The sequence below is a fragment of the Hippopotamus amphibius genome, chromosome 8 (genome assembly GCF_030028045.1).
Source record: "Hippopotamus amphibius kiboko isolate mHipAmp2 chromosome 8, mHipAmp2.hap2, whole genome shotgun sequence".
Classification (NCBI taxonomy): domain Eukaryota; kingdom Metazoa; phylum Chordata; class Mammalia; order Artiodactyla; family Hippopotamidae; genus Hippopotamus; species Hippopotamus amphibius.
The window spans coordinates 72,916,372-72,977,319 of NC_080193.1; the positions used below are offsets into that span (position 1 = coordinate 72,916,372).

The 60,948-nt window shown below is 46.9% G+C and overlaps 1 protein-coding gene across 3 annotated transcripts; it reads right to left on the minus strand.

The window, feature by feature from the left end:
- Positions 1-25,861: 25,861 nt before the first annotated feature.
- On the minus strand, positions 25,862-37,837 carry ACKR3 (atypical chemokine receptor 3). 3 transcript variants are annotated; one of them, XM_057746872.1, is made up of 3 exons: positions 37,727-37,831; positions 36,535-36,630; positions 25,862-27,784 (listed from the first exon to the last, which is right to left on the minus strand). In XM_057746872.1, exon 3 carries the CDS (start codon positions 27,756-27,758, stop codon positions 26,670-26,672), a length of 1,089 nt encoding a protein of 362 aa, XP_057602855.1. In that variant the 5' UTR covers positions 27,759-27,784; positions 36,535-36,630; positions 37,727-37,831; the 3' UTR covers positions 25,862-26,669. The 3 variants fall into 3 exon arrangements, with proteins under 3 accessions (XP_057602855.1, XP_057602854.1, XP_057602856.1); XM_057746871.1 differs by lacking the exon at positions 36,535-36,630 and having other exon boundaries at positions 37,727-37,837; XM_057746873.1 differs by lacking the exons at positions 36,535-36,630; positions 37,727-37,831 and adding an exon at positions 37,469-37,676.
- Between the last annotated feature and the right edge of the window lie 23,111 nt (positions 37,838-60,948).

Below are 60,948 nucleotides of genomic sequence, written 5' to 3' on the forward strand. Positions count from 1 at the left end.
ACTGCATGTATTAGTATATAAAGCACGTAGTAGGATGGTTGACTCTGAATACACGTTCTGTACGTCTTGCCCTCCATCAGCTGGTCACAAACCATCAATTTCTAATTCATCCCAGCTCACATCAAAAAGAAAACCCAATCTGCTGTCCCGGAGACAGGAGAAGGCCTTGCCAGGCTCCAAGGGCAGCAACATCACTCCAGGCAGGTGGGTGAGCGATCACAAGGATACAGTCTTGCAAGGTAGCCTTGAAAGTAAGAGAGACGCAGGCTGACAAGCCCTGCTCACCCCGCAAGAACGCAATGAGTTAGAGCTGTCGTCATGGGGACTCGCTGGCACAAAGGATCAGCACCTTCTCCATTTCTCAAAATTCTAGCTCCAGGACTTCCCTGGTGGCATAGTGATTAAGAGTCCGCCTGTCAATGCAGGGGACACGGGTTCAAGCCCTGGTCCAGGATGATCCCACATGCCGAGGAGCAACTAAGCCCATGCGCCACAACTACTGAAGCCCGTGCACCTAGAGCCCATGCTCCGCAACAAGAGAAGCCATGGCAACGAGAAGCCCAGGCACCGCAGTGAAGAATAGCCCCTGCTCTCTGCAACTAGAGAAAGCCCATGTGCAGGAATGAAGACCCAACTCAGCCAATAAATAAATAAATAATTAATTAATTAATTTAAAAGGAATTCTAGCTCCAGGGCCTCAGGAGCACTGGTCTCTCCCACCCGTGTTCAGGGTTTGTCCCTCATTTAGCTGACATCTCATTAAGGAGCTCTCATCTAACAACTTGGCTTATTTTGAGAATCTAGCCAATACAAACAAATGGGGACAATGCTGATTTAGTTATTCATCATTTAATTATTTACTTATTTCCCCATTTTTTCTACACCAAATCCACAGTTGATTATAATATACGTGATAATTTGATTTCTTTAAAAACACCAAGCAAAAGTGTATAATAAGTCAGGTGGCTAAGAAAGCGGCTGGGATGAGCTAAAGCTTGGCTCTGAGTCTTGCATTTAAAGACGGCAGTTTGAGCTCGTGGACTTCACCGCCCGCCCCGCCCCCACTCCTTAAACATCCCCACTGAATTCACTTTCAAAACAAGAGAGAAATTCTGTGGCTGAGCTGAAAAATGAAGCTGGTGTCACCATAGGTAATAAATAGCCAGGACTTTCCGTAGGTACATGGCTGGTAGGCCACAGCCCTCACCTGTCTTGGAGGAGTGACAAAGACACACTGAGTAAGAGCGTAGGTCAGAATACATTGCTACAAATATCTCTGAAAAATGCAAAATGCCACAGCACCACTGACTATTTCACCATCACCTGCATTGTTGTTTCAATTAATGAACTAGTTCAACTAACTGACATGGAATTGTCATCATTTATCTTTCATCAAAATAAAATTAATAGGGAGTCATCGGGTGATTTTCCTGATGAAACATAAGCAGAAGGTAGCCCTCTGGATCAGTGAACTTTAAAAAGCACAAGCATAGATGCTGATAGTTCTGGATCTTAGACACGAGTGCAATCAATGGATTTTGCACCATATTCCACAGCAGTGCCGGGTTCTCTCTCAGAGGTGGGGAAGAGGGAAGCCTCGATGTCCTGATTTCCACCGTAACCAGGGCAGCTTGGATTTTTCTATATTTGTCCGTGTTTTATATTACCTGAAAAGGTTACTTATCTGAAAAATGTTACAGCAGCCTTGAGCTAATGCAATCACCTTGTTCACAGATAAGGAAACTGAGGCTGGCCTCCCTGGCACCTGCCTAGAGTCCCATGGCTACCTGAACACCTAGCCCTGCCCAGGACCCAAACTCTCCCCCTTAGCTGGGATCCCTGCTAAATCATTAGGCACAGCAACTGCCACAAGCCTGAACTTGCCTACATTTCTGTAATCGTATCAGTCAGAGCCTTCTAGGCTCGGCCTTGATCGTACTCTGGGTGACTGGGTGGTTTTATTATAATGAAGTATAAAATTATGTATAGCACAGCAGAATCACACAAGGCAGGCAGAGCTGATATTTTTCTCATAGGACTTGATGAAAAATGGAGATATGACGTTGTCTGAGATTATTCCAGAAAGCAAAATGCAAAACAAACTAGCCTGAGGATAGAGCTTAGCCCTCGGGGTATGTTAGCTCCTCAGAGGCCCTTCCTTTCTGCTAGAAGTTTTGCTAAATAATGCCAAGAACCGAAAATGCCAGTGACGTCTATTATCGAAGACTATGGGTTCTTTTAATGGTTAAAACCTGGGTTTTTACCTCCTGTTCAGCTTGGAGAAAGGTCAGGACATGTACCGTGTGAGACTAGCAAGCCAGAGGAGCGTTCGGGACAGGCTCAGCCCTGGAGTTTCAGATCTCTCATCTGGAATTCATTAGGTGGTAATATTATTAAGCTTCTAGTCAAATAGGGGGAAAAAAGTATTCATTGGGAAATGGAAGGTATTTGAATGTCAGCAACCAGGCCCTACCTCTAGGGACAAGGTTTTCTTGAAAGAAATGTTATTTAGCCTGTTTTCCTTGTGATCCCTCCCTGTTTGCACATGGTTGGAATATGTAGCAGTTCTTCACTGGGCAGGGCACTTGACCTTCGCATAGGCCTGTCTCCTTTGTCATTAGCCCAGTCCTGTCTGGTAAATAGGGCATCTTTTAGCTGGTCAGACAATTTGTGAACTTGGCTGAGGTCATCTGGCCAAGAAGTGGCAAAGCTGCATCTGGAAAGCCGCCCTGGGGCTCCTGGTCCAGTGCCCTATCCAGGGTACCCCCCTGCACATCACCGACCCCTGAATGTCTCTGCTGTGAACTGAATTATGTGCCCCCAAATTTATATGTTGAAGCTCTACACGCCCCCCCCCCCCCCCCCACCATGGGACCATATTTGGAGATAAGGTCTTTAGGGAGGTAATTAAATGAGGTCATAAGTGTGGGGCCCTAATTGGGGCTGTGGCCTTATCAGAAGAGGAAGCGACCCCAGAGATGCTCTCTTTCTCCCTTTTCCACACACATACAAAAGAAAGGCCATGTGAGGACACAGAGGGGAGCCATCCACACGCCAGGAAGCAGGCCCTCACCAGAAACCGAGTTTGCCAGCACCTTGACCTTGGTCTCCTGGCTTTCAGAACCGTGAGAAAATAGATGTGTGTTGTGTAACCCTCTCGTGTGAGGACTCTGCCGTGGCGCCCAAGGAGGCTAAGATAGCCACTCTCACCCAAAGCCATAGGGTGTGAGCAGAAGATCTTCGTGGCCAGGAGAAAGGGTCCTGGAAGTCAGTGTGGGGGGGTGCTTTCCTAAGAGAGAGAGCAAACGAGGGATCCAGGCTGAGGGCACACAGCAGGGCTGGTCTGTGTGCTCACTGCTCTGTCGAGGTACCAGAGCCCGGGGCCTCCAATCTGGGGTCGAATCCACTGAAGCGGGGCCCAGCCAGGGCAGGAGGCCATGGGCCCCACTCATGCAAGGAGGGGCGAGCAGCGGGCCTGGGGTTACACCGGGACCCTGTGCTCACCCTGGCCAGCCCGCCAGGTCAGAGGCAATCCCAGAAGGGACCCAGAGTCAGGGGCAGAGCTGGCGCCCTGAAGGCCTCCCTGGACTGGACAGTCAGGCCCAGAAAACTACTCTCCCCTCCCCCTTCCAGTCAGTGCCAGGAGGGAGCCAGGAGGAGCATCTCAGCCCCCCAGGGACATCACTGGGGGTGCACGAGGAAGCTGAGGACCAGCGGACGTGGATGAGCCTGGACAGTCCTGACAGTCCAGGCAAAGCAGGTTCGTGTGTCATGAAACTTCTATTGAGCCCTGACTACAGGCAGGGGCTATGGTGTCCACTGGACACTGGAGGGGGATGGGCTCAAGCACGGGGTGGCATCTCCTAGGGCGGGGTCCCCAACCCCCAGGCCACGGACGGGTACCGGTCCGCAGTCTGTTAGGAACCAGGCCGCACAGCAGGAGGTGAGCGGCGGGTGAGGGCCTGAACCATCTCGGCTCCCCCAGCCCCGTGGAAACACTCTCTTCCACAGAGTTGGTCCCTGGTGCCAAAAAGGTTGGGGACCACTGTGCTAGGGAACCAGGCATCCCAGGGACATGCCAGCCAACTGTGTACCTGAGCCGTGGGCACCTTGGCAGAGGGTGGTGGAGAACACTGAGGCTCTGCTGAGACAGCTGCTAAACAAGGAGTTTGAACTTGTTTCTCTATGTGCAAAGGTATCCCTGGGGATTCTCATGCAGGTGTGAAATGCCTAAACCTGCATTTCAGAAAGGTCACCTGGGTGGCATTTTGGAGAAGCGAAAGGCTGGAGGGGATGAGGCTGGTTGGGAGGTTGTACAGTAGTCCAGACACGGAGCCCCTGGACCGAGGTGGAGACGGCAGAAACGAAGAAAGAGCTGGTGACAGACAAGACATGCAGGATGGGGGAGGGCTCCAGGCCCCCAGGTTTCTGGCTTGAATAACTGGCATGATCAGCCATTAAGGTGGAAGCACAGGAGGGCAAGTGGGGATGGGTGGAGACAAGCAGGGCAGCATGGGCGGGCGGCTGGCTTGAATTCCTGGGACGTCACCATAAAGCTGTTCAGGGGTGGGCGGGACACAGATCTGGGTCTCACAGGAGAGGCCTGGACTGGACGCATGGAACGAGGAGCCCAGTGACCCATAGACGGCATTTGGGTAAGATCCCCCGTTATAGGTGAATTGTGCCCTCATCCAAATTCATGTGTCAAAGCCCTAACCCCTAGTTCCTCAGAACATAACCACATTTGGAGAGAGGGCATTTAAAGAGGTGCATTAAGTTAAGATGAGGCTGTTAGAATGGGCCCTACTCCAATTTGATGGGTGTCCTTATAAGTAGAACGGTGGACGCACAGGGGGACACCAGGGATGCACATGCAAGGAGGAAAGACCATGTGCGGACAGCGCGAGAAGAGGGCCACCTGCAAGTCGAGGAGAAACGTCTCAGCAGAAACCAGCCCTGCCAGCACCTTGGTCTTGGACTTCCAGCCTCCAGACTGTGAGGAAACAAATTTCTGTTGTTCAAGCCCAGGCTGGGGCACTTGGTTGTGGCAGCCCGAGCAGAGGACAACCGCAGACTCCTGCAGGAACTCAGGATGCTAGTGAGGTGGAGGGGACGGGAAGTGCAAATCAAGATGATGGAGGAAGGAACCGTGAGAACCAGAGGAGCATCAGGTCAAGTAGACACTTCCTGGTGAGGCCCTTCACCAGAGAAAAGCAAGGGCTATTTCTGTGGATCTGTGGGAACCAGGCCAGGCTGGATGGCTAGATGGAGCGAGCGGGAGGGCAACCAAGGACATGGCAGGAGTAAAGAGCCCCTCAAGACACTTAGGGTAAAGGGCAGAAATGACAGGGACAAAGGTGTGACAGGGACCCAGCATCCTAGGGAGATTTTTCAATTCTGTTTTCTTTTGTTCCTGGTGAAGAGCATGTGTAGTATGTGAGGAACTCAAGACTGCTTTGGTGGACAATGGGGAGTAGCGGGTGGCTGGCACAGGACGCATTGTACAAGATCCAGCCGAAGACATACTCAGCAGGGATCGTGCAGAGAATTTATCGAGAGAACTGTGGGCAGCATTAAGGGAACGAAAAGGGATGCTGAGATACCCAGGAAGAGTCATTAAACATCCAGAGCTGAGCAGAAGAGAGAAAGAAACAGGGATGCCCACACCGGGCTTGTCTAGCGGGACCGCGGAGGTGAAGGTACCCAACAGAAGTTGTGCCTCAGCAGCATCACGGCAGGAGGGTGGGAAAGCAGGGCTGAAAGCCTCTTCCACCTCCCATCTGCTCCTGGAGGCTCCTGAAGACAAACCCAACCAAGGACCGAGGGCAAGAATGCCCAGCAAAGAGGCCAGAGCGGCCGTGCCTCCGCCCTGGGGTACAGGACGGAGCTGATCGTGGATTTGGGGATTGTTATGCGTGAACTGTGTCTTCCCAAAAAAGATATGTTGAAGCCCTGACCCCCAGGACCTCAAAATGTGGCCTGATTTAGAAACAAGCCATTGCAAATGTAATGAGTTAAGATGAGGTCACATTGGGGTAGCGCGGGCCCGACTCCAGCGTGACTGGTGTTCATATGAAAAGACAGCTGTGAGAAGCCACACACACAGACAGAACACCACGTAAAGACAGGGGATTAGAGTGAGGATCTACAAGCCCAGGAACGCCAAGGATGGCCACCCAGGACTGAAGCGAAAAGAAAGGCAGGGGACAGATCCTCCCCTAGGACCTCCTGGGGAGCAAGACCTTGCTAGCACCTTGGTTTCCAGCCTTTAGAACGTTGAAACAATACTTTCCTGTGGGTTTAGAGTACCAGTTTGTGGTGCTTTGTGAGGGCAGCCCTGGGAAACTAACACATGGGCACAACGAGGTTACTGCGCAGATTTAGGAAACAGTGATGAACAAAGTCTCTGGCTGGGCTGGAGGGTCAGGAACAAGAGGCGAGAAGTAAGCCTTCCTGGGAAGAAAGAGGAGGGGGCTGTGTGCATGGTGTGGGCGCAGGGAAGAAAATTAAGGGCTTGCCTCCCTTCCCCTGCTTTCTCCAGGGTGTGACAGGCACGGTAATTGGCCGTGAGTTGGGGTAGGGGCTGGGGTAGGAGTTGGGGAGCCAGGAAAGAGCTGGGCACTTGTGGCAGGGAAGGGACAGGAAGGTTTCTGAAGAAGGACGTTGCTGCCAAGGGTGTGGGGGACCCGCCTAGATTATACACCATCCCCTTGGCGGGCACCTGTCTTCACAGTCATGTGATTTTTCTCCAGCGGTGACTCGCCTGGGAAGCGATGTGGGCTGTTGGTATCAATCCAGGGTGGGGACGTGCCGTGTGGACACTGCCGAGCCCTGCTGCCCAATAGGACTTTCTGCCATGAAGCACATGTTCTCTACATCTGCACTGTCCAGAGGGAGGGCCACCAGCCACGCCTGGCTACTGAACACTGTACGTTGCTGGTGCAACTGACAAACTGAATTTGTTTTACTTTCGTTAATTCAAATTTAAACCGCAGGTGACGCTTGGCTACCATATTGGATCTGTCTTGCGCGAGCCATGGTGGGCGAAGAAAAGACCAGTTTCAGCCAAGAAGCTGGACCCACAAACCCTGAGGCCAGGTTGGAGGCTCATGCAGACAAAGGAACAGCCTGAAATCATTAGATTCTCTCTTTACTAAATTAACTCCTCAAGGGGAAATTGGCCACTGGCCTAGAAGTTGGTGGGTAATTTTTAGGAGTGAAAGTTGTGTTGAGGTGTGAACCCTGGAAAGTAAGGTCATTCTCTAACATCTTTTCTCAGTTGACGGAGGTCACCGTGCCCTCCAAGTACCTTGTGCTCCTATTATGTGGAGCAGCTTTCTGAAATGTTTTAAAACTTCCCAGATGTGCTGAAGAGCTATGTCCTAGGGAAGTTACAGGTCTGGTATTTTCATGGTGCCTTATCATATCCTTCGATCCTTCTCCTCACATTTTAAAGAAATCCCTTGAGGGGGATAAGATGCCTGTTGATTAATTAAACACAGTAACAAGCCATTTGCCCTCTCCTGGGGCTTATTAAGCCACAGAGATTCCATAAAGCAGCCCCCGAGGGAATCGCAGTGTCTGGAGAAAAATATTTAATCACCTTTCCACCATCCACTAAATTCCTCCCTGGTTTTCTTGATGACAAAATGCATTTTTGGAAACTTGGCAGTTTCTAACCATGCCCATGTTCACCCCCCAGGAAACTCTTGAGGTCCTTCCACGAAGGACCGTGCTCCCCTGCGTATGACAGGAAAGCAAGCTGGGATGTGGCCTCCAGGCACAGAGGGGCTCAACCCAGACGTCCAAACTCTTGCCTCTGTCCTCTTCCACACGTAACGTCACCTCCTGAGTACCGCTGAGCAAAGCGGTATATTTTAAATTCACCCCTCTTCTCAAAGTTCTATCAAATTTATATCATGGTGTATGCTCAGATGCAAGAAAAATAAAAGAATTGTAAATAGTCATATAAAAGAATTCTAAGAATACAAGAAAAATAAATGTTGGGAAGTTTGTGCTCATGCCAGCAGTGGAAAAATACACATTCAGATACCTGTTAGAGTCACTGATAAGTAGTCCTTTTAAGAGAGTCGGAGATGTGGCTACAGGGCCTGGGCACTGCGGCTCACACACACACGAGGATGCTCAGCTTCCCAGATGCCGACGACAGGTCTTCATAAATCTCCAAGTTTAAAGAGGCCAGGGGTCTGTCTTGTGTTACCGAATGATAAAGTTCAAAGGATTAATGACAACTTAGCTTACGCAATATTTTTCCTGGATTGATAAAAAAAAATTTTTTTTAAATAAAAAAAACCATGCTAACCCTTTGTTTAAGCTGGCTGTGGTCTCCATGCTGACTGCCCCAGGACCACGTGGTTCCACGCTCTCTCCACCCCAACCCAGGCAGCTGTGGCAGGGGGGAAAGGAGTCCTTTGTGGTCTGTGAATTTTTCAAACATAGACTCTTAGTGCTCTGGGTTTCTCCCCCCATCTATTCAAACCTAATTGGCAAAAAAGTCATTCTGAGAACCCTTATTAAATACTGTCATTTCAGAAGTGAGAGTGTAATGGTTATGATGTCATCTGGGGATTTTGAAAAACAACATTTTTTCAAAATCTATGAAGTTGGCCTGCCCTCTTGAAGTTTGGGTGTTATCTCAGTAAAATGAGTATCCCCAGGCGATGTTTTTGGAGGGGAAGGGGCTGGTCGACCCGCACACAGGTGACCGAAACAGCAATATTTCTCTCTCACCAAATAGCCCATGAGGTTTCTCTTACTAAAGCAACATCCAAAGCTCGCCTTTGGCTCTTGCTGGTAAAAATCAATTCTAGCACCAGACTGGCGAGCAGGGTCTCATGATGAATGGAGTCATTCTATGTAGAGTGTTGGGTAGCAGAACTAAGTCTCTCATAAGCTGCAGAGCCAAAGGTAAGTAACTCTGGCTTGTGCGTTTTGTTCTCAGTAGGAAAAGGAAACCATGTAAAGTAATATTTCATGGTTACCTCTTCTGAAAGTTCCATGCGAGGTGCCAGGGTGGAGGTGGGATTTGGAGGCTGCGCCCTCGTCCGTCTGCAGCAATGGGTCCATCACGCGATGCTCACAGAGCGTGAGAAGGCGGGGCATTGAGAACTCGGGTTTTGTTGTGATGACTGCTACTATTTACAGATCTGTCCAATACAAAGCCCCCACTGCCAGCCACTGCTCCCCGCCAAAACACTGCAGATAATTAGAGACGAGCCTGCCTCCCCGGGGCTGTCACTGGTAAGTCCTGGCACGATTTATGTTGTTTGGTTTTCATTAAGGAACCCGCAGATAGTTGCTTTCAAAAACCCAGCCTGCCCTGAGGATAGATGTGGTGAGTCTTGGCCAAATTTATGAGCATTTCATGAAAGTGTGTAAGCCAATCGGCTGGATCTGAATAAGTGAAGTCCCTCTGTTCCCTCAAAGAACACACGTCTCATTCATTCATTCCCTAATTCAGCAAGTATGGATGAATCCTTCTGTGTTCCAGACACTGGAAAGACCCAAAGACACCAAGATGAGCAGGATGGTCTCCTGTTTAATGGTTCCGCTGCCCTCCTCCCAATTCCTTTTAGGCGAAAAATACAAAGTTGGAGAACACACAAGTGAAACAAAACCCAGACCTATTCTCTTATATGCCAGAGTGCTCGAAAGTGGGCACGGTTCCCAGTGTTCAAGTCCCTTCTCTGTCACACCTGAGACTGAAGAACAGGCAACAGAGCATTAAGAGGACCAGGTGTTCAGGGACAGGCTGCCCAGATGGGGCGTGTGGAGTAGATTCTGATTAAGGCCCCTCAGGAAATTCCATCTCCTCCAGGCAGCCCTCTGGGGTCCTTAAGGCAAGCGAGAGCCCCGTCACTTTGCCCCAGTGTTGTTTCAAGAAACTGAGTTAGTTGACTTCGGGGAATGGTGCCTAATCATGACTTACTCAAGCTCTGGCTAAGACAGAAGGTTATGTGAATTGAGTCATCATAGGTGGGGCCAAGAGTGTTTTTATTTTCCCCACTGTTACCAATTTTTAAATATGTGGATTCCTTAAATATTATACACGTAGCCACAGGGCAGGGTTTTAGAAACTAATAGCAGAGGGCCATTAAAATGGAAAAGAACTTTGCATTTGAAATGTAAGAACCGACAACTTCTGGGAAATCTGTTTAAAAAGAGGGATGATATGGAAAGAATTCTTCTTGAGAGGACCAAGAAGCTGCAATGCAATCGGCTGCTTCTGAATCAAGTTAGAATCTGCCAAGTTTGCCGATGGTGAAATTGATCTAATGGACTGACTCATTTGATGACCATCCTCTGAGATGGGCACGGGGCACTCCCAGCATTGTCCAAGCCTGTGTATCACACGCGTGCTCACCCATCCTCAACTGTCCTTTCACGATAATGTCAAACATTGGAGGAAATTAGAAAGAGAAGGCTGTCGGTTAAGGGGAGAGGGGAGCCAGCCCTGAAGGGACAAGTGTGCTAGGCTGTGTGTTACCAGATGCAAGTTTGTGTGCCTGATGCACAGTCAGGCCAGACAAACCAAAAGTTCAGAGTTTGGAGCAGAGAAAGGTTTGTTGCAGGACCATGCAAGAAGAGTAGTGGGTCATGCCCAAAAAACCCTGAACTCCCTGAAAGGGTTCAGCAGAGCACTTTTAAAGGCCAGGTGAGGGAGGGGCATGGTTGGTTGTTGCAAACTTCTTGGTGTCAGAATCCTTTGTTCTTGCAGCTGTCCACATAGGTCAGGTCACGATGTTCCTGTAAACCTCCAAGACAAATGTTATTCTCTGTCTTGCAACTTTTTTATATAAGTTTATTTATTATATTTTATTTTATTTTTGGCTGTGTCAGGTCTTTGTTGCTGCTCGCAGGCTTTCTCTACTTGTGGTGAGTGGGAGACTTGTTTGTCTCGGTGCGCAGGCTTCTCATTGTGGTGGCTTCTCTTCTAGAGCACAGGCTCTAGGCTCTCGGACTTCAGTAGCTGCGCTACATGGGCTCAGTAGTTGTAGCTCGCAGGCTCTAGAGCACAGGCTCAGTAGCTGTGGCACACAGGCTTAGTTGCTCCGCGGCATGTGGGATCTTCCTGAAGCAGGGCTCGAACGCATGTCGCCTGCATTGGCAGGCAGATTCTTAACCACTGAGCCACCAGGGAAGCCCTGTCCTGTAACTTTTCACCTCTATGTGAATGGAAGTGTTAAACCTTTAAAGGTCAGAGCCTTGAGAATGAACTCTTCTGTATATTTCAGGCTATAGACAACATTCTTTTACAAAAGGTGCAGAGCCAGCATGACAGCACAGGCAACAGAGCACAAAAGTTAAAGTAAAAGAAACAGATCCAACATGGAGTCAGATTTCTTCTTCCCTATTACATATGCAGTAAGGGCCATTATGGAACTGTCATAACGAACTCTCACCGCACACTCTGAGATGCATGCTAGTATGGAATCCATATTCTAGAGCAGAGAATGAAGCCTCAGAGAGGCTGAACTGCTTGTCCAGAACAAGAGTCTGAATCTGGATATGTTGATGTTGCCGTCTCTGAACCAGAGTGTCCTAGAAAGAAAGCAGCAAATGGTTGGTTGGCAGAGGAAGCCAGTCTTGGAGGATGGGCTGTTCTTGCTTCCAGAGCCAGGCTGTGAGCTTGGTGGTCCTTCCCAGGGAAAATCCAGAATAAAAGTCTGGCTCACTGAGGTCCTGGCTCACAGACCTGAGCTGGCGGGATTCCGGAAGACTAGTCTGTTGGTGGCATTTGGCCCATTCTGAAGTCAGGGATACTGAGAGAAACACAGCCCAAGGTGGCGTGAAGCACACTTCAACTGGGCCAGAGCCAGATCTGACCCCAGTGATCATTATCTCCTCAGACTTGGCCAGCTTCTTGGAGCCTGATTAAAATCCAAATGGGTCTGCTCTGACTGCATGTTCCCTTGCTGAGGGGAGTGTTGCCAAAAGAGCAGTCATCTCCTGTATTCATGCAATTGCTTATTAAGTCAATGAGCCCCTGTTAGGCCTACCATGTTGTGAGGCTTGGCGTGAGACCCTGGAGGTACAGAGTGCAGAAGGGGCCTCCCCAGCTGCCCTTCTCTTGGAATATAATGGGTTTTTTCAGGATTTTTTTTTTAAATATATTTTGGTTATGTTGTGTCTTTGTTGCTGCGCGCCAGGCTTTCTCTAGTTGAGGCGAGCAGGGGCTAACTTTTTGTTGTGGTGTGTGGGCTTCTCAGTGTGGTGGCTTCTCTTGTTGCAAAGCACGGGCTCTAGGCACTCGGGCTTCAGTAGTTGCAGTACGAAGGCTCACTAGTTGTGTCTCTCAGGCTCTAGAATGCAGGCTTAGTAGTTGTGGTGCACGGGCTTAGTTGCTCCATGGTATGTGGGATCTTCCCGGACCAGAGCTCAAACCCATGTCCCCTGCATTGGCAGGTGAATTCTTAACCACTGTGCCACCAGGGAAGTCCCTGGAATATGACTGATTGAGAAACCAACCTTAGGGAAACATACCAAACACACACATACTCTGCAGAGCCTTCAACTCTACCGGCATTTTCTAGATCAAGTAACCAAAGGTAGGCCCTTCACAGAGGCCAATAGCTCTCCACGGAAACAGCCATCTGTTGAAGGAAGTTCTGTTTTGTGATTGGAAAGCAGGAGAAAGTTGGCGACCTCTTGATACAGGACCTTCACGACGTCTCAGGGCCTCTGACTGGCCTCCTCTAAGACCATCTCCCTGCATGGCAGGGATCTGGCTTCTAATAACGAGGTTTCTGTCCATATGCCATCAGTATTAGTTTTATGAACTGCCAGGAAAAAGGGTAAATTGTCAGTTTAACAACCTTCAATTGATCTCAGAAGGCCCGACCTAGCTCTCAGAAAGAAAAGAGTGGGGAAAACGAACCGCAAAGTAGAAGTCAGAGCGCTTTCCTTTGCTTAGTTTTAAATCCACGTCTTCATCTTCCCTTCCCTCTGTAGTGGATCCCAAAGGCCCGATTTTCTATTTTCAGACAGTCCTCCTGGGCTGCAATCCTGCTTGGCCTTCAGATAACTTCTGACTTTGGCAAATTCTGTAAAATAAATCTATGTATCATCAGGTGTATCTGCTCTTGAAACCAAAGACTCAAGGACTTACGCCCAAACCTGTAGCTCAGCAAAGAGGGAAGAGGAAACAGAATTCTTTCACAAATTGGGTTTGGGTTTCTGGCAGTGCTGAAGTTTGCTCTGAGCAGCTGGGCTGACGGTGTCAGAAAGCCCCCCAGGTCCCTGCACTAGTCCGCCGGGACCGATTCTTTTTTCTGGAGGCAGCTGGAGGAGGCGGCCTCAAAACCAGCCAGTCTTAGGTTCAAATTCAGGCTTCCTCCCCTTACATGCCTTGTGCGTGTTCCTTTATACATGAAACAAGGGTGATAATCACACTCGACCAGGATTTCAATGAGATCACAACATTTGTGAAGGGCTCAGCGTAGCATTAAGCACCTAGATGGGAGCTTCCTCCCTCTCGCTCCCTCTCAAATCTCAGACTGCACTGGGCTCCCCTCAGGACCCGGTCACTGCCCAATCCACTGTCTCCAGTGGGCTGCTCCCGTGGCATCACTGCTGGAGCTGCCAAGGCACCCAAAGCTTGATCAAATCTGCCAGGAGCTCCTGCTTTTGTGCACCAAGAACGCAGGAGATTTTTTGTTTTTTCCTTTTTTTTAATTGAAGTATAGTTGATTTACAATGTTGGGTTAATTTCTGCTGTACAGCAAAGTGATTCACTTATACATCTATATACTTTCTTTATTTTTATATTCTTTCCCATTATAAACCATTATGCTTTTTTTTAACCATGTGAGTCTCATACTACTTTAAAAGTCAAAGCACATGGAGGTGTTTCTTTTTCTTTCACACAAAGAAAAGAAAATCCATGTACTATTTAGTATCTTAGTTTTCAGGTGTCTGAGTGGGAAACCATTGGATGCTGTAGAAGACCAAGTCAAGGGATGCCCACTAAGGGGGGCATCGTAGCCTCCAGACCCCCTTTCTGAATGTATCTAGAGGCCATGGCAAAGGACACCATTGTTTAATGGGTTTAAACCAATCATGTTCCTGCTTTCCCTGTTTTTGCCATAGCATCTGTCTAAAGGCAGCAGACTGTAGTGCAAAGAGCTTCGGGCTTAGTGTTAAAAGCTCTGATTTTTCTTTTTTGGTTCATTCACTTGTTTATTTAACGGCTCTGCACTGAGCACCTGGGGCAGAACAGGCACGGTGCTGGGCGCTGGGTGTGCAGAGACAATTTGGTTCAGGGTGCTCATGTCCATATGGGGACACGGGAGACAAAGGAAGGCAGGTCCAAGCCGTGCAGGAGCCCAGAGGGACCATAACGTCTGTGAGCACAGCGACCCCGTCACGGGTGCTTACATTGACCAGACAGCATGCTGTACAGTGAATACGCTTTCTCTGAATTAATCCTCAAAATAAGCCCATGAAAAAGATAGGATCTGTATCCCCATAATAGAGTCATCAAAACCGAAGCTCTGAGATGCTGTGTAACTTTCTCAAAGTCACACAGAGACTACTATGGACAGTAAAACCAGACATGCTAGACCCCGAAGCTCCAGCACTTGGCAATCCCTTCACATGCTGTTTGTTTCCTCTGGTACCTGAGTTGCCACCCACACCCCTTTGTCTGCTATTTAAAACCCCTGAGGCACCTTGATGGTAGGGGTGCGCAGGTAAAATAATTCATGTTTGCAAAGTATCATTAATAAATTCCCAAGTTTTCTACACAAGGAAGTGCTTGGTGAGCTAAGCAAGATTTTGATGCATTTAAACAGCCCTGAACTTAATTTGAAGCTGAGATAGGTCACTTACTACACATGACTATTCAGCTGATTTTCAGATCTTTTGTGCAGCCAGGCTTAACCATGTGAGGATCATAAGAGCTGCACAGCCCTGTCCGGCCCTGCTCCTACTCACCGAGAGGCCACCCAGCCCACCGTGCTGTTGCTTCTGGATCTACTCTAATCACCACTTGGTGGGACCCGATTCCATGAGTCAGACAGTCCCATTTTTTTGCAGATCCCTCCGTCCTACACGATTTCAGCACAAGATATGAGGCGGCCAGGCCCACTTGCCCCACGTGCAATCTTTGGCCACTGACACTCACCTTTGGGGGCACGGGCACGGGTCTAACTGCTTCCCCCGTTGCTAGAGGTGCAGGTGGCTCAGTTCTAATCCACGACCTCGGGCTCTTCCTCAAGTGGTTCTAAGTGGGGCCATGCACTTCTCAGATGTCTCCTCAGACTTGATTTTTCCAGGTGATGTGGAACACACTTACCAGGACGGGTGGAAATGTGCTAGAAGCACAGGCCTGGATATGGTACAAGCCAGGGGTGAATAAACATTCACAAAGGAGACCATCTCCTCCCCCAGCTTCCCAAACAGAAAGCTACTAATTTAGCAGTTCAGTCTCAGTGCAATCTCACAATTTTAGGACAATCTCACAATTTCACTGCCAGCCACTAATGTTAAGATACTTTCCTGACAGCCACCATCTTTTCCAGCCCTTGAAAGGCATGACTGCTCTATCGGGGACTCTCCTGAGACACTGTTTTCCAAGATGCTCACCCCCAGGTTGGGTCTAAGATGGGCGGGTGCCTCCACTGACCTCCTCTGTTTGCCTTTGAAGTGCTCAGACTTAACACAAAGAAAAAACTCAACTGTTGGGCTCTGTGGCCACCAAAATGCTTCTCTGGGCATGTGAGTCCACGTCCTAACCCGAGTGATCATCAGAATTGCCTGGGATGTTTTAAGAGGTGTGGATCGCAGGGTCCTCCCTGGAGTTTCTAAACCAAAGCACCCACAGTGGACCCCAGGATTTGTTCTGGTTTCACACCTTCCCAGAGAGTGTCCTTGTTGCCAGGCCTTGTTCCATGTGAGCACTGCAGACCAAACCAGCTCCAGAGCCAGCAACACATGCTCTGTAAGGAATGAGTTCACGGCTGAAAAAGCTGAAAGGGCTTCTTCACCCCCAGACTTCCCGAGCCTCTGATAGATCAGAATGCACGTGCCATTCCCATAATGAACGGCAGCTCTTCCCAAACCTGTGAGATCACAGAACCCTCTTTCTCAAAGAGCACTGGGACTCAGGCTGGGTACCCCTGGAGAAACGCTGCCGGGACACAGAGCGCTGGGCATCCATCCCTCATCCTCCTGGTAGTGCCTGTGCCCTCGGAGCCAGCCAGAGCTGCCTGGAGCGTAACTCACCTGAAATCCACTACCCCAGGGACAGTCCCCCAATCGACACTTGCCCTTGCTGTGTTTATTTCTTCTCTGGAAAACAAGTGCTGGCCTGAACCCCAGAGTCTGGCATATGAGAAGCAGAGTCTATAACTTGTGAGCAAAGAGCCTGGGGCTTTGGGGTTTAGTCACAAAGACGGGTGATGACGAGGCTGGTCTCCTCATGATTGGTTTTACGCAACAGGGACTTGAACCAGGAAGATAAATGTGCAGGGTGCCCCCAGTAAGCTGAGCCCAAGCAGTCCAGAAATGACAAATTGATTGTCAGCCTCCAAGCAGGCTACCAGGGACCACACCTAATTACTCACTGACCGATCGCAGCCTGACCATTGGAATCCCACACCCGTGAGTCACTCTGCCTCCTCAGTTGCTGGGCTGTGTTTGCTCCTCCAGCCTGCTTGCTAGTGGCTGCCCTGCACAGCGGGCCCTTCTGCCAGCACCATGGCCTTTGGTCACCATCAGGCAGGAGGTTAAGCCCTGAGTGCTAGAGAGGAGACCCTCTGGGTCTCAGAATTCTACATGGGCAGCATTAGAAATAAGGTGGAGTATTACCCATGCTAGTGTCAAGGACTGGAATTTACTAAAAAGATAACAGAAATAAAAATATCAAGTGAAGGGAGTGGGAGTGACGGATGGGAATCAAGAATGTCCCCATGTTCTCCTTGCCAAGGGCAGGAGACTTTGTCAGGTTCAAGGACAGAATTCATTGATTCAGAGTCTGCCCAGGAACAAGGAGCCACGCCCTTGAGTTGAGTAGAGAGAAGGTAGCACAGAGACCTTGGTAAATCGTGTGACCCTGCTGACCGTGCTGAAGAACCATTCAAGGACCATGAGGCCACCCAGAAATCAGTATCAGAGAGGGAATGGGGCAGAGGCAGTACCCGAGCTGAGGCCAAGGCCACCCAGCAGGAGAGGCTCCGTCGCCAGGCACTGCCAGTGGTAATTGGGATTGCAGAGACGATGTAGCCACTGCCAGAGACGACTGACCAAAGCAGAGACAGGAAGGAAGGGACAGCCTGGCTCCTCCCTTATGCCCACCCTCCCTCTGGGCCCATCCCCTGACCCAGGGTGGCCAGAAGCGAGGGACCAGGGGTCCCCCAGAAGTGCAACTTGCAGGAGTCACCCCTTCAGTGCAGAACATTTGGAATAATGACTCTGACATTTGTGTGAAGTTGGATGGACAGAAATAAGGCAAGGGACCAACCAGTAAATGAAACTAGAAAGGGCTTAAAATGAGGTGAAAGCCCTGGTGGGACCACGGTGGGGTGGCTGCAGACCATGAGGGAAGACAAATCCCTAAGACAGCTGGCTTGCTTGAACTTGAACTCCCCATGTGACAGAGCGGGTCGACTGCCCTGACTCATCCCCCAGTACCCTGTCTCCGTCAGGGCCCAACCAGGAGAAAAAATTTGAACAGGGAAGGTTTAATGTAAAGAATTATAAACTATAACAAGGAATAACTGGCACACCTTCCCAAAATTTCACTACAAGGGCAGTAGAGAAAATTTAAAAAAATATAAATATACATATACGTACGTGTGTATACGAATATAAACATATATAGTGATATATAAATGTATTCACCTTTACTACTCACTCATCTTTTCCTTCTCATTTTCCAAAGCTGTAATGAAGTCAGAAGGCCTGCAGAGGGAAAAACCAGTAAGAAACAAACCTATTTATGCCACAACTTCCAAAAAGCCTTAGAAATCTGAGCTACCATGTACCAATGAGAGGGAGATGTGGCCCAATAGTGTGGTGTGCAACATTCCAGTTTGCAAGAACCAATTGCTACATTTCCAGGTTTTTTGTGAGTCAGCTTTCAAACATGGCCATTATCAAAAGTTAAAGTTAGAATTTAAAGTATTTTATTAGAAATAAAGGTTAAAAGTCCTCAAGATGCATCACTTCCTAATTCTTTTATCACATTTTGCTACCGTCTGCTCTTGAGGGGACCCCTGTCTCTTGTGTCTACATGGTGGACTTGCTACACTCATCTCTCCTTGAATCTGCCTTCAGTGACATCACATGGTGGCTTGAAATTGACCACGATGGCAATATTTACACCATAGGAATCAACAGACACTAGAAATCAGGACTGTTTTTTCCCTCCAGAAAGTAGTTACTTAACATTTACCAAGACACCACTGGATGAAACTGAAGACACAGGATCTTAGACCCCCCCATATCCTGTCCCTGCTTCACACTCAGGAGACCACCCTTCCCCATCCAGACAGAAGAGTAAGTGTATCCTGTGGGGAAACTGGGAAATCAGAGTCTGGGCGTTGGGACCTCAGGCTCAGCAGATGGTGGATGCAGGGAAAAGGGCTAAAAATGGGGCAACTAAGCAAAATAGTCCCCCCAGACGGTGAGACTCGCCAGGCCTCTTCCCTGTCCCCCTTCCCTTGTTCCCTTTCCAGGATGCCACAAATCAGGGTTACACATCCCAGACCAGAAGAGGAAGATCTGGAAACAGAGACCAGCCCGAGAAGAAAGCCCCATCAGCTAGTTCTTCCCCGAGGTTCGCTGGCCACCAGGGCCCCTCAACACACAGTCAGACTTTCAGCGTCTCCTTGTGAGCTGTGACTAGATCGCCAAAGATCAGTAGCTATTTGAGAAAAACCCTAGTGGAAAGACAGGAACCAAAGCCAGCAAGCAGGCAAACAGGGGGAGAAGGGCTTGGCTGGAGCCCAGTCCATGGCGGGGCCTGTGTGTGCAGGGCTGGGCTGGGAACCAGGACATGGGCTGACGGTGTCCATCTGTTCATGGGCAGCAGCATCCTGGCGGTGGGTTGACTGGTGTTGCCCCCAAAAGACACGCCCACCTGGAGCCTGTGAATGGGGCCTTATGGGGAAAGGGTCTTTGCCTGGGAGGGTAACTTGCAGCTGGATTCTGCCCTGCCTGAACCCCTACCCTCCCACACACCCAGGTGGTGGCCATGCACCCTCTGGGGCATCCCCAGCCCTCTCATGGACCAGGAACCCCAGAGCCCAAGGGCAACAGCATGAGGTTCCAGGTCAAGCCTTTGTAGCCAAGTGCACAGACCAGCTGCAGAAAGCAGGGCAGCCAGGAGCAGGGGGCACGGTGCCCCTCCTTTCCCCTCTGGCAGTGCCCGAGTTGTGCTGTGCATGGAGCTTACAGACCCTGTGTGTGGTGGGGAGAGAACGTGGTGGAACCCTGGGAACTGGCTGGCTAGGTGAGACCCTGAGAGCCCAGCTTTAAAACATGGTCTCTCCTCCCTGAACTGCCAGGGACCCTCCAGCTGCGGTCAGCCTGCAGCAGGGCCACCGAGCAGGACGGGAGTCCAGGTGCCCTGAGAACCACCCATTCCTTCTGGAAACACAGGTCTAGTTGTCCATCCTGCAGCCAGGAGAGCTAAATGCCCATTCCCTGAAGCCGCCGTCCACTGCCCACGTCCTTGTCCTGAAGCCTCACCTTCTGTCCTCTGGGTGGGGGTGGCCACGATGACCTTGGCTTCTCACCTAGAAATAGGCTCCTGTCACACAATGACTGGTGACATCATCAGTGTTGACTGACTTCTGGACACCTCAGATGCCTTCACTTTTCCTGAAAGCGTCTCCTTTTAACAGTGACAGCATTCCAGAAACCATCCTGGGGACTGCCAGCTCACACCCTGTCCCCTGGGCCTGACCACTGGAGTCCTGTCACCCTCAGGCCAGGATGGGGGGGCCCCTCTTTGTAAATGTTTCCTGATTCTTCCTGGGAAGGATCACTTCCCCTTCTTGGCTCTGAGCATCTTCAGAAGACGCCACCGGGAATCTTCTCACCATCCTGCCCTTAACAGTTTCCCTGCATCTCATCATCCATCTCCCCTTCCAGGCTGGAAGCATAGGGAAAAAAAGAAAAACTGGGACTTCCCTGGCCATCCAGCGGTTAAGACTCCAACCTTCCAATGCAGGGGGCATGGGTTCAATCCCTGGTCAGAGAACTAAGGTCCCATATGCCGTGTGGCTCGGCAAAAATGTTTTTTACTTTTTAATTTTAAAAATTAAAAAAAGAAAAGAAGAAAAGAAAATCCAAAGCCCTGTCTGTCTCTGACATTTTAAAGACGAGCACAGTGTCAGGCCCTCAGTGGGCACTCAAGAACACTCATCCGATCCATGATTGAATGAACACACACACACACGCACACACGCACGCATGCACGCATGCGGATGGGTGAATAAATTAACAGGAGCCAGTGCAGAATAAATCACAGGGAAAGATATTCACAGCCTGCACAGCTGGGCAACGGGCGATTTTTCATTGACACTGCAGCTCCGCACGAAATTCAAATTCTTATTAGCGCCCAGCCTAAAACACAATCCCCACTTTTCACCACGACCCTGAGAAAGGCAACGGTGGGGGAACGTTTAATGCGTTCTTCCTATTGATCACAGCTCCGCAAAAAGGAATGAAAAGCTTAGCTTCAAACACTTTGCTGTGAAAGGCTAAAAGGAAGCAAATGCAGCGTGGTATCGTGAGGCCTGGGGCCCTTTCAGACACACCGCGGCCACCGACTCGCCGGGTTTGCGACTCGCCCCGTGACATGCCGCCGTGCCAACACACATTCTGAGTCACCCAAGCAGATTTAATGCCCTCGCCACAATGACTCGCTCTGCCTTTGCTTCCAAACATGGTTGAAGGGAAGATTCCGACCTACCTAGGGAAGGATTTTAATCAGTTTAGTTCCGGAAATAACTATGGAAATTCACATTTTTCCATTCTGCTGCTTCTCAACATTATATTCTCACAAATGGCTGATGTAGCCAAACCTCCCCACCCCCCTTTCTTTTTCCCAGCCTGTCGGGAAAAATGACGTGATTGGCAGCCCTTCTGAATCCCCGCATGGAAAGGTCTGAGAGAATAAGCATATGAAAAGCCAACAAAAATGAAGCTTTGGAAAATAAGAAAAACACCAAAATTGCCCATCACTCTTCACACAGATAACCAGGCCCTGGCATGAAGAGCCCTCCTCGCCACACCCAATTATCTCAGTCCTTGGGAAGCACGACCCTGGGAAATCTAGACAAGGTGGGGGGTACCGTGACCAACAGCAGCGTACAGGGGACCATAAACTCATTTGTAGACTTCAAACAAGCCCGGGACGTACTGGGTGCCCTCGAGATGTGATACTGAAGACATCCCAGGCCTCATCATAGTTAAGCGCTGGGGCAGCTTGGAATGAATCATGCGAAACCTTGGGAAATGTTTGGGGATTCTTCGTGTGGTTTCCCAGCATTTTGTAGCACTCACTCACCCCTTTATCCTGTCACTCAGCAGTATTTGTTAGCATACAGGCTCCTTTGACCTCTGCAAGAACCCTTTAATGGAGGTGGAAAAGTCTTTTGGTTTTGGTTTTTTGGTTCTTTGGTTTTTTTTTGGCCGCGCCATGCAGCATGCGGGATCTTAGTTCCCTGACCAGGGATTGAACCCGCGCCCCCTGCTCTGGTAGTGAGGAGTCTTAACCACTGGACCTTCAAGGAAGTCCCAGAGAAGTCATTTTAAGGGTGAGGAAACGGAATCCATCACCCTGGTCTCCTCATACAGCCCTGTCACTAGCCATGTTCTTTCTGGGGCCTTTAAAACTAAATGCTGTAAATATTAAATTGAAAGGTAAAACCTCCCAAGGGCACTGAAGACGTTTAGTAAAGTTTAGTTCGTGTGTGCCTTTTTCACAAGCACGTCTTTAATGTAAACTGTTAATGAACCAAATTTGTGAAATTAAAATATCATCAGGCATCACAAGAATCTTGGTCTGAATCCTGCACAAGGACTGAAGGTATGTCTTGCCCTTGCCTGTCAGCTTCTGTCCTTCTGCAGAGTCAAGGGAAAAGAAAAAGGAAGCTGAGGGCTCTGGGGACACCTCCCCCCCAGGATGTACCCCCAGCCCCAGGATTGTCGAAGGGCCCTGCTCCAAGTAGATGGTAGGAAGTCAATGAATAGCAGACAGAATTCTTGTGTCTCAATGGCTGGCTTATCTGAGACCAGAGTCCTTCCTTCAGTCTCAGCTCTACTGACATCTGGGACCTGTAATTCTTTGCTGATGGCTGTCTGCTCACTGTAGGATGCTCTGCAGCTTCCCTGGCCTCTGCCTGCCAGGTGCCGGGAGCATCCCCACCCCCAGGGGAGACAACCAAAAATATCTCCAGACATTCTGGATGTCCCTGGGGGACACAATCTCCTGACTGAGGCAGGTGTGCCTCACTCTTTCAGTCACTGCCCATGGGCAGATATTCTCTCCCCGTGTTTCTCTGGAATGCATTGTTTCTTGTAAAGAAAACACAGACTGTGCCCAGAGGCTGCAGACAGACTGGCTCTGAACCTGAGAGCATGCCCTGTGTGCCCCAGGCAGCTGACAAACACTTTGCAAGCACCGTGGAATTTGATCATCACAGGAACCCTGTGAAGCAGGTACTATTATCACCTGACTTTATAAATGAGGAAACTGAGGATTCCTGAAGATTCCCCAGGACATTAGTATTGAGGGCTCTTTGGGCCTCATGCTCAGCTGAGCCCAGTCTGGCAGAGGCCCCCGCCTTCCAGAAGGCAGACCTCAGTGCTGTGGCCCAGACAGTGGCTAGACCACCCTAGACATGACCAAGAAAGCCATGTCCGTGATGCATGTGTGTCAGTTACCCCGGATGGTAACGAACCCATGTGTGCGTTTGTGTGAGTATATTAAGAGCCGATACTAGGGAAGAAAATGCTTAGCATTTTACAGAAGGGTCAGGCCACCATTAGTCACTCAGAAAGCGAAAAAAAAAATGCTGCAAATACAAACTGCCTACAATAAGTAATTTAATTTCCTATGATCACTTACCCAAACTAGCAACATTCCATATTAAATGTCTCTGGATATTTTAGGATCCTGGCAGGCGCTGCATGTATGTGTACCATCAAGGGCATAAACGAGCTTTCCTTGCAGGGTCCAAGACCACAGGCAAAGGCAAGTAAAGCGTGTATCTTTTCAAACATTTAGCCCCCAAAAAACATTGCTCTGGAGAGATGGAATCTCAGCGGCTCGTATCAGCATACAGGCACCCTGGAGCTTAAGATTGAAGCCTGATCCTTCCAGAAGGGAACTCTGAAGACCTTCTTGCACTAATTCACTATCCCACTCATCCCATTCAGGATAGATGCACTTGTGTCCGCAAATTCTGTGATACCGGGCTTCACTTAGATGAAATGTCTCCTGGACGCATGGTTGATGATCAGTGTCTTCACAAGAGCAGCCCAGCAAAGGCAGAATTTCCACATTCCTAAAAAATTGGGTCACATCCCTGAGCTGCTGTCTCCTGGGGAGACCCCAAGAAAAGGCCAGTTGCAGATGAGTTAAAATTTCTTGCTGCTCAGTCAGAGATCTGAACACAAACATCCACGGGGTCTCATCCCCGTTTGCTGCCAGGCTACTGGGAGGACTCAAGTCCATCGTCCAGCAAATAGTTTCACGCCCAAAGGATTTTACATCTGGTGTTTTCGGTGACATTATTTTTCTTCTTCACTCTCTGGGAACCTAGTAAATTGTTTATCAGTTGAACCAAATGGAAAGCACTTATTATTGACTCACTTACAACAGAGTGCCATCAGGGTGGCTTATGGTGGTCCTGCTGCCCGCTGCCCTTTGGAGCAGAGTGTCAGGTGGGAGGGAGGGGAGCGGAAAAGCTTCCCCATCTCGGGGTCCAGGTGGGGCCGTCATGGAGCTGATGTCTGCTTTCCTCCCCAGCCCAGACCCCACCCTGTGCTGGAGCTCCTAACTTCCACAAGGGGTCCAAATGCCACCATATGCGAAATGACTGACAGCTTTATTGCTATCTCACGATGCTGGCATTTTCAAAGATCTTTCCATCACAAAGGATGCCAAAAGAATGAGCCTCGAATGGCAGAATTCAGACTCTGGCCTCTGCACTTGCGGAGGGCCAGGGGCTTCTGCCCAGCCCTTTGTGCCCCCGACACCCACCTCATATCCCAAACCTGGCACGTGACGTCTGCCCACTCCACGTCCACATCCGAGAGGTGGACAGAAATTGCTTAAAATATTAATTGATGATACCCCCACGGATGTTCTGTACCCTTGACCTGGGCCTCTGTCATCCCACCTGCAGCTACACCGTCCAGCACCTTTGCTCCTGGGAAGGATGTTATAGCCAGAGATCAAAGGAAAGGCTTTTGAGTCTGGATAAGCAAGTCTTCAAGACCTAGGCAGGGCAAAGGAGGGGATTTCTGGAAGAAGCAGAGAGAGGTTACTCACTGGAGCATCCCACAGTTGGAGCCTGCATCCCGGAGACAACAGGGGTCTGTGGCATTGTGTGCTGAGCCCTACGGGAGATGGGAAATCTACATGATGCATCTAGATTCAGTTCAGCCTTCCTCCCTCCTCACCTCAGTGCAGGAGGAAGCAGCTGGTGATTCTCACAGGCTTCAGAGAAGCAGGAAAGCAGAAAAGGGCTGGGAGCACCCCACCAAGGACCCAAGTACGCCATGCTCCAGCATGTGCGGAACGGCAGAAAAAGACCCTCGAACAGGTTGTCAGAAGGAGCCCTGCATGAGGACCAGGCAGGCAGCAGACATCTCAGCAGATACCAGCCGGGATGGGGGAGGCAGGCATCTCTGAACTGGCAGAGATGGGGCCTCAAAGTAGAAATTCAGTTGAATTATTTTTGTTACACCTATTGCAGAACTGAGCTTAGGGATTCAACCCATGCCCCACATTGCACTGACTACCTGATATGTTTCTGTCTGAACTCAGGCCACTAGAAAGCGCTGAGCAAACTTGCAATTCTTTTCTATAGGCAGGAACCTATATTTGGGTCATAATTTCCTCTGATTTCACTTTGAGGTTCTGTTCTTATTTTCTCCTGGATCTTGGTGTCTCACTTACGCTTATGCCTTTATTCCACTGTCTTTATTATTATTATCTGACCTGAATCCTATTTGGAACAAGGCAAGGCACAGATAGACCTAGAACATCTATGCGTACTAAGTAGATATGTAAATTAAGTTACAACCCGGGTTTCAGAACTCTCAGCCATAAAACCCTCTGAGAACAGGAATCCCTCCTGCAGTAGGTTGGATCTAGGCCCAGGGGCTGCAGGGGGCTGTCTGCTGTGGGCCTGTGGGGGAGCCGACATGAACTTGGTACTTTCCTGTAGGATAGCAGCCCCCAAATTCACAGGTGAGATGGGGTCCTGGTCTAGGTCCACCTTTGTGTTGGCAAATAGCTCTCTGTGCGCATGGGTTCCATCACAGGTGGAGGTGGTAAGTGTAGCTTCAGGGAGCCAGGTCCTATCCTGAGCTCCTACCCAGGCTCACCTGCCTGCTGAAGCCCCCACCGCTCTTGTGAACCATGTAGAGTTGGTGAGGACACAGCAGAAACGGCCATTGAGAGCTCTTTCAAACTACTAGTGAAGTGGGTTTATTTGGTGACACACAGGACAGGAATTTACTCATTGCAAGGTCTGAAGAAGAGGGTCATGGCTGGGTTATCTTTTAAATGATGAGTCTGTCTTGACCAGAGAAAGAGAAAGGACTTAATGCCTTTCGTTAGGGCCAAACATGCTTTTAAAACTGAGACTCAGAAGTCTTTTTAGGAAAAAAAATCTTTATTAAAAAAAATAACTTACAAACGGAAAGAACTCTCTGAAATACAACAGTTTGTTTTGTGTGCCATGTTACAGCCTGGAATAGTGTTGCTTTATTTATTTTTAATGTAACTTTACCATAATATTAATGTCACAAACTGCATTACAGAGCAGTTTTTCTTCCATATCCCAGACTGATGCAAAGCACCACGCAGATATAAAACTATCGTAAATAAAACATTTCAGCCAAGACTGGCATATATTTTTATATATATATATTTATATATATATATGTACTTTCAAAACAGCTAACAATTAATGTCATCCTTAGTCAAAACGGAAGTCAAACTAATCTCAAAACTACAATACTGAATATATGTCAGCATTATACCTCCCATACCATATTTAAAATATATTTAAACTTTCAAATACATTTAGAAGGTACATCAAGAATGAGAAAATAAAGTCAAGATTTAAATACAAATCACCATAGAAAACCTTCAAGGAGCACAGAAAAGTCCTATTTTACAGAAGTGCAGGCAAGCCTGTCCCGCAGTTGGTGTGACAAGCAGTGGTGGCTGCACAGCACAGCCCTGTGTGGTTGGTGCCACTCAGTCGGGATGCTCGGCCACTTGACAGACAGCCACGCTGGCATGAGAGAGAGAGAAAGGAATAACAGTGACACACATTCCCCTCTTCACACTAATCGGGCATCAAGTCCGCAACCACTTTGCTTTACTCGGGAAAACAACGCAGCCCGGTGCCCTACTGGGACCAAGCACACGGGTCCCGGAGGCTGTGCAGAGGGCATCACTTGGTGTTTTGCTCCAAAGCTGAGTACTCGGTCTCTGACACTCGGGAGGCATCGATGAGCTTGGTGAGGCCTGTTTTGGCCGAGTACTTGAAGATGAAGGCTTTCATTAGCTCGTACCTGTAGTTGCGGTTGATGAAGCTGTAGAGCACGGGGTTGACACAGCAGTGCACCAGGGACAGGCACTGTGTGACGTGCAGAGCCGTGAAGAGGAAGTTCTCCAGCTGGCAGGTGAAGGGGATGTAGTGGAGGATGGAGAAGATGTCCAGCAGCACCACGACGTGGTAGGGGAGCCAGCACACGAGGAAGACCACCACGTAGGAGAAGATGATCTTCCGGCTGCTGTGCTTCTCCTGGTCGCTGGACGAGGAGATGGCTCGGGCGAGCAGGAAGTAGAAGACGGCGATGATGGAGAAAGGGATGGCGAAGCCCAGGACCACGGAGACCAGCTCCATGCTGATCAGCCACTCCTTGATGCTGTGCTCGGGGTAGAAGGACCGGCAGTAGGTCTCGTTGTTCGAAGCAGACGTGACGGTCTTCAGGTAGTAGGTGTCAGGCAGGGACACACAGAAGGCCAGCAGCCACACCAGGACGCACACGGCACGGCGCACCATCTTCTTCTTGCGGCTGGAGGTGTTGGTGAAGTAGGCGACAGAGAGGTAGCGGTCCACGCTCATGCACGTGAGGAAGAAGATGCTGCCGAAGAGGTTGATGGAGAAGATGAGGTGCGTGACCTTGCACGTGAGCTCGCCCATGGGCCACTGGTTATGCTGCACAAGGCTGACCACCCAGACAGGGATGGTGACCACCACCCACAGGTCAGCGATGGCCAGGTTCAAGATGTAGCAGTGCGTGTCGTAGCCCGTGGTCTTGGCCTGGATATTCACCCAGACCACCACGGAGTTGGCGATCATGCCGATCACAAAGATGAAGATGTAAATGAAGGAGAGCGTGTACAGCAGGATGCTCTTGCTGGGCATGTTGGGGCACTGCACTGTGTCCACCATGATACAGTCACTGCTGTTGCATGGCCAGCTGATGTCGGAGAAGTTCCCCGGTTCTGAGTAGTCTAACAGATGTAGATCCATGGTGTCGAGGGCAGCGATCAGGTGGCCTACGTGCACAAGCAAATAAAAAAGATGCAAGAGGAGAATGGCTCCATTAGCAAACACACCAGATCTATAAAATGCTCTCCCAGCGCCCCGTGTGCTCTGGTTTCCCTGTAGCTCCCTAGTGTCTTTGCAAAGAAAGGAGAAAAGAAACTAACCACAACAGAATCTGCAAAACAAAACTCACCCAGATTCTACATCCATGTGAATCTAAATCCATCTCTCTCAAAAGAGAGAAACGTGTTCGCTTCCTCTGTCTTTGCAGGGCTGTGTTCTCAAGACATTGCCAGCCTGGCTTGTGCCCAGGGTGTGAAATCGACACAGTCCAGGGGCCAGAGAAACATCGGGCTGCTGAGCTGAGGGCCTAGAGGTGCTGATGGCCAGCTCGTTTTCTGCTGGGGACGGCAGAGCCATCTCACCTACATCCCCAAGAGTGGCGGGGTGGATCTGTTCCTGGCTCTGGTGTATCAAAAGTGTCCTGCTCGGCTGTCTAGGGCCACCCGTGGTTTGCCGTCAGGGCACCCCTGGAGACGTGGACAGCATGTGAACACCCTGCAGCTTCACTGAGCCCCAAACCTGAAGCTTCTCACTTTGCCATGTGATTCACAACTCAGGGTGACCAACCTGCTGTCTCAAAATGTGGGCCATTGCCTAGTTTTTCATCTTTTATTTGTCCAACTGCTTCGAGAGTAACTTGTGCCAAGACTCAAAGCACGAAAACCACCTACCGCATCTATGGAGTGGCTGACTTTTCTCCACGGTCTTCCCTGCTGACCTGGCATGAGATCAACACTCTCAATTGTCACCATTTTAACACCCACGGAGAATCCAGGCCCAAGGTACCACTGTGCCTAGAACCAATTTCCCCACAAATACCGGCTTCAAGAGTGGCCCAGAAAGGGACATCCCTGGCAGTGCAGTGGTTAAGACGTCACCTTCCAGTGCAGGGGGTGCGGGTCCAATCCCTGGTCGGGAACTAAGATCCCACATGCCTTGTGGCCAAAAAAAAAAAGAAAAAAACCCAAAATATAAAACAGAAGCAATATTGAAACAAGTTCAATAAAGACTTTAAAAATGGTCCACATAGAAGGAAAAAAAGCCTTAAAAACAAACAAGCGAAAAGAGCAGCCCGGGGCTGTCTTCTCCTGCTGACTGGTCCATCCAAGGGCCCTGAAATCCCTCCGCCACCCGCCCTGGAATGGCAGCCTCGCTGTGTGACTACGGGAAGGAGGAGGTGAGATGAAACTGTTCGACCCGAGGGCACCCTGACGGACTCATCGCCTAGAGTAAGGAGTTTGTTCTTCCTTCTGACGTGTCGCAGATAATGACTGACCGTGAGTCAAGCTTATTTGCCAAATTCATTTAAAGTGGACCCCATCCAGGCCACATACAAGAGCTCCCGGAGGATGACGACTATGGTCCCTGAGTCAGTGCCCAGGTGGCCAGGCTAACGGCCTGCAGAGACCAGCTGGGAAAGCACCCATCTGGCCATCAGACCTTCCTGGGCTGGGATTCAGGCTCCTCACTCATTAGTGTTTACCTTGAGACAAGTTAACCCGTCATCTGCTGCTGCTTTCTGAGGACACCAGCCCCTGTCTCAGAACTACCTGAGAATTCAAGGGCCTAAGACAGAACCTGACACAAGCAGAAGCTCAAAACGTCATCCTCGCCCATCCCCCTCTCTTTACAGCCTCACTTAATTTTTGCTCCACGTTCAAAACTGACTCTTACTGGGTGATGGTAAAGGTCCCGCCCTGGAGGGAGATGCAGGACCTACACAGAGAGGGCAGCTTGATGCTCTCACCTCCAGGCTTAATGAACAGAATCCCGAGACGTGAGACCACCTGCCGCCTCCCAGGACCGTCCCCGGCCTCCAAACGCACAGCAGAGGACCTGCTCTTGAATCCCCGTTAGGGAGACAGCCCTCAGGCTTCTGTCCCTTCCCCTCTGTGGGTTGTAAGTGGCCACTGGTCCCCCTTCAGGCGACCTGACCCGGCCTCAGTGACCCCTGCTGCTGATGGAGACGGCGGGGCCTCCCAGGAGGTAGTTGGAGCCGCGGGCCCCACAACCAGGAAGGCTGGCGGTCCTCAGCACCACCCCACCAGGAGGACCCGTGGGCCCTGGGACCACTGACTCGTTACAAGACCTGACCCACAGCACAGGAGGGTGCCCACAAGAGTCAGCGAGGTCAAGTTAGGACAAATACACTCCTCGCGTTAAGAGACTTTGGAATGCCCCGTCCTACGACGCAGCTCGAGGACCCCGGAACGACATGGGCACACAAAGGATGCCTTTGAGAAGCCAGGCCCCCAACCCACTGGACGGGCCTCAGGGCGGGCAGTACCCCCCAGGCTGTGCCTTCAAGGTACTACTGCCCCTCCTGCTGCCTGGGCTGCTAACCAGCCTGGAGCTGACCATGCCCTCTGCACCCCTGACCCCAGAGGAGAGCAAACGAGAATTTGGGCTTTGCTCTCCTGCATGGCTCTAACATGGTGACCTTTTTCCCCCCACTTCCTTAAAATGAAACGCATTTGCAGCACGGCTTAGTTTATAAAGTGCTTTCACCACATGACCTCATCTGACCTGAGTCCCTGCAGAGGAGGAGCCCAGCTGGAGGGTGAGCCACAGCCCCACAAAGGTGGGGCTGGGGCCCCTTCCCCTGCCTGCACTGGCACAGCCCTACCAGGCCTTGGAAGACGCAGCCAGAAACCCTGGGATTTGGGAGGTTCACAGGGGCAGGAGGAGAAGAAAGGATCCCCAGCCTTCGTTGGCCTGACTTGGATGCCATGCCCCCACCTCCGTCTTCACCCTAAGGAGTCATTACGGATACCGCACGCCCCCCAGAATCCAGGCGGCGGGGCAATGTTCACTGTGGCCAGAGGAACCCATGCACGCAGGGGACCTCAGGGAAATGCCAGGTGCCTGTGTCCCTCTAGGCCCCCACCTCTCCTGCACAACAGACCATCTACACTCACACTTCTGGGGCTGGTCCAGCCCTCGGTGTTCCCTGAGCCTGTGCTGAGGTGGGAAGGGTGCAGGGACCCCTGATCTGGTCCTTTGGTTTCTGCCCTCTGGGCAATGAAAACCTGATTTAGTGATCACTGGTCCTCTGAGCCCAAAATGTTACTTAGGAGCCAGGCACACCACCCACTGCAGCTTTCCTTTCCCCTCCCTCCTTGACAGCATGTGGGAAACTTCCAGAAAGGGCCGAGGGGAGAGCAGAGGCTAGGACGCTCCTTGCTGCAGCTTGAAAGCCATGTGGCCCCACTGATCATCAATCACCGATCATCAATCATTGATCAACCCTCAGCCCAGGACATGAAGCCAGAGGCCATGCCTTGACCACCAGCCTTCTTCTGGGGAACCCACCGGCCGCTGCCCTCCCAGGAAAGAGGCTCCAGTGGTCCAGAGAAGGAAGGGAAGCACCAAGAGAGGAGGTTAAACAAGCAGGGCAGTAATCCAGTCCTCCGCAGATTTAAATGGGAAGCTAAAGAGGAAAAAAAATAAATGCCACATGATCGCTTAGCCTTTGTCATTTGTTATTTTTCCTGCATTCTGTTTTGGAAACAAGCAAGGGCTCTTTCCAGAAAAGAGAATATCATTATATAAAGACAGTATGCCATGTTACACTGCAGTGTGGTCTGTGCCCGTCTGAGCGTGTGTCCAGGTCTGGGGCTAAGAGTGTGTGGCCCCCCCACCAGAGACAAGAATCTTCCTAAGTCATTGGCTTCGATTTTAACAAGTGATGCTCTCAGAGCCCCTGACCTGAACAAAGATGTGATGCAGCAACTATGAAATGTCTACCCAGGCCCTGGCTCCCCAGGGCCCAGCCACTAAGCTGCCAGCAAAACCGGAGGGGCGGGGTGGGGTGAGGGAGGCTTCCCAGGGACTCCCTGAGGCCACTAAGACCCCCTGAGATCCTGCACCAGAGTCTCCACTCACTCCAGGAAAATCAGGGAGTCACCCCATCTAAGACAGAGGGCCCACTGCCTCTGTGCCAACTGGGAAGGACCAGCTGGCTCCACGCTCCTCGTATACACGGTAATACCTCTCAGCCGTGTGGTTGGCCTGTGGATGCTGGGAGGGGCAGTGGCTAGGCGGAGGACCCCAGGGGCTGAGGACCCCAGGGCCTGGAGCAGACTCCCTCATCCACTCAGACCTGACCCCCTCGGCTGGAGTAAACCAGCAGTTCCATCCCCATCGGCCGGGGCCAGAGCTGAGGAAGGACTTCAGGGTGTTAAACACACCTGCCCACTGCCTGCATCCCTGTGGGTCAGAGCCCCCACCAGAGTGGGCAGGAGAATGAGAGGCCACTTCTGACATAGGTTGTAACATCTGCATAAAGATTCCTGATGGAAGAAAAAAATGGGGCTTGGAATAAAAGATTCCTCCAGTTCTTTGATTTTACAAGTTCACACATTCTCCTCTCAAAATATATATTCCCAGGTCCCCAAATGTACATACAAAAATGCTTATTGAAGCACTATTTATAAACCAGCAAAAAACAGGTGACAACATAAATATCCATCCATTGAGGGCAGTGAACCACTGTCTGGAATATAATACAACTGTACAAGGAATATGAACATGGAAAGTTACACTTACACACACACCATAATCTCATGTATCTTAAAAAAAAATCATTTGTATTTTTACAGGTATTGGGTTGGCCAAAAAGTTCGTTCGGGTTTTTTTTGTACCCCAATAAATATATGTGTGTAGAGGCATGGAAAGAGATCAGCAGTAAGTATAAAACTTTGTGTCAGGAGTGTGGGATGAGGTGACAAAGGGGGAATTGTAGTTTTATTCCATACACTTCTGCATGATTTGAAACTTGGCATCAAGAATTATGTAAATTTTACTAGAGAGGAATGTCCTACAAAACAATAAAAGTTCATGGTCCATTTTTTCTAGACCAGGGAGATCTCACTGAGAATAAAGCAGTAATCATCACTTTTCATTCCCTTTTCCCCAACATGTACTGCTTTATCTCACTGAGCTTCACTCCCGGGATCACTTCCTGTAGATTCCATGCCCGATACCTGCACCCAGAGAGCATCACACTTCCACCAGGACAGGAAGTGGATTTTCCTACAGCCTGAGGATGGAGGACCAGGGTCCGACCATCCCCCCTCCCCCATCGGCCCCAAGTGGTGGAAGGAAGATGCACCTCATTTCTCAGGCTTATTGTTCATCAACCTAGTATCCTTGGCAACCACTGCACTGCTTCAAGCGGCCTGACACATTCAGCTGCCTCCAAATGGTTTCCCTGTGCTCACCCGGCAAGCTGGGGGCAAAGCCAGAATTAGACATGGCCAAGTTCAGGGTCTCCACAGGATAGCGGTTTGGCCTGCAAGGAACATGTCCTTTCACTGGCCAAAATTCACTCCCTCCAGGACACACACTGCCACGTATTCAGGTATCTGGCTGGTGTTCCCCAAAATTGCTTTCGTTATATGCACAATTTCCTAACACAGCCCTGGTTCCCGACCAAACCCTCAGCCCCTCCCATCCCAAATAAACCCTGTCCCAAATATCCCACCTGTTTCTCCCGCCTTCTCCCCAGCCAGGCCATGCATCTACATTCTGCGCCGCTGTGCTGTTAGCGTGTTTCCCCTCCTTCTTCCTCAAGCCCTCACCCCCAGGACATCCTATTCCCTGTGTACAGGGCAGCCAGCAACGGCACCTGCACAAAGTAGGTGTTCAGTGAACTGATAGCCAACGAATCAACAGTGAATCAAGCTTAACCGAGACCAGAAATCCGAGGTTATCAATGGAAATGGGGGCCCAGAAGAGACTTTTCTGAAATTCTCACAGAACCAAGATAAACATCATTTCTATGGACCCAAATGTTTGTGGAGCCCCTTCTGTGAGGGGCACTGCTCTGGGGCATAACAAACTGGAATCATCATCCCTTGCCCACCCCCAGGAACTCACCAACTAGCCAAGAGGGTCCGGAAGGCAGGAGGGTGGAGCTGGACACCCCTTGAGCACCATGGTGAGAGGTTTCCACCCCAGTGGCTGATGGGGACCCTCAAGGGGAAAGGGGGCGGTGGAGTGGTTGGTGATATGCCAGGAGGAGGGGCACCTGGCTGAGGGAGCCAAGCTGGGCCTGTCAACACAGGAGCCACCAAGGCCTTGAGCAAGGGACTGGCTTTGGGGCCAAAAAGGCTTTTGAGGATGGAGGTGACACCAACCACGTAGAAGGCTTGCAGTGGAGGTCAGGTGCAGGTTGGGCTGGAGACAGGGGCTGGGATGCGGTGCAGGGAAGGTAACATGGGCCAGGCCACCCAGGGCACCAGCTTGGACACCAAGGAGACCCTCTGGACCGCTGGGCTCTCCAGGCCTTCTGCCTGCAAGTGACCTTCTTCACTGGCTGTCTGCAATTGGGACTGTGTCCTCCCAGGGTGGAACTTCACAGGGCAACTCAGTGTTGTCCCAATAAGATCACCTGGCTTGGCTAGTCTCACTGCTGGGCACCTGGAAATTGAGCTCAGACTGGCAGCAGGACCAGCAACCTCAGGGGTGTGGCTAATACCAGCCCTCTTCACTCTCCCCACTCCCCAGGGACTCTCCAGTGGGACTCAGGCTCTGGTCCCTGGTGAAAGCCCTGCCCATTATACTTTGTCATGTGCAATTTACATAAAAAGGGCCCAGATCATCTCTAAAGTTCATTAGGAAACTGCACACCACTGGGGTTTGTTTCATTTCTTACCAATCCTGCATTAAATCTATTGGGATGTCCAGGAAAGCTTCAGCCCAGGCTTGGGGGGCCACCTGCTGGGGCTGAGAGCAGAATGGGGGGCAGTCTCTACCCCCGTGTCATGCAAACAGAACGATGCCGCCTTGACTGCTCTTATTTTAAGCAAATGAAGAATTGCTCTGAATCACTTGAGAACTTAAAAAAAATAAGAGAGAGAGAGAAATTCAAACCCTAATTCGGATCTAGGCCACCTATTTCCGGAGTCCTCAGATGCACTTCACATTGACACCTGGGGCAGCCACGTCCACTTTAAGTATTTGGGGAGATAAAATGAACCCCACATCTAGAAACCTGATCTGTTCTATTGTGCTCAGCTGCTCAACGGGGAAGCGGTACTGCACCCAGAAGGGCAGATCCAGAGATTCCCACGGCACAAAGGCTGCTGTCTGGGTTGACGGGTGTAACCAGAGCCTTAATTCCCACCCAGCTTAGGATCAGGACAAGGCAGTGGGAGGTCAGCCAGCCTAGGACAGCCATTCACCTCCGGCTACATACAATGGGGTTCCCAGGAGAACAGGACGCAATCTTAGACTTAAAATTAAAGGAAGACCCAACAAAGGTTTCTCTTACAATAAGAGAATTGGAAGATGTTAACTTTCCGGCTGGCAGAGCCCTCACCGTGCAGTTCCCAGGCAGTCCCCTGCTCCTTTTTCTGTCCCTTGACCAAGAGCAGTCCAAGGCCACCTGAGCTGGTCTCAGCCCCTCTACCTTTGAATGCTCAGAACAAAAAAAATGGGGTCAGCTTCCAAACCTGTTTGGGGCTCCGTAAAATTTTCACTATAAAAATGTGCAATTCTCTCATCACTTTAAGAACCGAGCAATATTTGTTTCTTCCAATTCTAAGCTAGTAGATTCTTATGTAAGCAAAGTATCAAAGATTCCCTGCAGAAAATCATTAAGTATTCAAAATCAGAGAATTCCCCCTTTTTGCCCTGCTTGCTTGATTTTACTTTAATAAGACATACGTGTCCCAGAGCTACAATGTCTTGGACTTTAAAAGCACTTGATATTGACACACAAATTTCCAGCTACACACACCCAGTTTGATTGGAAGCCCTTCTAATACTACTTCTGTTCTCGAGTAAAACCAAGTTCCTTGTTTGCCTGGATGAAAAGGACAAATACTTTCTAGCCCCAAATTCCATTCATGTTCTGCAAAATCACTGAGAACCATCTCAAGTCCTGAAACCTTTAAGGCTTTTTCTTCTCCTAAATTACTCTTAGGGTCCATGGGATGACTCTTTCAGTCTCAGGTTTGAGTAAGCCACTTCCCTCGTGTCTCCTGGAAAACGGGAGCCTCTCTGCCTGGAGTCATCACACAAAAAACCACTGTTCCTGCTTAAGTAGGTTTTTTGTTTTTTGTTTTTTTTTTCATCCAGAAAGCCTATACTTTGCCTGTTCTGGACCTGATTAGAAACCATAATACCTTCTCCAGTCTCTCAAGACTTGCTGTTAATATGGGACAACCTCACCTCCGAAGTCCTGACTCAGTTAAGCATCGGCATGTTGCCTGGGCTGTACTTTCTGGAACTTTTTTAAAACTATGATCGCAATGCACACCCCTTTTAAAAAATCAGAGGGGCAGCCAAATACAGGCATTTCTCAATTTTCTTTTGCTTTTTCACCCTCATCCCATGCAGCCCTCCGCCCCACCCCCATTTCCAGGAGGTTGTGGCATTAGGCTCTGCAGTTGTGTGCACACTGGAGTGTTTATGGCAGAGACTGGGGGAAAAAAGAGCAAATTGTTTCCAAGCTAGGGCTCCCATGTGCAACTCTGCTTCAGAAAATGGCTCTGCATCTGGGGAAGCTCAAGCGCTGATGAAAGAAGGGCAAGCAGTTTATCCATTTAAAATCTATAAAAAGTTAAGCACAGACACCAGCAGCCTCCACTTTCCTTTCTAGGCAAGTCTATTTGATCTCTGCATTTTTCTGGAATAAATAAAGGGACACAAAGACAGCATCTGTGAGTTTAAAAAGAAAAGAAAAAGTTACCACATTGAGACTTTGCAGAATGAAGTTTCAGGGGATGTCAGGGCATCAAATGCCTTCAAAGGGCTGTAAACCATTTCAGGGGGGCCTCTTCTACGGCTGGAAAATGTAATTAACCTGGTGTGAGCAAATGAATTGAGAGAAAGAAAGAAGAGAGAGAGAAAGAAGAAAGAAAGGAAAGAAAGAAAGAAAGAAAGAAAGAAAGAAAGAAAGAAAGAAAGAAAGAAAGAAAGAAAGAAAGAAAGAGAAAGAAAGAAAGAGAAAGGAAGGAAGGAAGGAAGGGAAAGAAAGGAAAAGGGAGACAGCCAGTCTGACTTTTACAACTTCTCATTCTCCCTGGAACTTACAAGTCTTGGCTAACCACCCAAACCTGACCTCACTGCAAAGACTTTACCCTCAGTCACCCCTCGAATCTTTATGCAGGCTAACAAAATCAAACCAAATTCATGTTTTATTTCAACGGTATAATTAAAGTGCAAAATCCGAGACTTGTGTGTGTACCTTTTTTTTTGGACTTATCACCTTCTGAGCGAACCATAAATACTCAAATTAGATGAGGAGGGATGCAGTCAACAGACAAGAGGGCCGAGCTGTATTTAACATTCACCCTTATAGCTTCCGGATTTACAGGCTCTGGTAATCCTCCAAAGCAGTGAATTCAAATCCATTCTGGACCCACAAAGATTCTCAGCCCAGTTTTCTTCTTCACTCAACGATGCCTCTTTGTAAAGGGTACATCTTTCTGAGATTACACATTCACTGCCAATTCTGTTTCCCAATGGATATATACCAGAAGAGAAACAGGTAGGCAGCAGTGCCAAGCTCATCCGGATGCCAACTTTGAGCAAGCTGAATGAACAGACTGCCTTCTTGTGAAGTTCTCTCCTTGCAAATAAACCCCAGATTCCTCAATCCAACAAACACACACACAGAGTACCTCCCACTTCAGAAAACTGCCCTCTTTTACTTTCTGCAGCCAAGGTGAAGCCCCGAGTTAGCAGCGGCTCTCTGCAACGCAGCCCTGCAACACGCAGCCTGTGCTTTCAGAAATCAGACCTGCAGACTCTCCAGCACCCACCACAGCTTATAAAAAAGAAGAGTTCTGAAAAAGACCACTTAGTTAAGAGCAGAGCTCCTCCCCTCCGTCCTCCCCTCCTTTCTAAGCAGGGCTGCTGACCCAGCACAGTTTCCTTACCTCCTGGCTGGGCTCCGCTCCGACTCAGGGCTCGCCTTCCCAGCTCCTGCGCTCACCGCCTTAGGGCTGAGCAGTTTGAAGGAAGTGTGAGCTCTCGGCTGCAGACTGGCGTTATATACACTGCAGGGAGGCAGCCTCTAGATGGCAGTTTTGCAACCCACATCTCCTCCCTCCCTCCCCCAGCCACCCCCCTTCTCTGCATACACACACACACAGACACATGCCTGCATGCACGCACACACTTGCACACGTGCGCACACCACACCCTCGTGTAAACCCGACCTGTCATTTCTGGCCAAGCTCTCCCATACAAGCGCGCTCTTGGGAAACCCCAGCCTTCCTTCATTTGTAAAGTCTAATGAAGCTACAAGGTCCAGATCCCAGGGGGAAAATGTGTCAGCAGAAGGAAAAAAAAAAGGCAAAGAAACCCTAGTGCTTTGCAAAATCATCAAATATTTATCTGGTCTCAGGTATATCTTCAATAATCCTATTAACACCAAGAATTCCTTTGAATGTCTCTTAGCTTTAGGGAAGACTTTGTTCCCAAGACAAATTGCTCTGAACTTCTGAACTTCAGTGTTGATTTATTAAGCCTGGGTTCTCTTTGTTAATTCCTCCAAAACAGAAGCAACACTCTTGCCATGGGAACAGTGTATCCCTAACACTCCCGTATACCCCCAAAGTGGGAGGAAAAGCCTTGTAATAGATTTTAGTAGATTTTATTTAAATACTTTTATTTGTAAAGGACTTCAGGTCCAAAGGCCTTAAAAATCTAATGAAAATGATATTCTGAAGCACCTACCCGGGGCCAGGAACACATTAGAGACATCTTACGTGTATTTTGATAATGTCTTTTTTGGAGGTGAATTTAGCAAATATTTCTTTATTTTATTATTGAAATCTACATTCTCATCTAGAAGTGGGTGGCTGCAGTTCTTTCCACCAGGGAACTGGACCTAAAAATGTGTTCCATGTAAAAGTCACCTCTATTGCCCTACTTAGATAAATCAAGCATAAGACAACGATCTAAACTTTCATTTTTAAAACCGTGCTTACTGAGCTTTTTCCCCTGAGTAATGTGCAGGGTTGTGGTTTTGTTTTGCTTTCTGCATCTCATGGCGTTAGCTCTGTGGCTCAAGTCCCTGTGCACAGGCACCCCCGTGCTCCCACTCTAACCCCAGCTGAAACTTTTTGAGGTTCTTTTTATACTTCTACTAAAATACCAGCAGACAGCCAAATGCTGAGTCTGAGGGATTGGGAGGTCAAACTCTAACGCAGCCAGAAGGCCTGGGTGTGCAGAAAGCCCTTAACAAAAGAAATATTTTGTTTAGATGAAACTTCACAGAGCACAGTGGAAATCGCTCCATAATGGAAGCTAAAAGCACACCTGCTCTGGGGAGGCTTTTGGCTGGGGGTCTGCCCACTCTGTCCCTGCCCTTCCGGTCGCTGTCCTTAAGAACTGGCACGGTCTTCTTCCTGTCGCCCGGGCACCCAAAGCCCCATCTCCGAGCTCCCGCAGTGAAAGCTTCTGTAAAGCAAAACTGCAGGCAGCTGGGTCTGCACACACGCAGGATTTGGGGAGACTGTAAGAAAACACTCATGGCTTTCTCGGTCCTGTTTTCTACCAGCAGGTGACCCTGTGTCTGAGCCTGATGGAAATGGACCTGCAGCCACCAGAGCAGAGGTCTCCTCCGTGACACTGACGCACAGGCTGTCGTTCTGTCTATGAACTTGATCTGTTCTTCAGACTCTAAAGTTTAGAGAACGCGATTCCCCTTTGGCAGGTTTGAGGGCAAGGCTGAAACGCAGGATGGGTTTGAATCTGCTCTCAATTAAGTGTGCTGTGTTGAAAAAAAAAAAAAAGCAAGCCTTGCCGAGAAACCCGCGACGGGATGCAGTTGCTGAAGTGGAGGAAGGAAAACGCAAAGTAAATGAGAAAGAAAGAAAAGAAAGAAAGAAAGAAAAAGGAAGGAAGGAAGGAAGAAAAGAAAAAAAAAAAACAAAACCCGCTTCAGTTCAGACGCTGTGGGGCCCGCGCTCCACGGGGGCTGGGCTGGGGCGCCCGCGTGGCAGCATCCGGAGGACGGCGGAGGGCGCAGGAGCCGCGCGGCACCGGCCTCGGTGCAGAGCTGTGCGCTAGGGCTGCGTGCGCCGGGGTATGAGGCCCGCGGCCCTCCCCCGTGTGAGTTCTGCCTGGGTCTCCCATCCCTACCCCTGTCGGAGAAGCCAGTCCTGGGGGAATGGAGAGGGTAAGTAAGCCATGTTTTATAAGGGAACAGGATTCCATCACCCCAGGACCTAAAATGTCTCTTGGAAAATGTCTCTTGGAACGTTTGGAAGTCTGCCCCAGCTGGTGGAAGGATTGCGTTTGGAAAGGAGGGTTAGTTCAGGAGGAATGAGCTTGGTTACCCCAGATGGGAAACTCTGAGAAGGCAGGAATGGGTTGCTGTCCCTAGAGCTGTCCCAGCTGACCTAAAACTCATGGTTTCTGGACCTGTTTTGTTAGCCCTGACTGCTTAGTGCAGGGGAGCGGGGAAGGGGATTTCAGCCAAGCCCCCCTCCCCCGTCTATATCTGGGATTGTAGACTCCAGACAGCAGGCTGTCCCCTCCGGGCTCTGATTTGCCTGCAGGTGTGGCACCATCAGCCTCCTGCCTTGAAACCCCACCTGGCTTTCAAAGGGATCCTGGAGGGTCAGAGCTGTGGCCCACGAGGTGGCAGCTCCAGGGGAGCACAGTCAGGATGGAGAGAGTGTGGACTCTGACGGCTGCAAATATGGCCCCAGAGAGGCTCCCCTGCACCATCCGCCTAAGGGCTGAAGACTGACTCTGCCCCAGGGCAGGTGTTCCATGCAACCTCAGGGCATCACACAAGGTGTTAAGGATTCCTGGAGTCATCCGGTGCCTTGGCTGGGTGGGAGTCATCTCAGCCACGACTGGAGTCATCTCCCCTGAACAAAAGACTCCAGCGCCTTCCATGGGGGAAGGAACTGGAAGGAAAGACAGAGCCCTGCCCGCAAGAGGATGGGGTCCCAGCCTGGGCTCCATCCAGACAGGCCTGATTTGAAGCCTGACTTATATATCGTGTCTCCTTAGGCAACTAACCTCTCAGGAATCTTAGGTTCCTGTCTTTAAAATAATTATAATAGAACCTTCTGTTCTTGGCAGGTGCATCTCAGAATTAAATGAAAAGGTTAGAGGCACCTCACAGGTCCCACAAAGGCTGGTTCTCTCCCTCTTCCTACCCTGGCCCTGGCCAAATTCTGGTGACACAGAGCATTTTTAAAGATACACAACCCAAGGCCTGCAACATTTTATGAACTCTTTCATAAAGTTTGGAAAGTTTGCACAATAATAGCTCTGAGTGTGGAATTTTTGCCAGTCTCTGTGCTAAGTGCTGCATTCTTTCAGTTAATCTTCATAGCGTCCATTTGCCTAAAATGTCTCATTTTTGTCCCACTTTTGTAACTAAGGCCCAGAGAGAGTGGGCAGCCTGCCCACTGCCAGGGAACAGAAATGGGATTCAAACCTGGGTTTGCCCGACTTCATACCAAATGCTATTACCTGGTACCACAGTAAGATGTACTCTTAAAAGAAAAAAGAAAAACCATTGTAAAACATATATCAAGGTGTCTTAAGTTAGTTGCCTAAAAGCAAACTCTCAGTGAGAATTCAGGGGCAACTGATATATTAAGGAAGTGCTCCCAGAAGAACCTGGCAAGGGTAGGGGAAAAGGCAACCAGAGGGGCAATTTCTGGCTAAGTCTCAGCTGCAGCCTGAACTCTCGTTTCTGTCTGAAGCCTAAATTACAGGCTTATTTGTCCCAGCTCCAGGCAAGGCTTTTGTGCTTCTATATCCTTCCACTAGTGGATCAGGGCTGCTGGGTGATGGGTGGGGGAACGTAACCCCCAGATATTTCCCGTTCTCAACCCATGTGGGCAAAGCAATTCCAGCAACCTGAGGTCAATCTCTCAAAGATTTGCCCAGTCTCAAGCCTGAGCAAGTGGGGGAGGGGCACACAGAACTGGAAAGGGGTCAAGGAGAACTGAGAGCAGCACCACCAGTGTCCACTGCACTAGGCATCTGTGGCGTCTATTATATCAAGTTTGACCCAAATAAGAGAATACTCTCTAGTCAAGACTCAGACTTGATTCTACCCCAGGACCTTTGCATCTGACATTTTCTGTTCTCGGAATGCTCTTTCCAATGATTGCTTCTTCTCACTATTCTGTTTCAGGCTTAAATATAATTTCTTTAGAAAAACTTTCACCACTCTTGCCAAATAATCCTCCCATCCCAGTTAGTCTTTCATTACCCTGTTTTCTTCGTAACACTTAATCACCATCCAAAGTCATCATTTCTTGTTTGTCTTCTCCCCACTAATGTGGTCACACTCAGTGCTCAGCCCATGGTGGGTGCTCATAAACATTAACTGAATACACTCAGACAAATCGCATTTTTAAATCAGGTTTTCAATCTCCCCATATTTTGCTCAATTTCTGCCTCATAGAAATGAGGCGCTGGTGGTATTTAAGAAAGAGCCCAGGTTAAGTGTTTTTGGAAACTTAAAACATAAACTTTGAATCAGGAGGTTGAGATTAATATATATACGCTACTATATATAAAATAGATAACCAACAAGGACAACTGTATAGCACAGGGAAATATACTCAATATTTTGTTATAACCTATAAGGGAAAAGAATCTGAAAAAGAATATATATATATATATATATATATATATATATACACATACACACACATATATATTTTTTCAGGTGCTGTACACCTGAAACTAACATGATATTGTAAATCAACTGTACTTCAATAAAAAATATATATAAAACTTGAAAGTGGGCAAAAGACTTGAATCCTTTTGTCTTTTGTCTTTCTGTGAATACTTCACACAAAAGGGTCTACAGATGATCAATACACATATGAAAAGTGTATGACTTTCTTAGTCATTGGAAAAATACAAATTAAAATCATCATAGGGCCAGACAACTGGACACCCTCCAGAAAGAATAAAATGAAAATGACTGAATGTCAGCAAAGGTGTGGAACCACCAGAATTCTCACACACCAATGCTTTTCAAACTCTATGTGGTGAAGGACTGGATTCTTTCTTCTTTTTCAACTTTCAGTGTACTGCAGACCTAAACATGGTGACACAGAGAAGGACTAGCATGGAGCACCTGCTGCCTGGCTTCATCATGCAAGTGTGACATCTCAGTGTTGGTCTGCACTGTCACACAAGGTGCTGACTGGGGATTTGTGTGCCACAGTAATGGCACATTTCTATAAAAGTTTCTAAATGCTCACTCTCGATTACTGGACCTACCTCTTTGCAGACTAGTAGTAAATAACTCACAGCCCACACATCCAGTGACATGCTGTACCCTGATGGTGCAGGTGCAAATTGCCACAACCGCTTAGTCAGGATTTGCTGAAATTAAACAAACACATATGCTATGACTCAGAAACTACATTGTAAAGTATGCACCTGATTTAAAGGTGCAATATTGCAGCAAAAAAAATATGCCAGAATGTTTATAACAGGACTATTTGTAAGAATCCCAAACTAGAAATAACCTGACATTAGCAGAAAAGGATATTGCAGACCAATATCCCTCATGAACATAGACATAAAATCCTTTAAAAAGCAAATCAAATACAACAATATAGTTATCATGACTAAGTGGGGTCTATCCTTGAAATGCAAGGCTGGTTTAACATTAGAAAATCAATATAATTTAATTCACTAAATTAATAAATTAAGCATTTGAAAACATTCAAAATCAATTCATGCTAACAACTTTCAGCAATCTGAAAAAAGGATTTTGATTTGATTTAATCCTCAGTTTGATATAGACATGTATAAACTTGATATAGGGCATGTGTGAATACTTAGAATTAACATCATACTTAATGGTGAAAAATTGAACACTTTACATCTAAAATTGAGAACAAGGCAAAGATATCTATTTTTACCATCTCCTTTTGACATTATACTGGTGGTCCTAGCTAGCGCCAACAAGGAAAAAAAGAAATAAAGGCAATGGATTGAAAAACAAGATGTAAAACTTCTTTTATTGGCAGTTGACATGAATATTTACATAGAAATCCTGATTAATCTACAAAACAAATTCAAGAACTAATCAGTGAATTTAGAAAGGCCACAGAATACAAAGTCAGTATACAAAAGTCAATTGTATTTCTATATATCAGCAGCAAACAATTAGAAAACAAAATTGAAAAATTTCTTTACAGTAGCATCAAAAAATATTAACTCCATGGGAACAAATTTAACAAAAGATTTGTGAGAGCTTTACACTGAAAACAACAAAAACAGCCATGAGAGAAATTAAATGAGATTAAAATGAATGGCGAGGTATACCATGTTCATGGATTAGGAGACTCAATATTGTTAATACATGAATTCTTCCCAGATTGGTATATAGATTCAGTGTAGTCCTAACCAAACTCCCGGATGATTCTTTGGTAGAAATTGGCAGGTTTAATTTTACATTTTCATGGAAATCGAAAAGACCTAACAAAATCTAAAACTATCTTGAAATGAAAGAATATTGGAGCACTCATATTTTGTGATTTCATGACTTAATATAAAGCTATGGTGATCAATCTAGTGTGGTAGTGGCAAGATAGACAAATAGATCAAGGGAACAAAATAGTCCAAAAGTAGAAAAATGTGTGGTCAATTGATATTCAGCAAAGGTCCCATAACAATTAGCAAAGTTTAAAAATGATATTTACTGTATCATGGTACCATTGTCTATTGGGGTGGGGATTAACTGAAAGGGAATTTTCCTTGGTGAATGGTCATGTTCTATATCTTGATTGGGCTAGTGGTTACATGAGTGTATATACTTATCAAATCTCATCAAACTTGTATGCTTAAAATCTTTGATTTTCATTAAATTTTACATCAATAAAAAAAGCAAGCTGTGGAATGTATCCATAAAATGATATTACTTATATAAAATTTCAAAGCACTCAAAGAAAAGTATATATTGTTTGGGGAACTATAGAAAAAGCCTACATAAATAGAAGAAAGGATATACACCAACCTGAAGTCAATGGTTTTCTCTGAGGAGAGAAAGAGAAATGGGATGGAGTGGGAAACAGGAGTATGTACACTGTCTCTATAATTTTTATATTTCCTTAGGCAAAATACTCTCATTTGTTAGCTCTTGTTGGTGGGCACATTAGAATACTTTATATTTATTATTTGCTGTTCTCCCTATTTGAAAATTTTCATTCTTAGCTTTTAAAATTTAAGAAAAGAAAAAAAAACATGAATAGGAAGTTCTGAGTGAAGCTTTGCTTCCTCTACTTTTACTTCACTGTAAAGCTTGACATAGAAAAGAATGTTTTCTTATATCTGAGTGAGACCAGGAAACTTCCGCCAGGACTGTATATCAAAGCATGGAGGGCCTAATGAGATACTAAGCACATCAGGTCAAACCAAAGTCTTATTTTTCTGAAAGTTTGGCAAAATTCTAAAGTATTATGATTTCACATTCCACAAACTTCAATATAAAGATTTTAGCTTCAAAGCCTAAAAATGATTTCAGCTCAAAAATATCTAAACCTGAAGACAATCAAAGAAGAAATATCTGAGTATATCTAATAAAATTATTTCAGCTGATATGAGTTTTAAGGTTACAAATTTTATATATGCTAATAGAGTTATATATTTTCATTTCCATGTATGTTTGAAAATGACTCTAAAGAGCGTAAAACACCATACGAGGTCAAATTAGAATGGGAGACCGTTCCTTCCTCCCTTCCTTCTTTCCTTCTTCTCTTCCTTCCTCTTTTCTTTTTATTTTTAAATAATTATAAACTTACAGAAAATTTTCAAGTAGAAGACAAAGACTCTTCTTTCCCTGAACCATTTGAGACTAAGCTGCTGACATGACGCCCTATCACACCCTAAATACTAATGTGCTTTTCTCACAAACAAGGATATTCTCTTTCTTTATCCCGATGCCACCACCAAATTCAGAAAATTAACACTGAGGCCTTCCTGCCTCTAAATCTCCAGAGCCCGCTGGAGTTTTGCCAATCATCCCAATAGCATCTTGTGTAGAGAAAGGAGCCTCTGAATCATGTGTTACCCTGAGGCATTCTATCTCTTTCCTGGTCAGCCCAGCACAGTTTCTCAGTCTTTCCATGCATTCCATGACCTTCACAGGCTTGAAAAGAACAAGATGGCTATTTTATAAACTGTCCTTCCATTTGGGTGTGTATGACACTTCCTTGTGATTAGATTCAGGTTATGCATTTTTGCAGGAATCACAGAGAAATGAGGGTGTGTTCTCACTGCAGCCCATCATGTGGTGAACAGTGTTTGTTGGTTCCACTACAGTACTTACAGTGTTCACTTTGACCCCTTGATCCCTTGATCCATTACTGTACTGAGGATGTTCACTTTGATCCCTTGATTCAGGAACTGTCTGTCACACTTCTCCACTGTCTTACTCTTTTCTTCTACATAATTTTGAGGGGAGAGACTTTGAATCTATGCAAATATCTCATTCTTCCTCAAATTTTTGGTTTATTCCTTGATTTATTTATATCTATATGAATTTGTGGTTTCCTCTCTTTGAGTTATAGTCCATTGCTCTCAGTATTTATTTTGCAGCTAGTGATCCCTGATTTAACCTGTGGGAGCTGGTTTCTGTGTTCTTTTAATATATCCCTATTATTCTTTGAACACTTCTTGTTTTCAGGTACAAGAAGATAGTCTAGGCTCACTTCCATCTTTCTCTAACCCAGCCTGGAATTGGCTTTCCAAAAAACCTTAGTGGAAAATGGTATTTAGAAGCCAAAATCTAGGTGCAAAAAGTGCTTATTGTGGTATTGCAACTCCCAGGCTCTCTCAGTGGTCAGTCAAGACACACATATGTATGCATACACACACACACACACACACACACACACACCCCTATACAGACATACATGCACATGAGTATATATGTGTGTGTATATATATATATATAATGATTAGTTTTAACACCAACACCTCTAATTCCAGTCCAAGAGACAGGTTTTATCCGAGTGCTCTCCCTTTCCATATTGCTAACTCCCATCTCCATAGTGACAATCCTAGCCTCCATTATCCTTATTCTAGTTATTTATTCATCATTCCCTTTATACTAGTTTCTTGTTGCTGCTGCAACAAGTTGCCATAAACTTAGTGCCTTAAAAAAGCAAAAACTTATTTTCTTACAATCCTGGACATTATAGGTCTACAATCAATGTGCTTCTTTCCTTCTGGAGGCTTCGAGAGAGACACGCTCCAGAGGGTACCTGCACGCCTTGGCTCAGGCCCCTTCTTTGCATCATCCCAGCCTCTGCTTCCATCCTCCCATCTCCTACTCCTGACTCCAACTTCCTGCCTCCCTCTTGCAAGGACCTTGTGATGGACCCACCTGGAGAATCCAGGATCGCCTCCCCGTCACAAGATCCTTACTTAATCACAGCTACACAGTCTCTGTTGCACAGGTAACATTCATGGGGTAAGGGACGAGGACATCTTTGGGGGCCTTGTTGCCCCTTCTTCCACTGGATGTCCTCCTCACCATGTCTGGGCCCTGAGACCCCCTGCAGGGCTGTCCTATGAGAATATCCTCCTCCCCCCATTCTGAGCCTCCATGGCTTCCATGTGGGCCCCACCTAATCAATTTAAGACTGTATTGTTCAGGAAGGAAAAGGAAGAAAAGGGGCAGAGCAAGAACCTAGTTTCTAATACACTTTCCCTACAAATTATTAACAACTGCTTCCCAGAGTTTCTATTGAAAGTTATCTTTGCTTCTATAGAAACCTTACCAAAGAAGTGAACCAATGGTCCTCCTGCTTCTTTTTTTCCTTAAAAGTCAGGAGGCTGCAGTTGGTATTCTTTGTTGGTAATTGCCAGAAACCCAACTTAAACTAGTTTAAGCAAAAAAGAGAAATTTATTGGCTCATGTAACCAAACCAGGGCAAAGAGGGCCGAGAGCTGGGCTCAGAGATAGCAGGAACCAGGGCTCCCACAGCATCAGGACACTTTCCATTTCCCATCTCTGCCTCTCTCTCATCTTGGATGCTTTCTCCCAGGCTGGAATCAGGGTGGAAAGCTGCTTTTCCAGTTAATAACTTCTTAGTTTCATCGCTAACTGTAAAGAGAGACTTCTCTTTCCTAACACCAGCTTGAAAAGTCCCATTTCTGACGCAGATCAGGAGTTACCCCTTAGGTCAACCATTGTGGCCAAGGAGACTAGGTCAGTTATGAGTGAAATGGTCCTGCCCCATTTTGCATAACCAGAGCACATTTGAAACAGACATTTGGGTGGAGAAATTACCCAGTCTCATGCCTGTGCTTGGTAGAGTGAAAAGATTCTGAATGTCAGGGAGGTTGTAAGGATGTGTAGTTTACAAGAGACAGAAGACTTGGGGAAGCAGCAAAGCAGAAGGACCAGGTTCATGTATTTGAAGAGCTGTCAGGTGGAAGACAGAAGATAATTATTTCCAGAACCAGTGATGGATGCTGTCTCAATATGTAGAGGGACTGTCTATCTCAAATGTAGATAAGCTGCCTTGCTGTGGATGTCTCATAAGCTTGGCAACCCCACTATGGGGATGTGAGGATTTGGATTCAATAGGATTTTTAAAGTCCCTTCCAAACTTGACACTCAGTGAGAACCTGTAATGCCTATTTATTTATTGCCTCTCAGCTATAGATTCAACCTTTTTGTTTATCCTGTGAAAATGGATATGATCCCTTTTAATATTTTTACTTTGCCAGTTATCATGATGTTCAGCTTTGTGGGTGGAGGGGGCCCGAGGGAGCCCAAAGGAGGCAGGAGGAAGCATTTTGCTTCCCGCAGCACACTTGGGTTGTTTTTAGCAGAAATCTGGTGCTTTTGTTATACAAAACCTGGGTAACCTCTGATGAGACACTTCTTCATGAACAGCTTTCCCCAGAACCCTAGAGCACAGGGGTCTGGTGAGTCCTGATGGGGCATCACTGTAGCAATACCTCTGCCACCAGGGAGCCCTGGCTGTGCCCTCTGCAGTGAGGTCTGGGTCCCAGCCCTGGGGGTTGTGGCTGCTCCTTATATCTGCCAGTCCTGTCTTCTTTAGAGTTCTCTTATGTCTTACTAGTCATCCCTCCTTACTCAATCCTCTGTTTTAGTTAATAATTCTTTGCATTAAACCTCCCCTGTTCAAGTTGCATGCGGCTTCTCTCTCCCGTCTGGACCCTGATCAATTCACCCACCTCGTTACCCATGATGACTTCCTTGATCCCTACCTTTAAGAATTCGTCAGTCCCTCAAGGATCCAGAGAACTTTTACCTAGATCTGTAGGCACAGGCCTCAGTCATACTTCACTTTATTTATGTGAGATGCACAAAGGGTTAATAACCCCTTGAGGGTAAAGGAATGTGTCTTACTCACCTGTTTTCCCAGAATGGAGGAAGGGAAGAGGGGTAAGTATCACTATCACCTGGGGGATTTTTTGAACCACACTTTCCTCCTTAAGTCCCACTGAAGCTTCAGCCCACCACGGACGCCCAGCTGTAGCTCAACATTGCTTCTTAGGACACTGTGTCCTGCCCCTAGAAACAGAAACACTCCAGGAACCTCAGTCCTGGACCCTATCTAGAGATGGTACAGAGACTGGATATGAAAGAATTTTCTGAACAAAGCCCCACACAAATGGAATAACAATGCAGGACAAATTTCCCAAAATGTCTGGAACAAGTTGAGATGAAATAATTAAAATATCACCAAAGAAAACACTTTCTTTTTCTTAAGTCTGTATTTTTTTTGAAATAGTTCCTATTTCCTTCACTGTATCAGATGCCTACAAACCAAACTGCCTCTTTCCAAAAGCCCAGCATCTGAACACAAGCCTGGGGGAAGGGAGGGATGGGGGTAGGGGGGAATCCCATCCCCACCTGCAGAGACAGTTCTGCAGGCCTCTGACTAGCCGTGTTTCGTGGGCTGGGCCACTTTAAGTGCTCTCAACTACTTCCAAGGATGAGGCGTTTCTTTTCCATCTCAGATTTTAACTAGGTGCTTCTCTATCTGTGCCTTCATTTATTGAACTTGGGGTTCTGTTCCAAACAGCCGGATCATTTTCCAGCTTCTCCTTGACTGAGACCCTCAGGAATCTGTTATCTCGCTGTTCTGGTTCTTCTTCATTGCCTTCTCTATGTCTTGGTCTTTTTGGCCTCAGGCAGAGTTCTCTTTACAGGACTATAAGCATAAATGTGCCACAATGTCACCAGTGGCTATCTTGGGAGGTGGGGTGTACGTGGTGCCAAGATCTTCCACTCAGTCCTTAGACCGACCCACCATCACTGTCTCCACCTGCTCTCCACTGGGAGGCTGACCCAGTGGACACAGCCACAGGCCCCTGGGCACTCCGGGTCCACAGCAGATAGGGGAAGATCTCACCCTGCCCTCCCACCCTTACCCCGGGGTGCTTCCAGACCCACCATTACCAGGCAACCCTACCTCTCCTCTGTGAGGGTGGATCTGGTGTTGTGGGGTCTGGAGCTGATGCAGTTTGTGTGGTCCCTTTCAGAAAAAGAACACAGGATTATGACTAAACACACCTGTGCCACTCCAGACCTCCAAGCCTGGGGAAACGCGCCAAAGGGGAACTTGAAATCAGAATGGGAAGAAACATGCATTGCCTGCTGGTGGTAAAATGTGTCCCTTCTACCTATGTCCTGAAAAATTTGATACCATAAGTCTCATCAGGGGCCCGAAAAGGGAGAAGCCTGTGCAAGTGGCCGGCATGAAGTCCCATGGACATCGCCATGGCCCCTCTGCTTCCAGCTCCAGGACCCTCAGTGCTGCAGCCCTGCTACCCCACCTCTTCCAGTCCCCGTACCCACATCTTGGTACATGGCCCTTTGTAGACAAGCTAACCTCATGGTGTCATTACAGTTTATCTTTTCTAATTTTTCAACAATAGCAGACATTTACATTTTTTCCAAATAAAAATCACCTCCAAAGGAGAAGTTGTTCTGGGGTCACCATGGCCCAATGCCATCGGCATGATGCAAAGAATAGAACAGAGGAGGAAAAGACTGGAAGGAAACACACCGGAACTCTACAGGGGTTTTCTTTGGGCTCTGGGGCCGATGTTAATGTGTTCCCTTAGTTCTGATTTTACTAATTTTCTCAATAGTTCACCATGTAAAATAGAAATGAGTTAAATAAACTGTAGGTCAATGACAGGCAGGTGGAATCAGTCCTTTCTCTATCCCCAGCCTTTGTCCTGTCCCATCGCCCTGACACAAACCCACAAAGACATGAGTCCTAAGCCAGTGTCCCCTACCAGGGATGTCTCTGATGCTTTATATCTCATTCAGGATTTCACAAAGCATGTTTACATCTTAAAAGATCATCACCACTTTGCTCTGAGAAATCTTGAATCTCCCCCACAAAAATGTAAATACTCTGAATCAAGGTACAAGATGGGAAACCCTGCAGAAAGTTCCATGGGGTTGGGGCGGTGAGAGTTTCCGTTACTAAAATGGGAAAGAGGAGAGTTTGAGTGTAAGGAGCAAGGCCAGAGTCCAGACACAAGTACCTAAGTCCCACGGCAGGATGGGACCAGCGGGCTGACCAGATGCTGGGTTCTCTGAGCTACGGCCATGGTCTCTCCAATCCCCCTGGACGGGGCCACTGGCTCAGAGGCGGGGTGGAGTCCAGCATCCACGGAGGTCCCAGCTGCAGGAATCAGAGAACCAGGGCCCCAAGCTTCCAAGCAGATGGAGGCCTGGGCTAAAATATAAATCTGTACTGGCTGACACTGAAAAGGAGAAGTATTGTACATCATTTCAAACAGCCTAAAATATATATTGTTGTTTGGAAATATTCCATTTTGCCTTTTAGAAGCCATCATTCTGTGGATTAAGGGGTTGGGGGCAGGGAACAGGCGGACAGTCCCCACAAGGTCTGTTTTGACTTTGGGGTCAGTTAGCACATGCATGGGGGTGCCAGATCCCATTCTCCCAGAGATGGTGCACTTGGGGAGGGAGCTGGCAGCACGGCCCCCTCATGTCAGTGCATGACAGTGCACCCATGTCTGAGGCCTCACAGTTCCATGGGGAAAAGCTTTCCGAGTTCCCCGTGGGAAGCCAGAAGCACATGTTCCTTCCTGCAAACACATGGCTAGCCTTGGGGGCAGCCACCTTCAGCTCAAAGTCAAGGTAGAGTTCCTGGATGCCTGGGCAAGGGGCTTCCCCAGCCCAGGAGAGGGGCACGAGGGTTCTGGGGCATGAAAGTTCAGCCTCCTGGCAGGGCCCAGGTGAGGAGCCCTGATGCTCTGAGGATGAAGTGGGAGCAGGGTGCCAGTCAGGCAGCCCCTTGTCATGGTACCCAGGCCCCTCTGAGGTCAGCCCTCAGGTGGGGTGTGAGGTGCAGAGGCGGGCAGCACTCTGTAGAAGAAGGCGCCAAGGGCAGGTGCACCTCCAGTGCTGAGAGACCAGGGAAACCACGGTGGGAACCCACATGGGAAAGAAGAATCTGTCTCCAAAAGAGGACTTAAGTACAAGGTAAAAGCTTAGCAATAAGACGCCAGATACGGATAGATGTGACATGTGGAATGGCTTTATTTTAACAGTAAAAGTATGATGGCAGCAATAAGTAAATCCTTACTGAGCATCAACTCTTTGACAGAGACTTTTTATTTATCTCTGAACCCTGGGAACAGCCCTGCAGAAAGTGTTAATATACCCATTTTACAGATGGGGAAACTGAAGCTCAGAGAGGCTCCATGCTTTACCCAAAGCCTTGCCCAGCTCGTCAGTCTCTGGCCTGGATTAGGGAGACTGAGTCACTTGCTCTCAGAGAACGCACGTTGTCTGGAGCTGGTCTGGGGCTGCATCTCACCCTTCACATGTGGCACTGGCCCAAAACAAAGCTAAGTTGTCCCCCAGGCATGGATTTCCTCGAAAGGTAATGCCATCAGTCAACACATATTTTACTGCCCAATGATATGAAGAATGTTGACTCACCAGCTGCAACTGCATCACTGGAAACTAGACGTTATCTCTAACCCAGCTTGGCAGGTCAGCACACTGGCCTGCCAGATGTGTGGGCCCCAGGGTGCCACCCGCCCCCCACATTTCCTGCTGGGACCTCGTCTGGCAAAGCAGTGCCCCTGCCTCAGCATCCCAGCCCATTCCACCCCAGCCACAGACACGAGGAAGGATATTATTGCTTTCTCCCCCGCACCTCCCACACTGCACAGCCTGCCTAGGGAAAGCCAAGCCCTCTGGTGACCACAGGGATGGGAAAGGACAGGGTACAAAGCAAGAACCCACATGGCTGTGGCTTGGCTGCCTGCTGCAGAGCTGGAGCCTGGGATTATCTGCTTTCAGTGTGCACTTGTCAAAAGGCCAGTGAGCATCCCTGGTAGACAGTGCTCTGTCTGGTTAGACAGTCCTCGCCAGCAGAGTCACACCACACAAGATTAGCTCAGGGATGTGGGTCAGGTGGAAACGTCCTCAATCACATTAGAGAAATGGGTGATTTGCAAACACTATTTTCAGTGCTCTGGGAATAAGCGGATTGTTTCCTGGTTCACAGCCAATTGTCTTCTATTGAACACAAGACATAATGTCCACATTCAAAATGCACTCCCCAGGGATGTACGGGGAATGCATCACAATAATGGGCACCTGCCACAGCTCTTCAGGCACATGGGTGGTGGCTCATTGCCCTCCAGGTGTGGCATGGGCTGGGGGACCATGCACCATACACCAATCTCCTGACACCAGCTGGGACCCTGCTCCTGTTCTCACACCCAGAACTGCAGTCAAGGGAGGAGGATGCTGCCTTGATGAGTATCTTCACTCCATTATGATTTTGTTAAAAATGAAATCACTGGGAAACCTACTGGCAGCATGCTCCCATGGGATCCAGACCCAACTGTTTGTAGAGACATCTCATGGAGAAGAGCCCTTGGGCGGGATGGACCCTCCAGGGTACTGTGTGTGGGGACCCCGAGGATGGAGGATGGGAGCCTTCTGTCCATTGAGGAGGAACACAGGGTACCTGGAATCACCCTCCAGGCAGGAGCAAGGGACAGATGACATGCCCAGAAGGGTGACTGAACAGAGACACATAAAGGATAATGGGCATGTTTACAGTCACCAGCCGGGGACTGTGAAGCATACAGGGCCAACAAAGGTGGAAGCGCCCCCTTTCTGCAGCCCCTCAGGCCTGAAGGGTCAGGTCAGGGGTAAGAAGGGAACCTGGAGCAGGCAGAACTAGAACAGGAAGAGAGGGTTGCTTCATGGAAGTCATGGGCTCAGACCATCCGCCCACAGACAAAAAGAGAGCAGGAGCAGAAACACCTCAACCTTTCCAAAGCATCTCAACTCAATTTTATTGCAAAAGAGAAGAGTTTATCTCATTTCAGATCAAGAGAGTTTGTCGAAATTTGTCGTGGGTTCTTAGTAACTCGCTAAAGCTGTCTCACATTTCCTTCCAAAGTTGAACTAAGATACTTAAGGCTCTCTATTGAATTAAACAATTCTAACTGGTGACCAAAAGCTGCTCAAGTTAGAGTTTTAAGAATAGCATATGTGTGCCCTTGCTGTCTGCCTTTAGGTAATATATTCCAAAATGGAAATATGGTCTCTTTAGATATCTATAAATGATCTAGTTGGCAAGAAACTCATCCAGTAAGTATAAATCACAATTACATAAATACTGAACCGTGCTGATGTGAATTTTTATTGGCCATTATGTCAGAAAAAAGCTGACATCTGCAAGTCTCCTCAGATAATACTCTCCAGCCTCTCCGTGCATGTCATATAGAACTCCATTCCCACATAGAGCAATGGCTCTGTCCAGAGGTTTACAACGTCCTCTCTGCTTCCTCATGCTGGATTGGTTTGCTCAAGCAACATGAGAGAGGAGACAGGGTTAAGGGGTCAGGTCAGGGACCTCCATACACAGCACCACACCCTCCTCAAGGAAGTTAATTAGGGAGGTGGTGAATAATCTTACCCTCTTGGTCTTGGTCCCACTTAGAGGGAGAGAAAATGCTCCCCAGAATTCATGACAACAGGCCAGACTTATGTGAGTTTGGGGGCTGATTTTGTCTCATTTTTGTGGTTCAGAAGTTAGTTTGAACCACAAAAGTTAGTTTGAAGTAGACCATCACTCAAGACCCAGACTGAAGTAAACACAAATCTCTCTGGAAGACAAATCTCTCAACCCAGGACTCAAAGAGTTCCCTGAGACAAAGACCACTGATCATGTGCTCACAACCAAAATAAACTTAGAAAAAAATCACAGAACACATAAGCAGACAAAGCACCAGGAATGCTAAGTGAATAGAACAATAAACAGACAGTGGAATTGTTGGGCAGAGAGAAGAAAATACAAATGTAGAAAAACGTAGACATGGAAATGGAAATGAGAAGTGAAAAGATAGGAAGGGCCAACAGGAAGGTCTAAGAAGTCTGATGGAAATTCCAGAAGGAGAGACATAAGAGAATGAGGATGACACAATAATCAGGAAAAATGGTTCCGAATTTTCCAGGATTGATGAAAGACACAAATCCTCAGATTCAGGAAACACAACAATTCTCAGGCAGAATACATACAAAGAGCTCAACACCCAGATATATTATTTAAAAACTTCAGAGCACTAAACACAAAGGAGAAGATCTTAAAAGCAAACCTAGAGAAAAGACAGAGTATCACAAAAGAATGGCAATTACATGGAAATCTGACTTTTCAGCTGTAATAATGGAAGTCAGAGCCAGTGAGATAATTGCTTTAACAAGCTCAATCTAGAACTCTTGATCTAGAATTGTAAGCCCAGGATAATTATCTATTAAGAATGAGCTCAAAATAAAAATCTTTTGTAACCAAATATCATCAAGTTCACCTGTTTAAGTGCTTTCTAGTATATTTATACTTGTGCAACCACCACAAAAATCCAATTTCAGAACATTTTCACCATCCCAAGATATACACTAAATTTTAAATTTAGTTTCTATTCAGCCATAAAAAAGAATGAAATTTTTCCATTTACAGCAGCATGGATGGACTTGAAGAACATTATGCTATGTGAAAAATGTCAGACAGAGAAAGACAAATATTGTATGGTATCATGTATAGGTGGACTCTAAAAAATACAACAAACTAGTGAATATAACAAAAAAGAAGCAGACTCACAGATACAAAGAACAAACTAGTGGTTACCAGTGGGGAGAAAGAAGAGGGGAAGGACAATATAGGGGTAAGGGATTAAAAAAGGGTTATTATGGGATTAAATGAAATCATATGTGTGAAAATTTTGAAAATTGTAAAGCAGTATAGAATTAAAATTTCTTAATTAAAAAAATAAAAATTAGTTTCAAGTATTCTTTTCCCAAAAAGCATTTGACAATAAAATATCAACTACATATATATACCGTCAAAAATTAATCTTTTGTACTATCAAAACATTGAGTTTTTCACCAGCACATCTTCCTTAAAGGAACTTCTTTGAAGGTTCTATCTGTGGAATAAATAAAATGATCTCAGGGAAAAAGATATAATATTCAAGAAGAAAGAATAAACAAAATAATATAAATAAACTTATTTATAAAACAGAAACAGACCCACAGACTTAGAGAACAAACTTATGATTACCAGGCTGGAAAGGGGGGGAGGGTCCAGAGAATATTTAGGGAGTTTGGGTTTGACATGCATACACTGCTACAAGTTAAAATGGATAACCAACAAGGACCTACTGTACAGAACAAGGATTAAAGATTTACTGAGCTCTGCCCACCCAGCCTTACCCAGCACCAGTCCCTCACATCAGGATGTACACACAAGCCTCTTAGATAGCTTCCTCCACAAGAGAGCAGACAGCAGTATCAAGCAGTATCAGCAGTATTTCATTCTGTGGAACTGAAAACCACAGCCACAGAAAGATAGAGAAAGTGAAAAAGCAGAGGACTTTGTACCAGATGAAGGGAAACGAAAAAACCCCAGAAAAACAATTAAATGAAGTGGAGATAGGCACCCTTCCAGAAAAAGAATTCAGAATAATGATAGTGAAGATGATCCAGGACTTTGAAAAAAGACTGGATGCAAAGATCAAAAAGATACAAGAAAAGTTTAACAAAGACCTAGAAGAATCAAAGAACAAACAAACAGAGATAAACAATACAATAACAGAAATGAAAAGTACACTAGAAGGAACCAATAGCAGATTAACTGAGGCAGAAGGATAAATAAGTGACCTGGAAGACAAAATGGTGAAAATCACTGATACAGAAAAGAATAAAGAAAAAAGAATAAAAAGAAATGAAGACAGCCTAAGAGACCTCTGGAACAACATTAAAGGCACCAACATTCACATTCTAGGGGTCCCAGAAGGAGAAGAGAGAGAAAGGACCTGAGAAAATATTGAAAGAGATTATAGTTGAAAACTTCCACAACATGGGAAAGGAAATATCCAGCCAAATCCAGGAAGCGCAGAGAGTCCCAGGCAGGATAAACCCAAGGAGAAACACACCAAGTCACATAGTATCAAATTGACAAAAATTAAAGACAAAGAAAAATTATTAAAAGCAACAAGGGAAAAATGACAAATAATATGCAAGGGAACACCCATAAAGTTAACAGCTGATTTCTCAGCAGAAACTCTGCAAGCAAGAAGGGACTGGCACGACATATTACAAATGATGAAAGGGAAGAACCTACAACCAAGAATACTCTACCCAGCAAGGATCTCATTTAGATTCAACAGAGAAATCAAAAGCTTTACAGACAAGCAACAGCTAAGAGAATTCATCAGCACCAAACCAGCCCTACAACAAATGCTAAAGGAACTTCTCTAAGCGGGAAACACAAGAGAAGAAAAAGGACCTACAAAAACAAAAACAAAACAATTAAGAAAATGGTAATAGCACCATACATATTGATAATTACCTTGAATGTAAATGGACTAAATGCTCGAACCGAAAGACACAGACTGGCTGAATGGATACAAAAACAAGACCCATATATATGCTGTCTACAAGAGAACCACTTCAGACCTAGGGACACATACAGACTGAAAGTGAGGGGATGGAAAAAGACATTCCATGCAAATGGAAATCAAAAGAAAGCTGGAGCAGCAAAACTCATATCAGATAAAATAGAATTTAAAATAAAAAATATTGCAAGAGACAAGAAAGGACACTACATAATGATCAAGGGATCAATCCAAGAAGAGGAGATAACATTATAAATATATATTCACCCAGTATAGGAGCACCTCAATACATAAGGCAAATGCTAACAACCATAAAAGAGGAAATTGACAGTAACACAATAATAGTGGGGGACTTTAACACCCCACTTACACCAATGGACAGATCATCCACACAGAAAATTAATAAGGAAACACAAGCTTTAAATGACACAATAAACCAGCTAGATTTAATAGATATCCATAGGACATTACATTCAAAAACAGCAGAGTACACTTTCTTCTCAGGTTCACACGGGATATTCTCCAGGACAGATCACATTTTGGGTCACAAATCAAGCCTTGGTAAATTTTAAAAAATTGAAATCGTATCAAGCATCTTTTCAACTACAATGCTATGAGATTAGAAATCAACTACAGGAAAAAAACTGTAAAAAACACAAATACATGGAGGCTAAACAATTTGCTACTAAATAACCAAGAGATGACTGAAGAAATCAAAGAAGAAATTAAAAAAATACCTAGAGACATATGACAACAAAAACACAACAATCCAAAACCTATGGGATGTAGCAAAAGCAGCTCTAAGAAGGAAGTTTATAGCAATACAATATTTGCTGAAGAAACAAGAAAAATCCCACATAAACAATCTAACCTTATACCTAAAGAAACTACAGAAAGAAGAGCAAACAAAACCCAAAGTTAGTAGAAGAAGAGAAATCATAAGGATCAGAGCAGAAATAAATGAAATAGAAACAAAGAAAACAATAGCAAAAATCAATAAACCTAAAGGTTGGTTCTTTGAGAAGATAAATAAAACTGATAAACCTTTTGCAAGACTCTTCAAGAAAAAGAGGAAGAGGACTCAAATCAATAAAATTAGAAATGAAACAGAAGTTACCACAGACACCACAGAAATAAAAAGCACCATAAGAGACTACTACAAGCAACTATATGCCAATAAAATGGACAACCTGGATGAAATGGACAAATTCTTAGAAAGGTATAAACTTCCAAGACTGAATCAGGAGAAAATAGAAAATATGAACAGACCAATCACAAGTAATGAAATTGAAACTGTGATTAAAAATCTCCCAACAAACAAAAGTCCAGGACCAGATGGCTTCACAGGTGAATTCTATCAAACATTTAGAGAAGAGCTAACACTCATTCTTCTCAAACTCTTCCAAAAAATTGCAGAGGAAGGAACACTCCCAAACTCATTCTATGAGGTCACCATCACCCTGATACCAAAACCAGACAAAGATACTACAAAAAAAGAAAATTACAGACCAATATCACTGATGAATATAGATGCAAAAATCCTCAACAAAATACTAGCAAACAGAATCCAACAGTACATTAAAAGGATCATACACCATGATCAAGTGGGGTTTATCCCAGGAATGCAAGGATTCTTCAATATACGCAAATCAATCAATGTGATACACCATATTAACAAATTGAAGGATAAAAACCACATGATCATCTCAATAGATGCAGAAAAAGCTTTTGACAAAATTCAACATCCATTTATGATAAAAAAAAAAAAAAAACTCTCCGGAAGGTGGGCGTAGAGGGAACCTACCTCAACATAATAAAGGCTGTATACGACAAACCCACAGAAACATCGTTCTCAATGGTGAAAAACTGAAAGCATTCCCTCTAAGATCAGGAACAAGACAAGGATGTCCACTCTCCCCACTACTTTTCAACATAGTTTTGGAAGTCCTTGCCACAGCAATCAGAGAAGAAAAAGAAATAAAAGTATCTAGACTGGAAAAGAAGGATTAAAACTGTCACTGTTTGCAGATGACATGATACTATACATAGAAAATCCTAAAGATGCCACCAGAAAACTACTAGAACTAATCAATGAATTTGGAAAAGTTGCAGGGTACAAAATTAACATACAGAAATCTCTTGCATTTCTATACACTAACAATGAAAGATCCGAAAGAGAAATTAAGGAAACAATCCCATTCACCACTGCAACAAAAAGAATAAAATACCTAGGATAAACCTAACTAAGGAGATAAAAGACCTGTACTCAGAAAACTATAAGACCCTAATGAAAGAAATCAAAGACAACACAAATAGATGGAGAAATATACCATGTTCTTGGATTAGAAGAATCAACATTGTGGAAATGACTATCCTACCCAAAGCAATTTACAGATTCAATGCAATCCCTATCAACCAATGGCATTTTTTACAGAACTAGAACAAAAAATCCTAAAATTTGTATGGAGACACAAAAGACCCTGAATAGCCAAAGCAATCTTGAGAAGGAAAGATAGAGTGGTGGAATCAGGCTTCCTGACTTCAAACTATACTACCAGAATACAGTGATCAAGACAGTATTGTACTGGCACAAAAACAGACATATAGGTCAATGGAACAGGATAGAAAGCCGAGAGATAAACTATGGTCAACTGATCTATGACAAATGAACCAAGGATCTACAATGGAGAAAAGACAGCCTCTTCAATAAGTGCTGCTGAGAAATCTGGACAGCTACATGTAAAAGAATGAAATTAGAACACTCCCTAACACCATACACAAAAATAACCTCAAAATGGATTAAAGACCTAAATGTAAGGCCAGACACTATAAAACTCCTAAAGGAAAACATAGGAAGAACACTCTTAGACATAAATCACAGCAAGATCTTTTCTGATCCACTGCCTAGAATAATGGAAATAAAAACAAAAATAAATAAGTGAAACCTAATGAAACTTCAAAGCTTCTGCACAGCAAAGGAAACTATAAGCAAGATGAAAAGACAATCCTCAGAATGGGAGAAAATATTTGCAAATGAATCAACAGACAAAGGATTAATCTCCAAAATATATAAACAGTTTATCCAGCTCAATATCAAAAAAACAAACAACCCAATCAAAAAATGGGCAGAAGTCCTAAATAGGCATTTCTCCAAAGAAGACATATAGATGGCCAAGAGGCACATGGAAAGCTGCTCAGCATCACT

What these genes read in the sequence shown, in the direction of transcription:
- ACKR3 (XM_057746871.1), bottom strand. Translation starts at nt 27,758, where the DNA reads ATGGATCTACATCTGTTAGACTACTCAGAACCGGGGAACTTCTCCGAC.